Source organism: Leucoraja erinacea, chromosome 22, assembly GCF_028641065.1.
Source record: "Leucoraja erinacea ecotype New England chromosome 22, Leri_hhj_1, whole genome shotgun sequence".
NCBI lineage: Eukaryota > Metazoa > Chordata > Chondrichthyes > Rajiformes > Rajidae > Leucoraja > Leucoraja erinaceus.
In genome coordinates this window covers 20,484,027-20,544,787 of record NC_073398.1, presented here as the reverse complement: position 1 = coordinate 20,544,787, position 60,761 = coordinate 20,484,027, and the positions used below count along the sequence as shown (strand labels likewise).

At 41.3% G+C, this 60,761-nt stretch overlaps 1 protein-coding gene across 1 annotated transcript; it reads left to right on the top strand.

Annotated features, from left to right (window-relative positions):
* The first annotated feature begins 4,924 nt into the window (after positions 1-4,924).
* LOC129707768 (putative interleukin-17 receptor E-like) lies at positions 4,925-23,728 on the top strand. The gene is made up of 10 exons (XM_055653053.1): positions 4,925-5,785; positions 9,514-9,547; positions 10,978-11,124; positions 14,275-14,384; positions 17,995-18,109; positions 18,819-18,863; positions 19,547-19,686; positions 20,371-20,439; positions 21,399-21,453; positions 23,428-23,728. Exons 1-10 carry the CDS (start codon positions 5,672-5,674, stop codon positions 23,607-23,609), a joined length of 1,011 nt encoding a protein of 336 aa, XP_055509028.1. The 5' UTR covers positions 4,925-5,671; the 3' UTR covers positions 23,610-23,728.
* Positions 23,729-60,761: the final 37,033 nt, after the last annotated feature.

Below are 60,761 nucleotides of genomic sequence, written 5' to 3'. Positions count from 1 at the left end.
AGAGCTATGGACTTGGATCCCAAGATCCCCCTGCACACCAGTGCTCTTAAGAGTTGTAGCATTAACTATATGCTCTCTCCTTACATACTGTATCTCTTATAAATCTTTTTTTTAAAGTGTTCAATGTTTCATTTCCCACTTCTAATGCGGGTCGGCTCTGTAAGTAAAGGTCTTATTCCTCGGTAAACCTGAAGGCAGAACTCATTGACTGCTGTAAAAAATAATGGTGATGTATTGTTTGGCACCATGCCTTTTCTAATATAATCTGGGGTATTCCCTGATGTCATTTCCTCATGGCATTTACGACTTGGCATCAATCCACATGGTGTTAACATTTTAAAGTTTCAGTTCTTATCAAATAGAGTAACTTTTGTAGTCTAGTCAATTTCTTCCATGCACAACCTACATGATGTGAATTGATTCAGCAAAAATACCAAATCGCACAAAACGTTTGCATCCTATAAAAAGCGAAATAACTGCAGGTGGTAGAAATCAAAAATAAAATCAGGCTATGCTGGAAATAATGAAGCAGGACAGTGGAAAGGAAAACCGAGTTAATATTTTAGATTGAAGAGCATTTGTCAAATTATAGCCATGCAATGAACAAATATACCCATGCAGGATGAAAATATAAATGGCAATCATTTTCAATTGCCAACATTAAGGAAGCATGGTTTGTGCTAACAAAGAGGATTTCATGATTTATATAATTCAGTGTATGGTCAGAATGCTAATGATCCGGAAGTGGCGGCGCTGTTGACAGCTGCGGCTCGCCTGCAGTCCGTCTGTTTTTACTTTTTTTGTTGTTTTCTTTTGTCCTGTTTTAGTTAAATTTTAGTTTATTAGGTTGTGTATGTGTGCGGGGGGTGAAACATGTTTTTTGTCTCTTCCTTCTGGGGAATGCGACTTTGTCTTGTCGTATCCCCCTTCTCTGCCTCCGTGGCCTAATGGTGGAGCTGGCGGCCTCCAAGTGCGACCGACCTTGAGGCTCCGGAGGCAGAGCCAGCCAGGACATACCAACGCGAGGCTGGCCGGCTTCAGGCTGTGGCGGCATCCCGGCTTTGGGGCTGCGGCGGCATTCCGGCGCTCCGGTGGCGGTGACCTGAATTCGGGGTTCGGCCGCGGGCCCAGTGGACGACATCGTCGGGAGCTCGCAGGTCGCAGGCTGGTGACCTGTTTTACCGGAGCTCCCGCAACTACAGCTGCATCCGCTGGACTGGAGGGCGGCATCTTCGGCAGCTTCGACCACCCCGGGCCACGGAGCTTGAACTGGCCCATTCGCGGAGCACGGTTGAGCTGCGGGACTTACTTACCATCATCCGGCGGGGTCACAACAACGGAAACCTGGATCGCCTCAGCGCACATGGAGAACAAGGAGGGAAGAGACAGAGACTAAGACTTTTGCCTCCATCACAGTGAGGAGGTGCCTGGTGAACTCACTGTGGTGGATGTTAATTTGTGTTTATTGTTTGTTTTGTTATTTATTATTATATGTATGACTGCAGGCACGAAATTTCGTTCAGACTGAAAGGTCTGAATGACAATAAAGGAATGTAATCTAATTGAATCTGATCTATGTTTCACATTCACTCAAGGCCTAAAATAAAGGTTATGTATATAAATATTTAACAGCCACAAGCACTCAACCAAACAAAACATTAATGGTGACCCAACATGATTATCAAAGCATTAAACAGCAAAAACTGACGAGCTGGTGACCTTTTTGTATTCAATGATACATGGACAAAGAGAATTATAATTCAGTGAGTGCTTTGGAACGTATTAATTATAAATCATTCCTTGTTGAGCTTGAATCACAATGTAATTCATTAACAATTGAAAATCATGCACTCTGGACCTAGGCGAAGAAAAATACTATTACTTTCTGCAAGAGAGATAGAGAGAATATTGAGCATCTTTGGATTGATTTTGGACAGATATTATGTGTAGCCAACAATCTCAGCCTGGGGTACAAGAACATAGATGGTGACAGGTTTTAAACAATCTTTCAGTGTAATGCTGAACAGTGGGTATTTATTAATTGCACCTTAGATTCCTTCAATTAATGCCCATGCACAGCACCATTAAGTTATTCTGATGCAGTTACAATATCGGGATCTGTCTAACTTTGTGGCAAATTACCCAGTATGTCTTGGTCAATTCAATCTCAGCCAATTAGTTTACTCTCAATTGCCAGTAAAGAGGTGGAAGATATAATTGACAGATCATTGACAGTCATAGCAGACCACTTCTTCCTTGCACCCTCTCCAGCACAGTTTACATCCTTGCTGTAGTTTGCCGAACAGAACTGCACATAATACTCCACGTGTGGCCTAACCAATGTTTTACAAAACTGTGATATGATGTCCAAGCTCTTATATACTATGCCACTGCCAGTGGATGTAAGCAAAGATCCTATAGCAGAGTTCTGCTATAGGATCTTTGGACGTAAGCATCCCAAATGCCGTTTTCACCTACTTATCTTCTTGTGCTCTCACATTCAGGGATCTTTGGACTTGTGCCATCAGTTTTTTTTGTTCTTCAACACTATTTCTCCATCTACAATGCAAATTCTCCACTTCTTTTGATAAGTGTGCCTTTCACAATAATTAACTTGCTCAACACAAACCAGAACAACTACCACTTGGTTATCATCACCTCTTCCACCTTTACATTCATTTCCGCTGCCACTGGTGCACTATGGCTACAGCATGTATCACCTAAGAAAGGCTTACTTACTTACTGAGGCTGAGGCAGCACTTCCAAAACGACTGTGATTACTACCACAACTCAAGGAAGGCCAACAACCCATAGGAAATATCTATCCTGCACATTGGCCAACAAGATACATTCTATTCTGATGTAGAATTGTATCACCATTGTCAGGGACTAAATCAGAAAATCTATTCAGCAGATTTGGGGGGGGGGGGGAGAAGGGGAGGGGGGGGGGGAGAGAGGGGAGGGGAGGAGAGAGGGGGGGGGGAGGGAGAGGGGGGGGGGGGAGGGGGGGGGGGGGGGGGAGGGGGGGGGGGGGGGGGAGAGAGGGGGGGGGGGGGGGGAGGGGGGGGGGGGGGGGGGGGGAGGGGGGGGGGGGGGGGGGGGGGAGAGAGGGGGGGGGGGGGGGGGAGGGAGAGGGGGGGGGGGGGGGGGGGGGGGGGAGAGGGGGGGGGGGGGGGGGAGGGAGGGGGGGGGAGGGGAGGGAGAACAGACTTTTAGTAATATAAGAGGGGGGAGAGAGGGGGGGGGGATACAGTGTAGAAACAGGCCCTTCGGCCCAACTTGTCCACGCTGACCAAGATGCCCCATCCACACTAGCCCACCCGCCTGCATTCTTCAAGAATGTACCAAACCAAGTCGGTAGAGAGGAACCAGTAGATACACATTTGAGTTTTCAGAAAGCATTTAGCAAGGAACCATATACAAGATGGTGCAAAACAGGAGAGGGAACTGAGGAAATGTGTTAGTATGGAGTTGAGAATAGTTATTCCATAGAAGACAGTGAGATTGGTCTTCATCAGGCTGGAAGGATGTGACTAGGGGAGTGCTCCAAACATCTGTTGCAGCTCTCAATTATTTATACTTTCCACAATACTCCAGAGGAAGGAACAGAGGGTAAGATATCCAAGTATGCCGATGACACAAAAATAAACAGGAGAGCATGTTGCAATGAGGATATTTGGACCCTGCGACAAAAAAACAGACATGTTGCGTGCACAGCAAAACTTCGACAAATGGCGTTTCATGAGGGAAAGTGTGAGGTCAAGAATTTCAGTAGGAGGAATTACAGAGAAATCCAGGTGTCGATTGCTGGCAGGTGCAGCAAGTGTTAGGGAGGTGAACGTCACATTGGCCTTTACTGTAAATGGGCTGGAGTTTAGAAATAGGGAAGTATTGTCACAATTGAACAGGGATGCTGGTGAGGGCACACCTGGAATCTTTTGCACAGCTGTGATCTGCTTATTTAAGAAAGAATATAATAGCATTGGAATTTGTCCATAAGATGTTCCTTTGGCTAATTCCTACCATGAGTGGATAAAGAAATTAGATCTATGTTCTATGATCTATGTTCTTTGGAATTTAGGAGAATGAGAGGTGATCTTATTGAGGCATAGATGATCCAGAGAGTATAACATGGTAGATCTCATGTGTAAGAAGGAATTGCTGATGCTAGTTTACACCAAAGATAGACACTAAATGCTGGAGTAACTCAGCGGGTCAGGCAACATCTCTGACGAAAAGGAATAGGTGATGTTTCAGGTTGAGACCCTTCGTCAGACATTATGATCACCTATTCCTTTTCCCCAGGGTAAATGTCATGCTGTTTCCACTGGTGAGAGAATCTCAAATGAGGGAATCTAGTCAGACGATTATTTTGACAGTAGTTTGAGACTGAGATGCATAGGAACCTCTTCTCACAGAGGTTGGTGAATTTCTGGAATTCTCAGTGCTGCAGGGTTAGGGAGACTGGATCACCAGAGGGTGTTAGTAGAAGAAATATACATGTTATTTTTTAAAGATCAGGGAACTTGGTGCTGTGTGAAACCGGCACCAAAGGGGTGACCCTGGGGGCAGATCAGTCATTATCACAATGAATGTAGGGCATGCTGGAGGGGCCGAATGACCTACTAACATATGTGCTATCCAAATAAGCTCGACAATCACATCCGGAGAATAGTCCCCCCCCCCCCCCCCCCCCCCCCCCCCCCCAATAAAAGACCCCCCCCCCCCCCCCCCCCCAAATAAAGACTCCTGAAGTGTCTGCAGGGGATGGGGAATAAACGCCTGCATGACTGATTGAGTATAGTACGCTTACTCCCAGTTCAACAATGGTTACAAGCACATTTCCAGTCAGTAAAATACTCCAGCTGCCTTTATTAACCATTTTGGCACATAACATCGCCCACGGTGAATTTTCTCTGGATCAAGTTAAATGCAAGACTGTATTTAGTTGTGTGTTGTTCAACTATAACAAGTACAAAGATAATGAAACTACGGACCTTTGGAGATATTCCATTACAATGAAGAGATACATTGTGCGAGAACTGTGCGTGAATTCTGGACACTTCTTTTGCTCTAAAAAGATACGAAGTGCTGGAGTAACTCGACGGGTCCGGCAGCATCTCCGGAGAACATGGACGGGACGTTTCTGGTCGTGACTCTTCTTGAGACCCTCTGGAGGACATGGGTAGTTAACCTATCAGGTCGGGACCCTGCTTCAGACTTCTTTGGCTTGTAAACCAGCATCTGCAGTTCCTTTGTATCTGATTCATTTTCCTTGTGAGTTCACCGCCCAACAGCTGAAAAGCCCCGCTGTAGAATTTAAAGATAGGATTTTAATTTCAGCAATGCCCGCATGAATCGCGGTCATAATGACAGTAGTAGGATACACTGTCGCAACGTTTATTTTCCACGAAATCATGTGTTTAAATTTACTGGGCTGGCTTCTTTACGCTGCGCTCGCTGATAGGAACCAGGGCTGTTCGGGGGCGGGGTGGGAATCTGCTGCCGGCTTTTATCCTTGCCTGTGTGTGTGAGGCTGAGTCAATGCTGAGAAACAGCATCATCTGTATTCTTGGACTCCGCGCTGACTCGCTTCTGACAACGCAGCGAGGCTCATCGGGTTTCTGCTTTCTGGACGTATCGTTTAAAGATTAACTAAGTGACCGATAAAATGCACTGTTACAGAAGTCATAATCTCAATTGTCTCTTAGCTACCTTAGGGTTGCTCATATCTTGTTCTCAAGGTGTGGAATACATCACTACATGTGGACTCAGGTGTTCTCAGGTATAATATTGATATTTTGAAACAGGAATGTAAATACTCAATTTTAAAGTCAAGCTTAGACGTTGTAACATTTCATTAAACTTTTGAACAGTTTTCTCTAATTAATGTTTGTCAATTTACTATGCCATGTCCCATCTCTATAAGACGTTATTTTCCTTTACAAAAGTGTGTGTGTTGTTGCCGCTAACTTCAGGTTTCGGATGTTTCTCAATTAAGTTTTTTTTTAAACTATTCTCAAATTTGGATTGAACTCAAACACATGTGGGAAACATCGGCCCTCAAGACATCGTTTTGATTCATTCCTATTTCTTTTGATCGAAGTTGTAAAAGCAGGACAGGAATGGTTCTTCTTCATGGTGAATGTTGACTAATGTTTTGGCTGGGAGAGCGGAAAAACAAACCTATGGGTATGTCCATTGGGATTCAGAAGAATAAGAATAAGAAAAAGCATTTCTGGAGAAAATAAATTGACCTTGACCTACTGACCAGACGACCTAGCCATTTTCTCCAGAGATGTTGCCTGACCCACTGAGTTACTCTAGCATTTGTGTCTATCTGCACTTAAGGTAGTCCCAGGTACAGCAAGAGTATTCATTAATTTGAAGGGTTTCATTTCATTAATGTTCAGGTGTTCAATATATTTTTCCATGTATGTGCAGTAGACTGAGGGAACTGCCCTGATTCCTTTGTCCTACAGCACTTCACTTTCTCTGAACTTGATCTGAACAGATTTCCAGTCTGCTTGCTAGAGGCAAGGAATGCATTGAAAAACGTGACCAGTAATCTGAGTGAAGAACCTGAGCAACAAACTGAAGGAGTGCCTCAGCAAAACTACCTGCCCTTCAGAACTGTGGTCAAGGAGACTTCATGTAATATTCCTTGACCATTTAATATACACCAAGCAGGTGACAAGGATGGAGGCAATCTGATCCACGCTTCACATTGTACGCTGCTGCTAAAGTAGGACGCCCCGTCTATGATCTCTTTGGATGTCGGGAGATGAAGATTCTGACATTGTTAGAGCACAATACTTAATGCTTGGAGGTGCACGCAGACTTAGTAACAGCAAGCACGCAGCCTCAGTCAGATCCTTAAGCCATGTAAACTGCTTACTAGGCATTCCACTAGACAATAAAGCAGATCAGTTAAAAATTGAAACATAGTCTTTTAACTTTGATCGGTGTTTTGTTGTAATGGATTTTTAATGCAACTTTCACTTATTCCTGTGGTATTTGTGGTCTCCCGTTAAAAAGCATATTGTCAGTTTTGTGTAGTTATGCATCTCAGCTACGATAACATCTAACCAGAAACCTAACAATATGCACATAATCTTTCTGGCACAGTATTCTTTTTCTTGCAGAGATTCAGCCACTAGCAAGGTAACTGTGTCTTCATTGCTCTAGAAATGCCTTCAATATGGGTAGGCAGGAAATTGTGTTTTAGTTCATTGTATTAGTGCACAATATTATGCCGAGTCTATTCAGCCAAGGCTGTTGGCCATGAAGTGTATTTAACCATTTAATTAACAGCCAGAGGAAATAAAACTATGTAACATTTCACCTGTATTTTGCTTGGTAATAGAGGTGAGGTTATTAGCACTGGTTAAGTAAATTAGATGGCAATTTCTGCTTTTCATACATGTATAATTAAAAGTAGAAATCAGGAAACTGTTATTGGAACTGCACTGGTAGTTCATGAGTATCTTGCTGGGTGACTCAGCATTCATGCACAAGAAGATCTTGAAGCTGCTGATTCATAAATACCCAATAAGCGTACCCAAAAATCTGAGTCATTCATATGTAATTCGGACTCATTTGCTAATAAGCAACCTAATAATTAAAATTTCATTTCATAGTTATAGACTCAAATCCAAAAATGTACTATTTAAAAAATCTGTTCTTTTAACCCCTTCTCTTTCTTTCTCTGGCCAAATCCAACCTCTCCGGTAGCTTTCCTTTATATACATGATTTTACATTGAATGAAATCCATTTCCAAGTTTGTATGCCTTAGTATGGATTCCAATTGCTTGAAGAGACATTTCTGTGCACAATGCTCCCATGGGCTGAAGAGGAGGCCACACATAAGACTAGGAATGGATATAAAGAACAGCTAAAAAGTCCATGAAAAATGTTTACTGCTAACTTTAACTGTAGTTAATGGTTAATTCAATCACAAAATCCAGTGGGATATTGTTTTGCTATTTCTTGTTTTTTTTTTGTAGGCATCAAGAGTACATAATATGTAATTCACGTGATCTTGGAGGCTTGATACTTAGTACTCCCATCACATTTTCCAATTGGAAGTTCTAGATGACTTGGCTAAAACATTGTGCTGCAGAACATAAAGCCTGAGCTGCAGTATTTCATTCAGCAGTAATTGGAAGAACTATATTTTAAGCTTCTGATTTATTTCATAAGGATCACAAAGTGATTGTTTGATGCTGTGAAGGTTCAAGCCAATGTGTTGAGGAGCAGCACGATGGCGTAGTGGTAGAGTTCCTGCCTTACAGCTACAGAGACCCAGGTTTGATCCTGACTATGAGTGCTGTCTGTGTGGAGTTTGTACCTTCTCCCAGTGAGCGTGCGGGTTTTCTCCGGGTGCACTCGGAGAAAGTGCCACACTCCAAAAATGTACAAGTTTGTAGGCTAATTGGCTTTGGTAAAAATTGTAAATTGTCCCCCGTGTGTAGGATAGTGTTAGTGTACGGGTGATTCCTGGTTGGTGCGGACACAGTGGACCAAAGGGCCTGTTTCCGCACTGTATCTCTAAACTAGAAACTAAACTAAACTGAAATGGGCAATTTAGAAATGATCAAAATCTATCTAAATTTGATAATGTCTTACAGTAAAGAAAAATAAAATGTAAAATACTGGTATTCACGTTTTGGCTTCACGCAAGAAAAAAATTGTGTTCAATTTCTGATGGTCTGCAATATAAATGGAATAACCTGATGGTAAAAGCACTCATTGTAGATGAAGAGGAGAAATAGAAGTATAGTTTGATGTGCGCGCATTGTCTTGTTACCAGGGGAGTTTTCAGTCTGCCACATACAATATGAAATTCTTAGTTAGACACAAAGTGCTGGAGTAACTCAGCAGGTCAGTCAGCATCCTCTGGAGAAAAAGGATGGGTGAAGTTTTGGGTCGGGACCCTTCTTCAGACTTAGCTCAGATTCTTAGTGTTTGTTTTAATCTCGAGGACTGCTGCAGACATAAAGGAAGAACCACGTCCTGTGACAATTTACGGAATTATTTACTTTGTACCAACTTCAGTTGCAAATTACACCCTGGTTGTAACATGCATGATATGGATCATGTGAAAAAGAGCAACTACTTACGGGCCTGTATTAGTGGTTCACTTTAACACCTTGCTTATTGTGAAATGAATTAAAGGTGAGATCGGTATGTTAAGATGCTACTGGGGTGTGGGATAGTGCAAGGTAATTAATGGCAAACATGGGAGGAATCCTTACCAATATTTTCTTGCTGCTGCGCGCTCTTCGGTTTGATCTCTTTGATCAGAGATCTACACTGAAAACTCATTTATCTTTTATTTCACTTTGGCTCTTTTACAGAAATGTACACACAAATGTATTACAGACACTTGAACTGCTGCAGGCAAATACATTCACCTTTTGTATGGACATAAAACAAAACACATCGACATACTGTACACGCATACATTCAAATGACGCAGAAAGTCTAATTCATTGTTTTTGTTCTTTTAGGGTCTACAATGTAGAAGCAAACATGTGGCTACTCGTGAGTATCTCATAAAATTTGAAGCTATTTAATCTAGAAGAAAGGTAAATAAACTAGTTCTGTTCATGACCCAAAAGTGTTTTAAGTTTGTGTAGGAAGGAACTGCAGATGCTGGTTTAAGCCGAAGATAGACACAAAAAGCTGGAGTAACTCAGCGGGTCAGACAGCATCTCTGGAGAAAAGCAAAGGGCGATGTTTCCGGTCAAGACCCTTCCTCAGGCTGAGATTCAGGGGAGAGGGAACTGGGAGATAAGTTTCCTATCGCCAGCATGGCTGCTGCACGGGTAGTACTGCTGTTTGGTGTCAAAGACAATTCCTTCACCAAACCAACAATGAGATTTTGCTGGTGACTGAATTTAGATGGGACAAACTAGTTTACAATCCTAGCACAATTATTTATTTTATTTGTTTCTGTTCATTCCTGCTCTGCAATATTGGTCATAGCACAGTCCCATCATATGCACAAGAAGTAAATACTCGCATATTAATCATGCTGACTTTTTACTACTTTATTCCTGTTTTGCCAAAATTAATCCTTTCTGTTGAGTTATTCATGGGGAAGCCAATTGCCACATTGATTTAAATGCTTCCACATTTGGCACCGGGACTGTATGCTACAACAGTGTTCAGGATGATGCAGGGCGGCAGGGTGGTCATGAAATGGGAAATGTAATTGTACAATTTGATGAGTTGCCCATTAATATGAATTCAAATCTCATCATGCCAGCTTTGAAATTTAAACACATTCAATAATCCAATTAGCCCAGTTTGTTTTTGAGGAGCAGGAAATGTTGCAATTTATGACTGACCTTGGTTGAACGGAGAAACTGCAGTAGATGTTGTCCTTCACACAAAGGGCGAGGGTGGCTATTACTGGAGACCAGGTTTTTCCAGTCAATGATGAATACATTGAACATTGCAAAATAAGCACCCTAACTTGGGACTATACATTAAATTATAGTTTATCTTCCAATATATGATTTGATTAGAACATACAAACAGAATGGGGCAAGAGTTGTCCCTCTAACCTGCTCCGCATTCTCATTGATCCAATATGCTTATCCATCTAGAGTAGGACCACATTCCTACTCTCTCTTCATTCCCTCTGACTCTCATTACCAATCTCTTCTTGAAAAAACATAATTACTCCCTCTCCTCTTTTCCTCTTTATTAGTAGGGGGCAAGAGTTGCCCAAGGTTTGTTATTCTCTGAGAAAATAAATTCCTCCTCTGCTCTGCCTGAAATGGGCAATCCTTTACTCATGTCTATCAATACTTTGACCTGGATAGTAAACATTTAGAGGGATATGACCAGGCAAGGGTCTAGTTTGGCAGGGCTTCTATCTCAGCATGGATGCATTGGGCCAAAAGTCCTGTTTCTGTGCTGTATGATTCTATGACTCTAATTGTATGCGTTTTATCATTTTGTAGGTTACCATGAGAGTGGCTGTCACCAACAACCATCATCAATGCCCTCAAACATTTTTGAGGACCTCAAAATATTGACAGTGTTGAAATGCATGAAGGAAAGACAATGTTCCCTATTTCTGAAGGTTAAAGGGACATTGATACTCAATGGTATGTGTTTTCTATATATTTTTTAATCAAGCTGCAAAATTACGTGCTATGATTTTTAACATTATTGGAGAAAGTTTCTTGGGTTTGTCCATTATCCCCTCAGGAAATTTGTATAAACTTTGCAAAAGCAGTAACAGCAGCCACTGGGAGCCATGTCTACAACTTTAGATCTGTGTAATTGGGCAGGAAACATTGCAGCATTACATGACAGTTGCTGCTTCATGACCAGCACCAGAGATCAGGGATCGGTCCTGACTATGGGTGCTGTTTGTATGGAGTTTGAACATTCTCCCTGGGTTTTCTCCCTCTGCTCCAGTTTCCTCCCCATTCCAAAGACGTGCAGGTTTGTTCTGGAAGTGTCGGCGCTGCCTTGGCAGCTGCAGTTCACCTGCAGTCCGTCTGTTCTTTCTTTTGTTGTTGTTTTCTTGTCCTGTTTTAGTTAGTTATTTGAGTTATTTGGTTGTGTATGTGTGGGGGGGGGAGGGGGGGGGGGGGTGGGAGAGAAACTTGTTTTAGTCTCTTCCTTCGGGAGGATGCGACTTTTCTTGTCGTATCCCCCGTCTCTGTCTCCGTCTGCGCTGAGGCCTAATGGTGGAGCTGGCGGCCTCCAACTGGGACCGGCCTCGGGGCTCCGGAGGCAGAGCCAGCTGCGACTTACCAGCGCGAGGCTGGCCGACTTCGGGGCTGTAGTGGCGTTCCAGCGGCGGCCCAACTTGGGGCTGAGGTGGTGTTCCGGCGGCGGCGGCGGCCCGACTCGGGGCTGTGGCGGCGACCCGACAGGTTGGCGACCTGTTTTTCCGGAGCTCCCGCAACAAGAGCTACGTCCGCTGGACTGGAGGGCGGCAGCTTCGACCACCCCGGGCCGCGGAGTTTGAACCGGCCCGTTCGTGGAGCACGGTTGAGCCGCGGGACTTACTTGCCATCATCCGGTGGAGTCACAACATCGGAGGCCTGGATCGCCTCAGTGCAGAGGGAGAACAAGGAGAGAAGAGACAAAGACCTAAGACTTTTGCCTTCCATCACAGTGAGGAGGTGCCTGGTGAACTCACTGTGGTGGATGTTAAATTTGTTTGGTATTGTGTTTTGTTATTTTATTATATGTATGACTGCAAGGCAACGAAATTTCGTTCAGACCGAAAACTTTGACTTTGACTTTGAATAGACTTCTGTAAATTCCCCTATTGTGTAGAACTTAGAACTAGTTTACGGGTGATTGACTGTGGGCCCCAGGCCTGTTTACACGTTGTATCTCTAATCTAAGCTAAACATTGTCAGTATTTTAGGCAGCCAACATTGCAGATCAGGTCATTCTCCTATTAATTTCACCTGGCTTTTGTAACAGTGATTTTATGTACACAATTCACTGCATTCTGCAAAGATGGAACACTGTTTTCTTTTGGAGATAAGGTTGCTGTAGTTTCTGTTCTGGCCTGTTCTTTTTATACAGACTCTATTTTCCAAGTGAAATGACTCAAAGAACAGATGCTCAAAGAACAGTTTTTTATGAGCCATCTGCTCTCCTCACCCCAGACAGGTTCAGGAGTAGTCCTTCGAGCCAGCACCGCCATTCAATATGATCATGGCTGTTCATCTAAAATCAGTACCCCGTTCCTGCTAATTCCTTTAGCCCTAAGAGCTAAATCTAACTCTCTCTTGAAAACATCCAGTGAATTGGCCTCCACTGCCTTCTGTGGCAGAGAATTCCACAGATTCACAACTCTCTGGGTAAAGAAGTTTTTCCTCGTCTCAGTCCTAAATGGCCTACCTCTTATTCTTAAACTGTGACCCCTGGTTCTGGACTCCCCAAACATCGAGAACATTTTTCCTGCATCTAGCCTGTCCAATCCTTTAAGAATTTTATATGTTTCTCTAAGATATCCTCTCATCCTTCTAAATTCCAGTGAATACAAGCCCAGTCGACCCATTCTTTCATCATGTATCAGTCCCGCCAGTGTTGTCAGTAAATATTTTTGTGTTTCCAAGGTAATTTAATATGTGAACTATCAGAAAGTTTGTTTTTACTGCCTAGTGATGAAGAAATGCCCCCTCCAAATTGTACTATCTAATTTCATCTGGTGACTAGATCTTCAAAGTTTTGGAGGTAATTGAATTAGAATGTTTAATGATGCATCCAGAAATAATGATAATCCATTGCCTTGAGTGGCTGAAATCAGTAGTTTCAAATAAATTTGTTGCATGTTTGAATTATACTTCCTCAGCATTATCACGTTTTCCTGGTGGGTGGAGTAGTTTAGTGTCAAATCCATACAGTGTTGTTTTACAGCATGGGTGGAGAAGGAGAAGGAGTAATGAACACTGCCCAATATACTCAGCTTCCATTTACTTCCTTCTGGTCAGTTGTGGAGCAGCATTGAAGGCATTCATGGAAGTATTTGCACCTCAAACAATTGTTTCTGACTGGTTGTACATGAAAAAAGTGATGGGAAGGAAGGGCAGGTGCAGCACATGTGGTCCTCAAGACTACATCACTATTCAGGAAGGTCATGGCTGTCCTTTACTTCCGATATCTCCACTTCCTGTCCTATTCTCCTGATTGTGATTTGTGGTGACAACGCTTTTGACAAGTCTATTACTTTCTGCTGGAACAGAGATTCATAAGCCGTGTTATAATCTTACCTGTAAGCAAACAAGGCAATAAGAAGCACCGGTCCCAGTTCTTCAATCTGAAGAAGGGTTCTGACCCAAAACGACACACATTCTTTTTCTCCAGAGGTGCTGTCTGACCCGGCACTTTGTATATATCTTTGATATAAACCAGCATCTGCAGGTCTTTGTTTCTACAAGTTGGAAGGGAATTGGGTAAAGAAGAAATATTTCATTTTGTTAAACTTCAGGCAAGTATTTGTAAGCTGCACTGAGCTGCTGGAGGATAAAGAGGTCAGTCTAAACATTTCATTCCGTTTGATTTCCCTATAGAATCTAGCAGTTGTTTGAGGACTGGGTATAGGTGGGTAGGTAAATTCCCCCAATTAATGTATCTGCGCTCCTCAATCTTATAATATATGGATTTGTCTATGATGCAAAGCCAAAAACTAATATGGAGGCTAATACCACTGCTCCTCCTTGTATTCCCATATATGGTCTGTCATTTCCAAAGTGTCTTATGTACCTTTTGTTCTTGTGTTCCAGAACACATCCGTGGTGTGGAGATATGCTCTTCTTCGACGAACTACTTTCAAACCCAATGTATAACTGTGAAATTCAATAAACAGAATTATAAGGAGTTCATTGCACAACCTGTAAGTTTGAAAATCTGTGTTCAATTAATAAGATTGATTAGACAAGACATGATAACATTGAATGAAATTCTGCTATGAAACACCAAGGTCCATTAGTTAGTCTTGTAATTGTATGTTTAGGATTTAAATATTTATTGGCTGGAAGAGCAAACAGATAACTGAAAAAAGTCACTGTGACATTAGGTAGGATGAATCACAGGACATAGGACATAGGCAAAAGGACATTTATTGTCACATACACCAATTGGTGCAGTGAAATTTGAGTTACCATGCAGCACACAAATGAGATAAACCCAACACTATAGAATGTAACATAAAACATAAAACATCCCCCACAGCAGAATCAACGTTTCCCACTGAGAGGTAAGGTAATAATGTTCAGTCCTCTTCCTCATGTTCACCCGTGGGCTGGGCCAATTGAGGCCTACGCAGTCACTGCGCTAGCGGCCCAATGTTTCAGGCCCCCTCGCCGGGGATGGTGAAACTCCGACGTCGGACCGGAAGAACACTCTCAGCGGTTTGGAGTTTCCGAATCGGCCGCTTCCTACCTGAGACCGCGGCTCCCAAAGTCTGCAGGCCGAGCTGGGCGGAGCTCCAACACTGGCGACCTCAGCGAAAGATGCCAGAAACACAGCTCCACGGTGTTAAAGTCGGCAGGCCCTCTGGAGCGATGGAATTCAGTGCTGCACAGCCGCTGAAGCTCTGGCCGGTCTCCGGCAGGAAAGGCTGCACCAATCCAGATGGTAGTCCGCGAAGAGGGGGCAAAGATACGGCTGTAAAATCTCAGCTAGTAATCAAACATCTTTGAGGAATGGAAACCTTCCATGCTATCAGTTTGGCCCACACGTGGCTCCAATTTGACCTTTTAGTTACTTAGTGGAGTGAACCTTTGATATCCTCCTGCCTTGTCCTTAGAAGGCACTCAATTATATCAAAAGATTGCATTGAACTTGGCAAGAATGCAATGACAAGGGCCCTCCGACTCTCCCTTTCAGCGCAATTCAAAGTGAACAATAAGCACAGACCTTACCACCACTGCATATTTTGAAAAATAAATAAAAAATGTTGCTTTGTAGGCTGAAATTAGCCCCGAGACATGACAAATCAAACATCTTTGAGGAAATCCAAATTTGGCATGGATTAGAATTTCCCAAATTTATTTAGATTTGTTAGCAACAACATATACTTCATCTGAGTTGCATGAGCAATGATATGACTAAATAAAAATATATAGTAGCTTTACTCAAAAAATGATAAGATGGAATCAGAGTTGCTATATTTTCTGGGATCCCAACTAAAGATTCAGATTCATTATTCCTTATGGTATTATTTAGATTCATTTAGACTTCCTGGTTAGATTTTGCTACTAAGATCTGATTACTTCATGCTTTGAAAATGAATGTCCAAAAATAAGACTTTGACATTTGGCTTTGAATAGAGGCATGGTTAATCTGCACTTGACCTTCTATGGAGCAGTTATATAGATGAATGCATCAATGCAATTGTCAGCACATGCATTGGACATTGTTAGATGCAGTATAAATGTGAGCTTGACATTTATCATGCAGGCTGTTTTTACAAATTACTGTGTAACTTGAGTTGCACCGAGTAGGAATATAATTGTTCCGGTTCATATCAGGTGCATTAGATGAATAAACGCTCCTGACTCTTGAAATTTATCCGTCTTGACATATTGTCTTTTCAATGCGCTTTCATTAGCCATGCCAAAAATGCGTTAATATCGAGGAAGTTTCTAATTATTCCGCTTGATATTGTTGGGTCAAATTCCTGCCTTGTATTCTTTAGAAGAAGGAAATCCCAAGGTGCTTACCTTAAAATTAGCTACAGGGAGAGGTTAGACGGACTTTGATTGTTTTTTTTCTGGAGTGCTGGAGGTTGCGAGGAGACCTGTATATGAAATTATACCTTATCTATACCCTATCTATATTGAGTGGATAGTTAGAACCATTTCCCAGGATGAAAAATCAAATACTGGAGGGCATAGCTTTCTGGTGAGAGGGGCAAAGTTTAAAGGGGCAAGTTTTTTTCTTTTGCACAGGTGAATGCTTGGAATGTGCCATGTTTGTTGTGGTGCTCAGAATTAAACTACCTGAAGATTAACTAAGGATCGATATATTTTTAGCAAAGCTACCATGCTTTTTATTCTGTTCCTTCCATATAATTTAATATGGTTTAAAAAAATATTCGTACTAACTTGTCTTGGTGGCTATAGGTGTGAGAGTTTGTAAAGTAGAAGGCTATTAAAATAGAATTTACTGTTGGTGATGTCACCACTGCAGCTCATTGTGCCACATTTGTTTGTACTATTTGGACAGGAAGGATAATGCCTCAGAATAAATTTCTAGCCTTATATTCATGTCCTTCCAGCTATCAAAGGTGTATTCACCATAATGATATATTTTGAGGGAAACTATGGATTGCTAATGGAAAACATGCCTATTTCAAAGAATGAGCATTCAAGCATATCCTTTGAAAAATCAAATGAACAATTTATTTTGTTATATATTGTGCAGTAAATAAATCTGATGGTTGGACCTATTTGTTGGCCTTCATGGTTTGCTATTGTGCTGATGTCCATGGCAATGTGAAAAAGAACAATACAGAATAAAGAGATTGAATTATGCCACATTGCAGAGATTAATTTTTGCTTTTAATGTTTTATGTTTTATTCTTGATTGTTTACTGTATGTCGTGTTGTTACTTGCGAGCAGAGCACCAAGGCAAATTCCTTGTATGTGTATATACTTGACCAATAAACATTAATTAATTCATTCATTCGTTCTTTCCTTAAATCGGGACGACAGATGTCGCAATGGGCTAAGTGTTCGGCTGGCGACCGGAAGGTAGCCGGTTCGAACCCCGCTTGGAGTGCATACTGTCGTTGTGTCCTTGGGGCAAGACACTTCACCCACCTTTGCCTGTGTGTAAATGTAATGTAATTATGTGAAGCACTTTGGGGTCAATGCAAGTTGACTATAAATGTGCTATATAAATAAGAATAGAAGATTAAAGGGGTAATTTAATTGAAGAATTAAAGGACTTAATAGGCTAGATGTTGGGAAACCATATTTTTTCTTAAAGGGAATCCAGAACAGTGGGGCACAACTTTAAAATGTCCCAGGTTGACTATTTAATATTAACATCAGAATTTCCACAAGGGTTAGAGGGAATTTGGAACTACCCCTCAAACAGCTGCTTGTGGGTGACTAATTGAAAAATGCCATAACTTTATTCAGCAGGGCCTTAAGGGATATGTGTCCAATGTGAATGAAAGTAGTTTTGATCAACCAGAGCCTAGGGTATTGGCCAGGGGTATTGAATAGTGGTGTGTCTCCCATCTCCTGTCTCCCATCTTCCAGTCATGATGATTGATTGATATTGTTGTTTTCAAATCTGCATCTGAGAATAGCTGGTTCGGATTCAGCAAATATGCAAGATCATAAAAGTCAACCATTTCCAGTCGGAATTTCTAGGCTTCCTTGGAACCTTTACATGTAGTTTAAACAAAATTCAGAATAGGAAATTCTGTTTTCATGATTATGTTCACCTGAGGAAGTAACCTATAATATTTGTATTTCTTTCATTGCAGGTGTTTGTTGAGTATGATTGCTTCAGTACTTCAATTGCTGAGCGTAGTTCTGTCACCATTCGAACAATCCCTTACTATTGTGGTGTTGATCTACAACAAGAGCATCGAGTAGAAGGTAAAATACACGCAGCTTTGTGCACTATCCAATATCAAACTTTTCTTTGGTTCTACACTGAATTTTTCTGATGTGATTATTTTTTACTGTGATACGAAGTCGTATGATTATTATTTATATCAATGATACGAAGTCGTAAACACAATGACGAATATTTGTGTTTGAACTTTGAGAAGTTTTGGGTGAAATTTCGTACGGGTGAATATTAAAAATGTTTTTAAAACTAAAAACATCAACAGTGAATATTATGAAAAACATATATTTCAGGGTTATTGACAACATAGAGAAACATTGCAGTTTGAGGCAGTACAGTGGTGCAGCGGTAGAGCTGCTGCCTCACAGCTTCAGAGTCCCAGGCTCTATCCTGATTACAGATGAAATTAACTGTTCCAGAATTTAAAATCATTCTTCATCCTTGTCACGGCAAAAACCTTTTAATTGGTACATATGAAATATTTTAAAATTGGATTTTTGATTTAATGAGGAAACCAAAAAAAAACATTAAATTAAAGTGTCATAAGGTGCTGGAATCTTGAGTGAAACACAAAGTGCTGGAGTGACTCAGTGAGTTGTCAGCATCTGTGAATGATCTGGATAATTGATGTCGTGGGTCGGGACCCTTCTTAAACTGTTATACATGTACAATAATTCTTGAAATAAATGTTGTCTTTATAAGAGTTCAACTGATTTTGATTTTTTCTAATGTTAGATTGTACAGATAAAGATATTGGACGAAATATCCCAACTTGCAGAGGTATAGTAATATTCTAAAACTGCATTATATGGTCCATGTCATTCAGCTTGTATATTCATCTCTTTATATTTAATTCTATATGTCCCATTGTGTTAAACCATTTTCTTCAAGGGTTAAAAGAGAATATATATGTTGGTCTCTGTCCTTCAGCATTCAATGTTGTTGAGGAGATTGATTTTATTTTGTCCACTTCCTTGTGTAGAGAAGTAGCTGGTTGTGGCTTAATGCCTCGATAATATTAGCTTGTGTAAATTTGACATTTAAATGTGTGAGGAATTAGTAAAGATTAGCCATTTTCACTGTCATGATGATTTTTTATATATGATATAGAAAATATTTTCATCTTTCAGAATTTGTTTTGAATATGTATGAATGATATTTATCACATTGGAGTTATATATATAAGTTTTCTGATCACATTTTGTTGGATCATCCAATGTTATCAGTCAGTTTTTTGACATAATTCAACATTTATTAAAAATAAATTGGATAGTTATATGGATGGGAAGGGAATGGAGGGTTATGGTCTGAGCGCAGGTATATGGGACTAGGGGAGATTATGTGTTCGGCACGGACTAGAAGGGTCGAGATGGCCTGTTTCCGTGCTGTAATTGTTATATGGTTATGTGGTTATATGGTTATTTACTAATTTAATTACCATTGACTCTTTTACTTTATTTCAGTTGGTAAATTGGACTATGTTATTGAAAAAAAACGGAAGACATTATCAGTCCAAGTCTCAGACTTCCTTGAAGATCATGCCTACCATGTCCGTTTATGCCTCAAATGGTTGGTGTGTGAAGATTTGAGAACAAGTGCATTGGTAATTGTTCACTGTTATAAATTTCATCTCTTCTGAATTCATTGGCCACAAAATATCTGGGCAGACTGCTTGTGGTTTAAGTACAGTGGAGCTGTCACAAAACCTGCTTTTGTTCTGAGCTTGGGAATACTAGCAACTTAATGCAACACATGACCTCTTGTAAGTTGGAGTAATGTCGCATGATCCAACTAGCCTTGGCGTTTATGTTGAAATGTTGTCACAGAAGTTGGATAATTGAGCCCTTTCAATATCATTGAACACAGTCAGCTAATACCTACAGTGAAAAGGAGAGCTCCTCAAACTGTTACACCATTCAGTATGGTCATTATTGGTGGATAACTCAGTCTGAGTCACAAACAATTTACAATTAAATTAACAATAACTCCTCGGAATAACCATATACCCTGTGAGTCCCTGATGGATAATTAAGGGTGGAAATTTCCACTGGAAACTACTGAACATTTTCAGTAATGAGAGAGTCTAGGACCGGAAAACACAGCCTCAAAATGAAAGGGTATACCTTTTCGAGATGAGGATGAATTTATTTCACCAGAGGATGGTGAATCTGTGGAATTAATTGCTGCAGACGGCTGTGGAGGCCACATTATTGGGTATTTTTAAATTGGAATATTTTAAAATATTACGGTTATTGTGAAATTGCTAAAAATATATTTTATTTTGCAGATTGAGGTAGAAGACCCCAAAACTGTCACTTTATCATACTCACACATCTTGCCCTGCCTGTGCATTGAGGTAGGACTTCTGCTGTGGTGGATTCACAAAGTTCATCTGAAGAATTATAATTTGTAAATAATGGGAAATACTATATTCGCTTTTTATGGATGTGCTGACAATGAAAGTTTATCAAAGAAAATCAGGATTTGAATTTGTTGAAATGGGTGAATCTAACCAAGCCCTGGCCATATGTTAGCTGAAATATCTTTGTCAGCTGCCAAAACCACGCACCACAAGACTTGCTGGTTGTCAGCCTTCCAAAAACCATTAATGCTTCAGAATACTGCTGACACTCAACAGCATGTAAAAACTATCAAAAATCATTTTAAAACAAATTTTAAAAAAAAGTAATGAAAATAATTAAATCATTTTAACCCACTTCTTTAAGGCAAACTAAATCTTAAAAAAACAACCTACCTTCTCTATTGTAGTTGTCCCTCTTCATTCAAATACAATGTGTCACCGGTGGGTGTTTGCAGGCAAATATTCTCCAGCGTAACTGCTGTAGGATTGGACGATCCACCCTGGACTCCATGTGTTCTCTAAAGTTGGAATGTAACCGGGAAATCGCTGGTGGAATTTGTCTGACTTGGGGTTCTTGGTTTGCACAGGGTGTCTGAAACTGCTGTCACGTGAGGATGGATTGGAGTGAACGGCAGATGTTTGTGTGCAACTGCCTGGAATTCAGAATTGCCTGCTGACATTGTCAAACATGTTCCAAGCAATACTGTTCTCCAAAGCTTCTTTTTCAATGCAGCGCCAATGTAAATTATTTTCTAGACATAAGGAACTGCAGATGCTGAAATCTTGAGCAAAACACAGTGCTGGAGTAACTTAGCTGGTCAGGTAGCATCTGTGGAGGGTATGGATAGGTGACATTTCATGGTTGGGACCATTCTTTAGACTGATTGTCTAACAAATTATATTTTACTCTGTTCATTTTGAGAACCCTGAACATACCTTTATAACATTTCTAGGGCTGGTCAGCACTTCCTGATGCTACGAGGATCCAAGTTTGTCCATTTAAAAACTGTAAGTCACACAAGTCATTAAAATTGATGATTCTCTTGTGTTTCTGAGATGTTTATGTTAAACGTAGCAGGATGAAATTGGATATAGGGTGGAAATTATGACTGACACCATCAATGAAATGGAATATCTAAAAGGGGCCGATTGGACAGGAACTAATTTTTTTAGGAACTCATTTTTGATTCTACCCATGTCAGATATGTGAATTATGCTCAGTCTTGGCTTTGGCATATTCATGACATCTACATTACAATGCACAGATGCAGAAATCAGGAACACACTAACCTAAGATGCAGCACACTTTGCATTGTTCAATAGTTGTTCAAATTTTAAGGCACTTTGAAAATTCTCCGTCTTTTTACTTCAAGTGAAAGTCCTGGGTTGAAGAGGATTTCTGCTAATGGTTTGTGTCCATGTTTCAGTACAATCTAGTCAAAGTTGGCTGTATGCTGCGATTAACAAGTTTAAAATAGAGATGGGTTTTGTCTGCCTTCTGCAATCTTTCACGATAGTTCACAATCCAATTTCCGAACAGTGCTTAATATGGAAACTCTACCCCTTAATCTTCTATGATACCGAGTCAATGCTTCAATTTTGGCACATGTTATGCCAAGCCCAAAGAAACTACAAAGATGATAATCCAGAATGAGTAAAATCATTGTGAGGCAATGGATCTGCTTTATTTTATAGTTTACGTCAAGGATTATTTTCCCCTGTGAAGGGATTGTAAAACTATCTGCATTACAGCGCCTTCCTGCAAAAATGATGTGAGGATGGAGAGGTGGTAATGCACATGTACAAAGCTTTGACCATTTTTAGCAAAGATCCTATAGCGAGCAAAATAGTCAACTCCTGCTAAATGCAATGGTCTGACGTGTAGTACGCAATGGAGCTGAATGTGGGCCATTTCTCCGTCCAGAACAGTTTGCGTGTGTGATATAGGGTTAGATTCATAATTCTGTTCAATCATATTTCTGTTAAATTTTGTTAAAGATTAATATGTTAACAAATAAAATTCTGTTAATTGTCTTTTTTTAATGTTTTTTTAAAAAGCTTTTCTTTTTAAATGGCTCATGTGCTGTGTTTGAGTTTGAGTTGATTTTTGTATTACTCCTGCACTCTGTAATTCATCTAATCACATGGTTCACAACTGCGGTATTTGGAAAATAATAGCAATATGAAGATTCCAGTTGCTCTGCTCTTGGAATATTGGAATGTTCCTTCATGTTGTTTTGTGTCCATGGAATTGTTTTTCAACTATAAAATGGGTCTGATTTTTCCAATAGCTAGAGAGTGGAATGAGATCTGTCCGTAATGGTGGGGTTATCTAAATGAAGTATTTAAAATAAAATTTGTTTTGCGCTAGATTTAAAAACGACGTATAACTTAAGGATGGTTTCATTCAGCGACCATACAACTGGTTAGTTTGTGTAGGAAAGAACACACATACACACATGTTTGAATGTGATATAGATGTATGTAATCATATAACACACACATATATATTTCTCCAGATTTTTATATATGATGATAAACTTTATTTCGGACTCAAGGCCCAGACCAGGGACAACATTACATAAAAATACGTTGCAAACCTCCCCGCAACTTTGCCCTGGCGTCCCAGCCATGCTGATCCGGGCCAGACTTCCCACACGCCGTGGAAGGAACATAGGCATCTTTTTGCTTTTTATTGTGAGGCAGAAAGAAAATGAGAAGATTTTTACCAAAGATGTTTGATTTTTACATGGATGTTTCCGTAACCGGCTTCTGTCTCCGCACTAGTATCTTTGCTCTGCTATGGCGGACAAAGATGGCGGAGACGGAAGCCGGTTACGGAAAAGGGGCCGAAATTTACCCATGAATCTGCCCATGACCGTGCTATGTCTTTTTTGTTGAGTGGATAATCTTGCTCGCTATAGGATCTTTGATGTTTAGATAGTAGTACCAACCGTTCTTCAACCCTATTTCCGATCTCAGATACGGAGGAACTCTGGAATGACATAACATACAATCACATATTGCAGGAGTTGGCATGGAAACTATCCTGCCCTGTTGATGTTGATGTAACTCTCTGCTCGATGGATGAAAACAATGAGCATTGCATCGATCTACAGGACTCACTCTACAAAGCACCGTTCCAGGTAAAGAAATTAAATTAGAATTTAAATACATTGCGATGATAACATGACAAATCTCCCATCATAATTTTTGTTTTAATTTGGAGGATGGTGGATATATGGAATGAGCTCTAGAGGAGATAGTTGTGGCAGGTAAAGGGCCTATCCCACAATGCGAGTTCACCCAAGATCTCTCCAGAGTTTAAAAAAAAAAATCAAATTTGTGGTACCTCATCACGAGTATTTTTTTACTCTTGGAACTTTTTCACACTGTTGAAAAAAAAACTTCACGAGTTTCCGCGTTTCCCGAGTTACCTGCCGTTAGCATTATGAGCCGCTACGAGACATCCACGAGCTCCGACGTACCCGCTACGTACATTCTACGAGTTTGATTATTTTTTAAACTCTGGAGAGCTCATGGGTAAACTCGCATCATGGGACAGGCCCTTAACTGTAACAACATTTACAAGACATTTGGACAGGTACATGGACAGGAAAGGTTAAGAGAAATATGGGTCAAACACAGGCAAGTTTAAAGCGGTATTTTGGTCGGCATGGGCAAGTTGGGGCAAAGGGCCTGTTTCCATCCTATATAACTCTATGAGTCTAATTAAAGGGGTAGAAATTATACTGGCTTGTAAAGCAGCAGTAATGGAAAGTCAGATACTCGAGAATAATTTCAAAGGAATGAACAGAAAAATTATTCAACTTTCAAAAGGATATAGATAAATGTAAGATGCTCAGGAACAAATCTGGAACAGTGAGGCAACAACACTAATGCTGCCTTTTAGTTATGGCTCTGGATTTCTGGTTTTGAAGTACCTTGACTAGAATGAAAACTAAAATCCCTGTTTTCAAAGGAGAAATCAGCCCTTTAAATATTTAGCGCTTAACTAATCAAACTTAAAAGTTGGAAATTATCCAAAGAGAGAATGTAGCATTTTGCATGAAAATATTATCTCCACTTTAGAGTATCCCGAGGTAATTGCTGTCATCTTTGTGGCCCTTTGCAACCGTCTCCTGCTGAGTTACATTCCACCTTTGTCATAGTCACAAAAGAGCCATTCAGCATCGGCCCACCGGGTCTACACTAACCATTGAGCACCAAATTTACACTGGTCGCATGTTGCTGTCATATCTCTCAATATTCTACCATTCACCTGCACACTCAGGGGCCATTTACAATGGCCAATGGACCTTGCCACTGGGACAATATTGGGATGTAGGAGGAAACAGAAGTACCTGGAGGACACTCGCATAGTCACAGAGAGAACGGGTACACTCTACTTAGGCAGTACCTGAGGTCATGTTTGAACCAGGATTGCTGACACTGTGAGGCAGCGGCTTTGCGAGTTATTCCACCCAAGCTAGAGGAGAGGGGAGAGGGAAGAAGGTGGGATGATGGAGGGGAAGGATTTGAATTCTCACTGTGCTTATCTGCAGAATGGCTAATAACACCATGTGTGCTGTATACCCAGTAATAGATCCTTGGACATGATCAACATCTTAAAAACTACGACTAGATATAAACTGCCACTAGAAAAACTACTGTTAGAAAAAGACTAATACATAGAATTAAAGATGGCGAAAATGATGCTAATGAAATTCAGAGAATTTGCTGGAAAGCCATTAAATATTACAATTAGAGGAATTTTGGTTCACTCTGGAGGGATGAACTATGATGAGCTAAATGACTTTCCTCATATAAAGCTGAATGTTCAATGTATAATTTTCTATTGAAACAATAAGTTAATTTTTGTAAATAGCATTGAATATTTTCATTTCTTTGTTTGATAGGTCTCGTATTCACGCATTGATCCGCATCCAAAACTCTGCATGAAGGTAAAGCATTTTCCATACTTTCTTCCTAATTTACATTCAAAACACGAGCTGTTTTTTTCTTTTTATCATGCACAACCAGGGATGGCTAAGGTGAATATTATTGCACCTACTGCCACTGGCTTTTTAAGATGTCAAACAAGTGTAGGGGCAGGATTAAAGTTGCGTTTTTTTTTAAATTATTACAAAGAACATGGAAAATAGGTGTAGGAGTAAACTATTCGGCCCTTTGTGCCAAATCATTCAATATGATCATGGCTGATCATCCAAAATCAGTACCCCGTTCCTGCTTTTTCCCCATATCCCTTGATTAAACATGCTGAATTTTCCGCTTGAGTGCATTTAGCATTCTCGATGTCCACAGAGTTAACTGAGAAAGATGGAAAGGAGGAAAGCTTTGTACATGTAATTACCTTTGGAGGGAGGGAAGGGAATCTTCTCTGCCAATGAATACTGGTTTAAGCTTCCTCTGCCTCATCAGTACAAATGTGAAGATATGGGCGTTTTATAGACATTTGTCCTCTTTTTATTTGATGTCTGCTTGTAACTAACCCATTTGTTTAATATTTGAAATATTTTCCAGTTTACCACAGACAAAGGTTCTTGGGTCAGATGTCCTTTTGCTTATGGATATTTATCAGGTAACTTTTTATTTTAAGAAAACTTTACTTATGGTGCTACCTAAAGTTGGGCCTGAGCCACATTGATCCTGAAAGTCCTGAACGCATGGAGGAGGCTAAAACGTCATTACTTTGGTTAAAATTGCTTTGGGAAGTGGGATAAATCGAAAGTTCATGTTTGGTCAGCATGGATGTGATGGGGTGAATGGTCTCCTTCTGTGTCGTAGATGTTGTGTGTCTATGAGCAGCCTCGGGGATTATACTCCATGATTATTATCTAGAGGCAAAGTTGTGTAGCAATTAGTGCTGTTGTTTTACAGTCACCTGACTTGAATCCTGACCACGGGTTTTGGTTTATTATTGTCTCGTGTACCAAGATACAGTGAAAACGATTGTATTGTGTACTGTGCAGGTAGACTATATCATACATGGGTACAACAGGAAATACAAAGGATAGATGCAAGAGTGCAGAATATAGTGTCACAGCTACAGAGAAAGTGCAGGTTGACAAATGAGTGCAAGGACAGCAAGAACTTGGATTGAAAGATCGAGAATACATGCTGTGCTTATTGAGATCCATCTTGTGTGGAGTTTACCTTCCCATGTGCTGCAGTTTCCTCCCACACCTTAAAGCATGTTAGTTGACGAATCCCTCCTGTAAAATTGCCCCGTGATGGTGTGAGGCAGGAGAATCAACCGGGAACTGAAGGGCACGTGAGAGACAATAGCTTGGAGGGAAATGGGTGAGAGAATGAGACCGAAATAACCTCCTTTGTTTGGTAAAAATAAAATGATAAATGAAATACCATACCAGTGGAATGTCCCTGCACATGGACAGATGCCAAATGTAATTAAGTTTATTATAGTCACGTATACAGTGAAAAGGTTTTGTTTGTGTGCTATCCAGTCAAAGAATAGACTATACATCATTACAATCAAGCTGTTCACAGCACAGATAAAGGGTAAAGGTACAACATTTAGCATAAGGTAACGTCTGTTTGAAGATAGTACAAAGGTCTCTGATGGGTGGTCAGGACAGCACGCTAGCTGATGAGAGGGCAGCATTCACTTTAGCTGGGATACCCTCCGAGGCTGAATAGTTTGCTGGGACTTGGGGTTCAGATTTAGGGCTGTGGATGCCCTTCTGACAATAAACCGTTTCAGTTTGCTGGCTCCTGAGTTAAACTGCCAGCTGTGAACCAATAGATATTTTCTGCAAATATATTGAGACTCTACATAGTAAAGATTTGCAGTGGGGTGGGTAATTCTGGAGATTTATCAGCAACTTGGAAAACTGCCATTAATTAGTTTGCGGTTGTGATCTGAGAAAGGGAATCTCCCAAAAAATGATGAATCTCATATTGCAGACCATGTTATTCAAAAGGATAGCAATTACCAAAGGAAAATACACCCAGGATACACGTTTAAAACGTAGTTTGATGATGGATTAGTGTGGGTGTGTGAACATATCTTGTCTAACAAAATGATTGGATGGTTCAAAGGGCAGGTCTGTCATTTATCTATCTTTCAAATGGAAATAGACCAAAAGCCTGAAAGGAACCAGCTTGTTTATATTATGGCAGCCTAATCAAGAGAACTCTTAGTCATAGACGACAGATGGCACAATGGGCTAAGTGTTCGGCTGGCGACCGGAAGGTAGCCGGTTCGAATCCCGCTTGGAGTGCATACTGTCGTTGTGTCCTTGGGGCAAGACACTTCACCCACCTTTGCCTGTGTGTAAATGTAATGTAATTATGTGAAGCACTTTGGGGTCAATGCAAGTTGACTAAAAATGTGCTATATAAATAAGATTATTATTATAGAGTCAATCGGCACGGAAACAGGCTAATTGTAGCCAATTTGTCCATGCCAACCAAGATGCCCCATCTAGGCCGATCTGTCCCATATTCCTCTAAACCTTCTACACACAAGGAACTGCAGATGCTGGTTATATGCTGGTTACAATAGTGACACAAAGTGATTGAGTAACTCAGCGGGTCACGCAGCATCTCTGGAGAACAGGGTGGCACAGTAGTGCAGCAAGGTGGCACACTGAAAAGTAGGACAGCATAGTGGCACAGTGATAGAGTTGCTGCCTTACAGTGCCAGAGATCTGGGATCAATCCTGACTACGGGTGCTGTCTGTATGAGTTTGTACAGTACATTCTCCCTGTGACTGCGTGGGTTTTCTCCGGGTGCTCCGGCTTCCACGCCCATTCTAAAGATGTGCAGGTTTGTAGGTTAATTGGCTTCTGTAAATTGTCCCAGTGTGCAGAATAGAACTAGTGTACGGGTGATGGCTGGTCAGCATGGACTTTGTGGGCTGTTCGGCCTTTTTCCATGGTGTATCTCTGAACTAAGCTAAACTAAAGTAAAGCATGGGTGGGTTGATGTTTCAGCTCCATTCCTCCAAACCTTTCCGATGCATTTACCTGTCCAAGTGCCTTTTAAATGCAGTTATAATATCTGCCTCAACTATCTCCTCTGGCAGCTCATTCCATATACCCACCAGTTAATGGACAGCATTGGATCTCTTTCAGTTTCCTCTTATTTGCAAGTAAGAATTTCATTGTTCTATCTGGGACACATATCAATAAACACTCTTGATTCTTGACTCTCGGTGGGTGGAACACCATATCAGCAAACTGGTGCTTGGAACTATCCTTTGGCAACAATTTTCAAAGATCTTTTGGAATAATTACCAGGCAGCAGTTTGTCATTCATTCTATTGCATGCATACTTTTTATGAGAAAAGCTGCTCCAATTGAAGTGTGTGCAAATTAGGTATAACTTTGCTAAAAAAACAAACTGCTGGAGGAATGCATCTGGTCAGTCTGAAGAAGAGTCTCAAATCAAAATGTCATTTGTCACTTTGCTCCACAGATGTTGCCTGACCCATTGAGTTCCTCCAGAAGTTTTTTTTTACTCAAGGTTCCAGCATTTGCAGTCTCTTGTATCTCCAGATATAACTTGGCCATGCGTCCAATTCCAAAATATTGTTTCACAGTGAGAGTTTTGCCCACTTTACTTCTCTCCGAATTATTTATTTTTGTCTTCAAAGAAAACAATATTTTGGAATTGGATTATTTTATGCTATCTCATAAACTCAACATCCAACTAGAAGGTTTTTTGATTAAGGAGTGGGGAATCGATTCTGAATACAAGATTCTTGGTCGCAGATGAGATTAAAATATGGCCCAAACCATGTATATAATTTGCATTACTAGTCAAAAATTGTTACTTATGATGACCTTTGCTTATTTACAGCTTGGAATATGAGTGTCACTGGGCAACTAAACAAACTGCAGCTTACGCTTCTTACTGAAGACAAAGCAGAATTCAAGGTGGCTCTCTGCAACAGGACCTCAGCCAACAAGTGTGATCCAATAGAGGAGCAATATGTTACTGCAGGAACAGTGAGTTTGTTTTGCCTTATTGCATCTATTGGTAATTGTATGGTAAATAGACATATTAGTCATAGAAACATATGGCACGAAAACAGGCCTTTTACCCAACTCTTCCATGCCGACCAAGGAACCTCATCTATGCCAGTCCCATTTGCTTGCGTTTGGACATCTAAACATTTTAAAAATGGCACGTTTTTGTAAAATTTAGAAAATGGATTTTATTGGAACATGCAAGATCCTAAGGGGGTGTCACATTGTCGATGCTGAGATGTTTCTGTGCAAAGTACTTATGACACTTATGATACACTAGTCAGAGAATCTTGGACAATGGAATATAGTCACAAGATAAGGGCATGGTCATTTAAAATGTATGTACAGGAATTTCTTCTTGTAGAAGGTGATAAATTTCTGTATACCTAAAAATTGTTAAAACTAAATCATTTGGGGTCTTACAGGATCAAGTTGCAGAGGGAGGGGGCAAGGGCGGTACAGTTCCCAGTCTCAGCTCCATCAGGAATGCTTTCCACACGGTGAGACTCGCCAAATCAAAACGGAGATCCCAGAGATCCACAGCCAGCAGCAGCCCAGCCCCGTTCCAACTCCAGAGGAACACGCTCCCCGTAGGGACCGAAGCTGATGGTGTGCAAGGTTGGTCTTGAGGTTGCGGATGAGGGGGCGCAGCTCGGGCTGTGACGTCTCCGGCCACCCCCTGTACAGGAGCTGAGACTGGGAACTGTGGGCGGAAGGTAAATGTTTCAAAGATTGAGGAATCTTTCCACCACTAGAAGCACAAGACACCATTGTATGCAGAGAGAAGTGTGTCCAGCTCTGGCTGAATCATTTCTAATCTTCTGATGTGGACTCGACTTAAGAATACAAATTTGTTCCCGCACTAAGATTATCTCGCAGAGAATGATGTAAAGCATTAATTATAACAATATAACTGCCGGGATTGACCTTGTAACAGGTGAGCCAGCCGTTAAAATGCAACTAATTCTGAATTAGTGTTTAAATTGTAATCACTGTTTATGCAGAGAGAAGTGGTTCAGCTCTGGCTGAATCATTTCTAATCTTCTGATGTGGACTTGATAAGAATAAGTTTGTTGGAAAGTACCATAAATGTAAAGCATTAATTATAACAATATAATTGTTGTGGGGGGGGGGGGGGGGGGGGGGGGAGAAACGCTGCTTGCACCTTAAACTGCCGTTGTGTTAGTTTTGTCACATATACCCATCACAAACATACCACACACCACCTCCCCCCACCACCATGTCTAGAGGCTCAGTCTCTAACCCCTGATGAAGGGCCCAATTTACAAAAGCCTTTACTGCAGCACTACCTTTCTTCACCTAACCATCTGGCTGCACACCAGTCCCGTGCCAAACACCAGGCTGGACAGATGCGTGGCACCAGCTCATTGCTGGTCAGCTCATTTTTCAACCCAGGGGAGTACAATGTCCCGTCAGCTAATACCATGGCCCTGCAGATCGGGCATAATGGAAGTTGGCAGCACTGGGACCACTGAAATCTCCAGGCCATGACACTTTGTCCCCATGTGATATTATCGGATATTGGTTGGTAAACCAGGGTTTGAAGTAGCTTGAGCAAAGCTCATGTATTTGACATTTTAGTTTCTGTGTCAACTCCATAAAAACAACACGGCTTATTTCATTGTAGGTTGGTGCCTATTCTGCAGTATTCAACTTTCCTCAGGAAGACTGTGACAGCAACATTTGTGTTCAGGTATGAGGACTATATCAAAGCAAACTGGAACAAAACAAATGAATCTGAAGACAGATAGATTGGTCCAGAGCTGGAAATTCTTAGTGCAGGGATGTGCCAGGAATAATTGTGACATTTTGATCCCTTAGTCATGCATAATAGAAGATGGGTGTGAGGCAAATTCATTTCCTCTATCTTCGTCTTAAGTTTATCTGTATACTATGTGACCTAGTCCTTACAAGTACATCCAGGGAAGGGGTGGTGGGGAGTTTAGTTTAGAGATACAGCTTGGAAACAGGCCCTTCGGGCCCGCCGAGTCTGCGCTGGCCAGCAATCCCCGTACACTAGCACTATCCTAGGGTCAATTTACAATTTTTACTGAAGCCAATTAACCTACAAACATTTACGTCTTTGGAGTGTGGGAGGAAACCTGAGCACCTGGGGAAAACCCATGGGGTCACGAGGAGAACGTACAAACTCTGTATATGCAGCACCTGTGGTTAGGATCGAACCTGGGTCTCTGGTGCTGTAAGGCAGAAACTCTACCGCTGGGTCATTGTGCTGCCCCACTAGAGTTCAGAGCAGGAAAAACTGTCATTTGTTACTACTTGGTAATAGAGGGACTTTGGGTCTGGGTGTCCAAATCATTTGAGGTGGCAGCTCAGTTTGAGAATGTGGTTAAAGAGGCACAGACAATTCTGAGCTTGATGAATAGAGAATTAGAATATACCAGCTGGGAAGATCTCTTGATCTTTGATAAAATGTTGGCTCAGCCTCACCTGGAGTTTTGTGCTCAGTTCTACTTGTAGCTACTTGTTTGTTTTGAGAAGCATGGGGGGGTACAGAGATTTACAAGAAGTGTCTCTCAGATGAGGAACTACAGTTACAAGGATAGATTGGAGGGGCTGGGATTGTTTTCTATGGACAAGAGGGGGGCGAGGAGATATATGATAGAATTATATGAAACAACATGGGGTGCAGATAGTGGGAGATTATTCCGATTATTATTCTGCTGGTTGAGAATGTTACATAGTTTTTGTTTGAAATCTGGATTGCACTGCCTAGAATAGAATTACCTTTATTGTCATTCAGACCTTATGGTCTGAACGAAATCTACGGTGGAGGAGATTTCCACTATTCCTCTTGAAGGGATCGGATGATTACAGTCAGACTCCAGGGTGTGGATATGACATGCCTGTCTGGTAGAGAGTTGGCGTGCACAGGTTAAGCCACATGGTCACCTCTGTGCTACAACCAAACTCAAACCAGAGTCCCTCAGAAGATGCTCACTGCCAATTGTCCACTATGTACAGATCCAGAACTTAACTCTGAATCTTCACATCGAAAGGGCAATCCTAAGTTTGTTTAAAGGTATTTATCGTTTTAATCATCAATAATACAATTCAAATTAATTTGTCATGACAGGGATGGCGGACAGATGTGGAATATTCTGCCCGTGTACAGATCTGTGGCGTGTTTTGCGGTAAGTCGCTGGCTTTTCTTTCTTGTAAGAGATAATGTGCTGATGTAGTGAAGAAAGCGAATTGAATTATATATCGTTACTAAGTTATTTCATACTAATAAACTCTCTTTAATGTTGGAATGGTGTGGCAAAATGTCATTGTCAATCCTCTTCTTCGCCACCCAGCTACCTACAGTTAAAGTACAGCTTTGACTCTGACATCGGGAGGAGAATGGGGAGTGCAGGGGAGAGATAAGACTTTGCCTTCCATCACAGTGAGGAGGAGATTCGCTGTGATGGATGTTTGTGTAAATTGTGTTGTGTCTTGGTTCATCTACTTGTTTGTATGACTGCAGAAACCAAATTTCGTTTGAACCTCAATGAGGTTCAAATGACAACAAATAAATTGTATCATTGTATTGTACGGGCAAAGTTTACATTTCAGCGATGGGATAGACACAGATTGGAGCTCTTAAACAGTCAAAACCATGACTAATTTTCTTGGGTCTAATGAGCGGGTAACCCACCCGCAGACCGATGACACCATGTAAGTAGTGTCACAGTACCAGGAGAAGCCAAGATAGCTTTTTAAATAGCCAAAAGATCCACGAGGAAGGCAGACACTACGCCTTGTAGGTCTTGGAGGAGATGAGGATCAAAGTAGGTCCTGGTGATGACTGAGGTCATACTGGATAATGAAACTTGTGCAAAGTGTGCCAGAGAGTGAGACCTGTGTAGTTTGAGGCAGGGAGCTTGGTTGAGGTAGACAGAGGGTGCAGTCCACATGGCTCTTGATGGAAGGCATGGCCTGAGCTGGCCTTGGGAGGCACCCAAACATAAAAATAATTCTTGAAACTAGAATGGAAGGGGAGAAGAGTTTTTGCCATCATCTTCCTGGGTCCAATACCAGCTTCTATTACCGTTGGCCCTGGGGAGTAAAAGAAAACGGGACATAGCAGGAAAGTGACAATAGTGATCCAAGCACCCCGTCCCTACTTGTACTTCCATGTTAGAGAAGTTCCATGTTAGGGAAAAGAACATGGAGACACAAAATACTGGAGTAGCTCAGCGGGTCAGGCAGCATCTCTGGAGAGAAGGAAGGAATAGGTGACGAGTCGGGTCGGGACCCTTCTTCAGACAGAGGCAGAGACAAGAGATGTAGGTGGCATGTAGAACAAATGAATGAAAGATATGCAAAAAGCAACAATGATCAAGGAAAGGTGGAGCCCATCGTGGTCTATTGCAGGCTGTGTGGTGGGTGATAACTATTTCCCTGTATTCTTTACACATTCTTACACACAACATTACCTGAAATGTATTTGCTTTCTATTACAGAACAAAATATCACATGTGCACCCCCACAGTTTCTCTGGCCAATGGCGATCACTGCGATTTTATTGATTACGGTGACTCTGGTGATCTTTACTGGCTACTTATTATTCAGAGGTGAGAAATTACCGGAAGTATAAATATCTACAATTATAATACATAATTTATATATCCCTGTTTTCATGGATCAGTTTTGCAGTAATGATTGACAGGTTTCATTTATCTCAGTCTTATTCCCTCTGAGGTGTCCAGTTTGTTCGGCAATGCATTATATAGATTTTGTGTTTATTTGTCATTTTAATGTTTATATTGGAATTCAAAGGTAGAACCTCTACACCTTTCCCCAATTCTTCAAACCCTAAGTCCCTTAATATCCTTGCTTCACAATACTCAGATACTTCAGTCTCACCAGGAATTTGTGGCCTTTGATCAGAGCTTTCTAGTAGTTAGCTACCTGCTCCCAACCTTACAAGTCCTCGCTATTAGTTGGATCAGCCATCGAGGGGACAGATTGGGTTGAATTGGCAATAGTTAGATTGAGTTTGGGTTGCATGTTAATTTTAATACCTGAGCAGATTTCTATTTCTTCACAGTTTAGTACAGCAGATTTCACCTTTTATTAGCTTAGTTCCAACCTGCAAATGAGGCGGTTCATGGTAACACGGTGGAGTTGGCGTAGAGGCAGAGTTAAAATGCCAAAGTGAATCGGTGACCAAATACCATGCCACTTTTGGGGCAACTATAGAGCAGCCCACATAGTCTTCTGAATCATCCAGAAACACCGTTGGTGACAGACCACCAACAATGTTCAGTGACAGTTGACTGTAATGTTCACCTTCATCTCTCCAATTTGGTGAACAATGTAGTAGAGGTGGACAAGTCTATGAAAGGTGACAGCAAAGTCCTCTGAGTGCTACAAATAGGAGTGAGAATTACCTTTATGATTTTTACAAGAATTATATCCTCATTCCATCCTCACATTGTGGTGAGCTTTGCCTTCGAGCCACCTAATGGAGGGTGGTCCATAGGTGACACGTTGCATCAGGCTACCAGCGCAGTCTGTAAACCTGACTGATAGTAACCTTAGGTCATCAATGGACAGGACCTTGCTGGAACCAATTGAACATTTCTGCTCATTCACCAACTGAGATATCAAATCTATTCTCTTGCCCTTCATTTGGTATTAGCCTATCATAGGAGACAGTTGTTCTCTAACTAACTTGTTGATTTATATAATTGTTTGCAAATGGTGGGGGGTATTTTAGTTATTGGTATAGCGTAAATAATGACAATATGGAATATTCCTCGTTACATTCATAAAGCCGAGAAAGACAGGTGAAGAAAGAGTGAGTCTTCTTGTTTAGATCTCACTCGCAATTTTTGTAGATTTTGATATATCAGTGCTCAAATTGTGCTAATGGAAGCAAATATTGATGTGCCTGGTCCTCGACTAATCTCATAATGCCCTCTTGGCATGAAATAAAACGATTGAGTTGTGATGGCTCTCTCTGGGTTGGGGAATGGTAGGTACAGATGCATGGAAATGCTATACACATTCAATGGAAGAAAATTACAGTAGTTTAGATGTTTTTTTAAAGGCATATTTCATAATTTATTCCAGGAAAACTAATATTTGCCTAAAGATTTTCATCAATATTTTAGATATAAATCCATTTTGCATTGTCGCAGTTCAGCTGTTACTAACCTAACGTGTGCATAATTTGGCCTCCAACAATCTTTGTGTGGTGAGACATTACAAATACAGTAGTTTTAGGCAGGGGTTATGTCGAGCTCTTCAAAAGCCATGCTACTCCAAAGTCAATATGGAAACAAAAATAATAAATTCAGCTGTTCTGAACGGGGTGAAACATGAGCTGTCAAGATTTATTGTATGGTCACATATCTGAAAATAAATGTAAGTATTTTCATTACAAAAGTTCCTAATTTTGCTCATGTTGCTTAATATTTATGCAGCTCTTCAACGGCCGAACCAGAAAGCGTTCCTGTATTCAAGCCAATTATTCAGAAGGTAAAAAAAATGTTTAATAATGAACAGCAGAAGCACTAAAATAAAACATAACTTGTTTTATCACTCATTGATACCTTGAGATCTTTGTGAGTTAGATGTATGTTGCTGATATTTTCAAGCCTGCTGTTAATTCGCCTTAAACAAATTAGCAAAGGTAATGATATTTGATATTTACATCACAATAATATTTAGAAGTACTTGTATAAATTTTTCCAGATTACCTCAATTTTCCTTCTGTATGTGCACTCCAGCCGGTTCAAAGAAATCTCTTACTCTCAGTCTTGATCATTTTCAATTATTTTAAAGAAAATATATGATTACATTTCTAATGCTGAAACAGTATTTGAAAATTGTCTACAATTCCTAGGACAGTGATAGTATTTTGCTGAACTTCTTTTAACCAGTTGGTCTGGGCTAACAGGTAGAGATTCTGCAATGTTCATAATCAGCAACACTGGTGCAAATTTGACCTGAAATACATAGGGGTGGCACGGTGGCACAGCTGTAGAGTTGCTGTCTTCTATGGAGTTTGTACGTTCTCCATGTGATCGCTTGGGTTTTCTCCAGGAGCTCTGGTTTCCACCCACATTCCAAAGGCGTACGGGTTTGTAAGTTAATTGGCTTTGGTAAAGTTGTAAATTGTCCCTAGTGTGTAGGATAGTGTTAGTGTGCGGGGATCGCTTGTTAGTGCAGACTCGGTGGGCCAAAGGGCCTGTTTCCATGCTGTATCTCTAAACTAAATTAAACTAAACATTTGACGAAAAATGTCCTCCCATATTTCCATCTTATTCTCAAACATTCAGTCTCATGAACCCACACAACTGAACATTGTTTTAAAATGCCATATAGAAAATAAAATGGATATAATTTTTTTTTTATTTTTTAAATTTTATTAGAAGTTAATACAGCACAAAACAGTACAGTGGAACCTAATTTTAGGTGCCAACTATGTAATACCGTAATCCATTCTATGTACAACCTCTAGTTTTATGTTGTGAGAAGGAAGTAAGCAAGACAAGAAAAAGAAAACAATAGAAAGACGAAAAAGTGGAAAAATAGACGGTAGAGAGTAGAAAAACGTGAAGTGTGTATATAAAAAATAAAAAAGGAAGAGAGAAAGTGGAAAGTAGAAATAGAAGAGAAAGCCCCTTAAAAGAGAATTTTTCAAATCTGTATTCGGAGATGTAGATCTATCCGCGTCATGAATTGAAATCAGCAATCTTTACAGTACCGCTGCATCACATGATTCCAAAAAGTCGATGAAAGGAGACCAACTCCTTCAGAATTGGTCATATTTATCTATGTCGGAGTCTCATTTCTTCAAGGCGTGCTATGTCCATCATATTCCTAATCCACATTTTAACAGTTGGTGTGGTTGTATTTTTCCAAAATTTAAGTATCAATTTCTTTCCAATTATTAACCCACAATTAAAAAAAACATTTTGATCTTTATTTAAATTGAAAATGGATATAATTAAAGAGTGCAATTTGTTTAAAAATAAATCAGTTACAGAAAATATTTGATTTCATTTCACTATCTGCTAATATTTATGTTTTAGGCTACTCAGAAATACTTCTGGAAGTATACACAATATTTTCCAGTTTGACTGGGATACAGAAATAAATTTGCAAAAAAAAAAAAATCAAAACATTTTAAAATGTATTTGTGGTTGAACTTGCACCCAAAAGTTCCAGCTGAATATTTGGACACTCCTCGTAGATTTGCAAATGAGTAGAAATTCCCCATGATGACTAATTTGCTCTGGAGACATGCTTTGTTTTTGAACTGGGTGCAGCTCCAGGACTATGTTTTTTTTTAATGAGTGCAGAAATAATGCTGAAGCTTAATTTACATCTAAAAATGAATTTTGGTTGAATTCCAATGGCGTGGTTGGGGTGGATGGGAAAGAAACTCACTTAAACAGAACTCCAGATTGCAAATAGATACACTATTTACATAACTGAAGCATTCTTATTACTTTTCAGCATCGACATAGAAGTGAAAGGAACTTCTGACTTTTGAACATTTTATCATCTGCTTTGAACTGATGAAAGAATGTTGGTGCGAAGTTTACTCCAGGCAGCTTGTGTGAAAATAAATGCTTTTGGACCAACAGTAGATGTCCCGGTATATATTCCTATAGAAGATGGACAAGTCAATAAATGTAGCATTTGGAGTTGGTTCAATAATTTTCAAAGAGAAACTTGAGTGATTAGTTAAGAATGGGGAAAAGACTAATAGCTTTGTTTGATATTGTAGCTGTTATGTTCCTGATAATAATCAACTCTTTATCATTTCAGTCCTAACATGTGTGGACAACTACATAGAACTACTTAATTTGTACAAACTGTCAAATGTATGTGGATTATTGTTAGCAGATTTATATAACATGAGTGTTTGCATCTTTTGTTGTTTGCTTTTAACTTAAAGGCACGTTATGGAGAAACAAACCCCCAATTTTTATTTGTGCCTATCCTTGAAACAAAGGCTGACTAGATACCTGAGTCATTTAAATGGTAACACATCTCTGCCTGGTGCAGAAGAAGAGAGATTCTTTCTTTGCAGAAAGTCAATCCCATTTTCAATCTTGTCCTAAACATGTAATACACAGAAGGGCTTAGAGTCATAGAGTGATACAGTATGGAAACAGGCCCTTTGGCCCAACTTGCCCACACTGGCCAACATGTCCCAGCTACATTAGTCCCACCTGCCTGCATTTGGTCCATATCCCTCCAAACTTGTCCTATCCTTATACTTGTCTAACTGTTTCTTAAATTTTGGGATAGTCCCAGCCTCAACTATGTCCTCTGGCAGCTTGTTCCATACACCCACCACCCTTTGTGTGAAATAGTTGCCCCTCAGGTTACTATTAAATCTTTTACTCTTCACCTTAAATCTATGTCCTCTGGTCCTCGATTCACCTACTCTTGGCAAGAGATTCTGTGCATCTACCTGATTTATTCCTCTCGTGATTTTATACACCTCTATATGATCACCCCTCCCTCCTGCCATCCAAGGAATATAGTCTCAGCCTACTCAACCTCGCCCTATAGCTCAGACCTTCTAGTCCTGACAACATCCTCATCTTCCAGCTTGACAACATCTTTTCTATAGCATGGTGTCCAGAACTAAACACCAAGCTCTAAATGTGGCCTCACCCATGTCTTATTCAACTGCAACAAGACCTCCCAACTTCTATGCTCAGTACTCTGTCTGATGAAAGACAATGTGCCAAAAGCCTAGTTCTGAGTTTAAACCAGAGTGTATTGTGTTTCTCTGTGTCTATATTTGAGATAATATGAATGTTGTATAGACTGATGGTGACAATCCATTTGGAAATTATGATTCAATAATCAGTCTTCAGTACCCAAATAAATATATTGTAAATGGAAGATAGACACAAAAATCTGGAGCCAGACAGCATCTCCAGAGAAAAGGAATAGGTGATGTTTCGGGTTGAGATCCTTCTTCAGATTCTTCTCGGCCCAAAATGTCACCTATTCCTTTTCTCCAGAGATGCTGCCTGGCCAGCTCAGTTACTCCAACTTTTAGCGCCAATCTTCGATTTTAAACCAGCACTGCATTCCTTCCTACACATAAATATATTGTAAATTGAATTAATGTAGGTCAGCAAAATGACATTTTTTAAAACCACTTTGTATTTGCTAATATCAAGCTTTTCATTTACATTTTAAAAATGTATGTCATCAAAATGTATGTCATTGTACTTCTGAGTATTATGTTACGTTATATTGAAATGCATGTCATAAGGAATAGGAGTAAAATTAGGCCATTCGGCCCATTGTCTACACCATTCAATCATGGCTAATCTATCCCTCCTTCCTAACCCCATTCTCCTGCCTTCTTCCCATAACATCTGTACTAATCAAGAATCTATCTCTGTCTTAAAAATATCCACTGACTTGGCCTTCACAGAGTTCTGTGGCAAAACATTCCACAGATTCACCACCCTCCGATTAAAGGCATTTTTCCTCATCTCCTTCCTAAAATAACGTCCTTTAATTCTGAGGCTTTGACCTCTTGTCCTAGACTCTCCCACTAGTGGAAACATCCTCTCTACATCCAATCTTAGAGGGAAATAGGAAAGTGATTAATATCTGTTACAGCATGTTGTGATACAAACGATAGTGAATTTGCAATTTGATATAACTTAAACATTTTAAAGCTTCTCCTTAGAAGATTTTTTGATATAGAACTAGCACAAATTTATGAGCTATTTCATTCATTTCAATAAAGGAATGGTTCTGAGTTACGAGCAAGTGTGTGATAATAAATTATAATCATTGCGATTGGTTACATTTTGTTGGCAACACCATTGATTTATTAACATGAAGCAAAATGAAAGTGCTTGTGCAGTTGTGTTTTCATTAAATGTCTTGATGTTCTGTATCTCCTCTATCTTCTATAAATATATTCATAAGCTGAAAACAAATTTGGAAAAGGATAGAAAAGTCCAAGATAAATGTATTTTAGCCATGTAAATATTAAATAGATATAATTTTGGTAAGTATGTGAAATAGAACTTTATTATAATTTTTTTTTAACTAATAAGCAAATAAAAATTATTTTTTGTATTACTGCGTCAATATTTATGTTGGTGCCCAGCTGATGAATGTACTTTTTTTCTTCCTTTAGAATATTTATTTACACCCCAGAGATGAAAGAATGCTAAGTTTCAATACAAGACTATTTAGTCAGCCCACATTTGCTAAATTCAGGACATGGTATTTGTTCAACATAGACACGTGTACCAACGTATACTCAGTACCTAGCAAATCATTCCATACATGAGTACAATCAAACTGTACATGAGTTTTAGAAATTCTAGTGTGAATTAATCATGCAATACATTCCATTTTCCACTTTAAGGACCAATGATATTTGGCCGTTTATAGAATTATTGAACCCTCTGATTTCTAACATCTCCATTTCATTAATGGAATACCTTTACGAATCAATTAGTGGCCAATTGAGTTAGCGGCCAACGGGACTCTTATTGCATAGTGATGTAAATCCTCCACCACCTCCACATTCACTGCTTGTGAAATAAAACCAGTGCCCAAGCCTTGCCCATTAGACGAGTGTAAAGGATGTCATCTACAAATTGCAACAACCTGCTAACCTGTCAATGATTCATGAAATATAGATGTTGTGAAACACAAGAACACAGGAGGGGTAGATCTCTCTATCCATCTCTCTCTCTATCCATCTCTATCCATCTATCTCACTCTGTCCATCTCTCTCTATAATTTTGGCTAATCTATGAGTAAAAATCAAAGTGCTGATGGAATTCAACAGGTCAGGCATTGTCTGTGGAGGGAAATGAACATATGATGTTTTAGGTCAAGACCCTTCAAGATGAGTCAAAATCCTCATCTGGAGTACAGATGTGGCAGAGGAGAAACTGCAAGAAAGGGCTGGAGTCCTTGCAAGAGATGGAGTGGGAGGAGGGGTCAGTGGGTTTAGAGTAGATATGAGGAGAGAGGTGTCAAAGATAGTCCAAGTGAATGTTAAGGCAGGGTGGAAGATGATGGTGAAGTTGATGATATTACCGAGTTTTACACAGGTGCCTCCATTTGGCTGGTCGATGTCATTTTTCCATATGCCACCGTTCCTCCATCCATTAAATATTTATCCACATTCACTTTAAATATATCTAATTATCCAGCTTCCCCTCCAATTGGAACAGAGATTTCCAAAGATTCATGGTGACACAGTGGCGCAGCAGTAGAGTTGATGCCTCACAGCGCCAAAGACCCGGGTTTGATCCTGACCTTGGATGCTGTCTGTACGGAGTTTGTACCTTCTCCCTGTGACCGAGTGGGTTTTCTCCGGGTGCTCCAGCTTCCTCCCCATTCCAAAGACGTGCAGATTTTCAGGTTAATTGGCTTCTGTAAAAAATCGAGTTCAGTATTTCAACTACGCATGCCCAGGTCATAGGTCACTCGGGAAAAACATTCTCGCCAGCTGAGCTGCTGCGTGTGTAAGTTCCTGAGTATTCATTTCAATGAGATTTATAACTAAATTTATCCGTCAAATATGTTAGCAGTAGGCCACAGCGTACTGCAGGCTGCACAAATCCACAATTGTATCTATTTAAATTATTGATACAATACAGCACCAGGCTTGAAAACGCAAGAATTATGAGAATTTGCAGCCATTTCAACCGCAGCCAAACTAGAGGCTTCACAGGAGTGGGTCGCAGGTCCCTAGCTGACGGGACCTGTTCTCGCTCTCTTTGAAGGAGGTGCCGCCCGCCCCAGTGATTGGGCAAACGCGGAGCCAACCTGTAATATGAGTGGGAGCATTTTCTCAGTCAGACATTGGCGACAGTTGGGGTGGGGGAATCTGGGAGAGGGAGAGCTGGCAATGCTGCAGAGACAGAACAGTTTAATAACGACTCATTTAAATCTGCCCTTCGGCCACTCGGCAACCTGGGCTGATCTGATCTGCCAACCCTCACGCTAGCTTGCTGCGTGCCCGATCCTAGCAAAGAACCTCCACAAACCCTTTGGGCTTCGGGTAACACCTGCACAAAGAGCCTCTGCTAACAAGGGCTAGCGAACTGTGCTGGTCAACGTGCACTGGGCGAGATGGCTGGGGGAAACACACTGCAACCACCTCAAACTTGGAACAGCACAGACCCTCCACTCAATCTATCCAATACTAAAGAGCAGGCATTTCCCAGTTAAATGTCTTATATCGGATTGGTGGCTCCTTCACAGGGCCAACCCTGTACTCAGTTTTCCTTGGCGATGAATCTTTGTTTTAACGACACATTCACACCGCCTGTACGTAAAGAATCAGCCCACATCACACTGATACATTCACTGCCTGCCTCAGATTAAATGTATTTTTACACATAAATTATGAATAAAGATAAATAAATGTTTCAAACACAAGTAAAATTTTCTTATTCCAATAGCAAACACATTGAGCATTAAATTAAAATTAATAAATTCTTTAACTTTTTGAATATCTCATAATTGCAGATTAATGAACTGAACTAGAACTGGGACTGTGTAAGTCGTGTGTGAACAGCAGGACAAGAAAGGAAGCTATTGAGTTGACAGAATTCTAGATTAATTAATTGGTAGAATAGTTAACAATTTATACACAGGTTTATACAGCGCTGCATTCACTTTTTTATCCCCGAATGACCTTTGACAAATCCCATGATTCCTTGCGTTTATCGGAATACCGAACTCGCTTATTGGCCCTAGTGTTGTAGGATGCAAAACAAAGATAACATAGACTAATGCACAGGTGATCATTGGTCAGCGAGTGCTGTAGGGCCTAAATTAAACTAAACTAAACTAAACTAACCCACCCTTTGTGAAAGTAACTCAGTTTTAAATCTCCAGTTTCTTGTAGTTATGTCCCCCGAGACACTCACTCTAGAGCAATCTTCCAAATATCTATCCTGTCAAGCCCCCCTTTGGATCTTATTCTTATTCAGTATCTAGATAATGTGCTGGAAAACTCTATAATCCTTTTCCCTAAACCTCCATTCTAGCTTACCACTACCCATCCTATTATGCCAAATCACTGCTCATCATTTGAGTAAGTTGGTTATCCTCCTTGTGTCTTTGACCCATCTCTCATTCTGCCAGACTACATTTACATGCGGAGGCTTGGAACAATGTTCTACCTGGCTCTACCATGCTCTATGCCACATCTCACAGCTTCTATCAAGTTAGACACATCTCACCTGGCACCACCTTAGACTGTTTCTTGCATGCGCTCCCAACCATGGCATGCATTCATTCACATACACATTTACAGCATATTTGAGATTAGCAGCTGCAGAATGGCAGGGAAATTTTATGTCACATCCAAAGGGCAAGTCAGTGTTTGTCAACATTGAAATGGCCACTCCTGCTATTAAAAGTAGGATTGCAGTATAATTGTTGTCATGTTCTTCCAGCACTGCATATTTCTGGTAGGTAGGTTCCAGCTACACGGAAACTAACACATTCACCAATATAGTTTCCAGTGTGACGTGTCCGACAAATTTAGCCAGAGGGTGGTGAATCTGTGGAATTCATTGCCACAGTATTTTGAAAGCAGAGATTGATAAATTCTAGATTTGTACGGGTGTCAAATGCTATGGGGAGAAGGCCGAAGAATGGAGTTGAGAGGGAATAAAAGATCAACCATGATTAAATGGCGGAGTAGACTTGAGGGACCAAACGGCCTAATTGTGTTCCCAAGTCTTAGGTGCAAGAATGCATCAGAACCAACCACTTAAGTCTGGTACATAAAAAAACAAACTCTGAGTTAAATTTCATGACCATTTTATTTAGAAACAATGGAGAACCAGAAGGGCCCCATTTTAATTTCTGCTGAGTTAATCAACCAGTCTATAGGTCTTGGCAACGCAGGGTTGGAAAGGGAAATTTCAGATGAGTGTCACAGGAATGTGAACTTTGAATGAGTATATGCATGGCCTATAATTACGAAAACCTTACAATATAAGTCAGCATGAATCATCGTCTCCCCGAAAAGAATGAAAAGGAACTGGTGGAGATGCTTCAAGCCACATTCATGTTTCAGTCTATTCTGTGCGGGGTTTGAATTTAAATGATTTCAAACACGTTTCTGGAATTCTGTTGCATCAGCTGTGTTGAGGGATTTCCCCATATAAAGGAAGTTAGCTTGCTAGAAGGAAGTTGTTATGGTTTTCTGTTACAAGGTCAGGAATATTTGTCTGATATTCTCTTCAAATTTTCTTCACAATTGAACCGAAAATGTAAAGGTCATTTAAATCGCTTGCACCCAAATCGTCTGAATTTGCTGCGTACGTCTGCCGTTTGAAGAACTGATTTGACAAAATGTAAGTCACCGAGACAAATACATCATCTATCTGTGGAACCGGAGTAAGTGTATCATGCATTCCCATCAAAATTGTATAAGAGTGGCTCAGAACTGAACCTACCTGCCGCTTCTCCTTCCCTCCATGCAATAGCAGAAAGCGATCTTTGAAATTTTAGTGGAGGGACTTGTGCCATTGTTTCTCTTCTCAATTTGTAACCTCAGGTTAAAAATTTAAGGAAGCATTGACTCTTAAGATGGGTGAGTGAATACATCACAGCTTTCACAACACATATTTATTGAGCATTGGATATGTTGCCTACAGATTCTAGAATCTACTTTAAAATTAATATTCTTTCCCAGAACCAGCCATTTTATGTAGTCATTTTAGGCAAGGCCAGCATTAAATCCACCTAGACACGAAAAGCTGGAGTAACTCAGCGGGACAGGCAGCATCTCTGGAGAGAAGAAATGAATGGGTGATGTTTCGGGTCGAGACTCTTCTTCAGACTGGTTAGGGATAAGGGAAACGAGAGGTAGAGGCGATGATGTAGAGAGATAAAGAACAATGAATGAAAATATGCCACAAAGTAATGATGATAGAGGAAACAGGCCATTGTTAGCTGTCCCGCTAAATTACCCCAGAATTTTGTGTCTATCTTCGTTTTAAACCACCATCTGCAATTCTTTCCCACACAATAAAACCACATCTTCAATTTCCCTTCAAAGGGTTATAATGATATGCCTCCTTGAACTGTTTCATGTTAAGAGAATAATCCCGCAGCGCTGTATGTTCATACTTAATCAAACATACTCAAGTGAGGACAGAGTGTGATTTGGAAGGGAACACAGAGGTGATGAATTCCTCTGACATTATTGACCTTGTTGCTCTGGAGTGCTGAGGCTGTGAGTTTGTAAGATGCTGTCAATGAAGCTTTTGTGAGTTGTGCCATTAGCTTTTATCTTTGAAGAAATGTATCAGGCTTAAGTTTGCAGCTGGGATTTTGAAGTCGAACGTTTGACTGCACTGCTCTACAAAACAGTTATGGGCCTGTCCCACTTACGCAACATTTTCGGTGACTGCCGGCACCCGTCATAGGTCATTGCAGGTCGCCAAAAATGTTCAACATGTTGAAACTCCAGCGGCAACCAGAACGAGGTACGACTCTTTGGGCGATTGCTCACGACCATACAGGCTTCACCCCTCGACATGTCGCTGGGGTGTCACCTGTATGGTCGTTAGTAGTCTCCTCAGTCGCACAAAGAGTCGTAGCGTTTTTCTGGTCGCCGTTGGACTTTTCAACTGTTTAGCTGAAAAAGTCACGTAAGTGGGACAGGCCCATTATCGTCAGGGAAGGCATGGGTTGAGACTGATGGTGTAAAGTGCATTGTGCATTGTGAGCAGAAGGAGCAAATATGGCCACATATGTGCTCCAGATGTTTGTAGCTGTTTAGAATATATTTTGAAGATGTGCGGGCAATTATTTTACACAGAGGGTGATGGGGACCTGGAATGCATTGCCAGAGGCAGTGGTGGAGAGTGATATGATAGTGGCATTTAAGAGATTTTTAGATAGGCACTTTAAAGTACATGGAATAGATTGTGTGCAGGCAGATGAGATCAGTTCAGCTAGGCATCATGTTCGGCATAAACATTGTGGGCGAAAGGGGCCCGTTCCTGTGCTGTCCTGTACTAGGTTCTATGTTGCTACTTAATAAGCAGCACCTAATTCAAAAATGTGTAAATTAAATGTATATGCAACTATGTTGCCCGTTGTCAACTTGAGTGTGTTATTCCAAAAATGCAAACGCCTAAATTAGGCTTTGGTATTAAATGAAAAAATGTGTTATTGTAAAAATGCATAAATCAAATGTGTAAAACACAAGGTGCCTGTATCACCGATTCACTGCAATTCTCTCTTTCCTTACAGTACTTGCACAGTTATGGAACTATCCAATTCAGGCCAGCTAATGAACTCTTAGAGAAAGTGCATTACATTTTCACCAAGGGAAATTATGACAAATTAGAAATTAAGCCAACTCAATAAACTGCAGGTAATTCATCGATGAAATAGGCAATATATGTACTAAAGCAGATGTTACCGTCATGTCCCATATTACCACTGAGCTACGAGGTGAGGCTTGGATACAGATTCCATTTGAGACCAGGGACACCGAGTCCATGCTGACTAGCGATCCCTGTACATTAGCACTATCCTACACAATAGGGACAGTTTATCATTTTAACCAAAGCCAATTATCTTATAAACCTGTACGTCTTTGGAATGAGGGAGGAAACCAGAGCAACTGGAGAAAACACACAAGGGATAGGGAGAGAACGTACAAACTCCATACAGACAGCACCCATAGTGAGGATTGAACCGGGCATCCCACACTGTAAGGCAGCAACTCTACCCGCTGCACCACCTTGCTGCCCCTGAATCTACATGCCTAAAATTTGTATTTCTCAGTTTTCTTTTAGTCAGCACTGTATGATTTCCAGCTGTAGTTTTGCCAGTTGTGATAGTCGACTGGGTTCACTTGGAATCCACGATATATAAACTCCCCCCTAATGACACCAGGTAACATGCAATATCCATTTTGGGACTTGCCAACATAAGTTGGAACTCCAAGGTCCAGAAAATGACAGTCTTTTGGCGTTCACAAGAGTATAAGGTGCAGACTCCACGGCATTCGCCATTCAGAGGCCATTTAAAAGGCTGCCAAATGATACACTGAAGGGTAAGATACACAGTGACCTTCTCGTACACATTCCACGGTGCTCTGACCTCATACCTTTAGACTCTCATCTACCGGGGATTTTTTTAGTGGATGCTTCAGTGGTCTTAAAATTATGTGAGGCGCCAATAGGGTAGGCGGTCAGAACCTTTTTCCCAGGATCAGGGACGGATCTAGATGAAGAGAGGCCCTAGGTTATTCCATTTGTGAGGCCCCTCCCATCCCACACCCCCACAACGAGAGGAAGATGGAAGAGTCCACCAGATTGACACCGATGTGCAGTCGAGCGTGGCAAATGAGATAAGGGGCTGAAAAGCTGTGCTTTGTTTATTTATTTATTTGTTTATTGCCAGTGCTAGTGTCGAGTTATCAGCTTAAAACATTATTATTCTGAAATGGAGGGCAAGGATAATTACTGGTGTTGTTTAGAGACTACAGTGCATTGTGACAACATATGTAAGAAAGACCTATGACAGTGTCAAAAATATTATACACCAGGCCCGTATGAAGCTTTTTAAAAAGGGGGGTGGCAAGGCAGGATTACAAAATGTTTACGTGAAATAAGTGCACGCAGCGCATACTGCAAGCTCGAAGCTGAAAGACCCTTGTGGCCATGGTCCAGGGCCCGCTTAAGGGCCCTGGAAGCTCTGGGGTTTTAGATGCTCTCGGGTGCATACTGAGCCTTATTTTGGAGCATTTTTGCACCAGATTTATGACCAATATTTCAGAAATAATTTTGTCAAGAGTAATGAGTGGTTGGAATGGGATGATTGGGGTCATTGTATACCTTTTTTTAAATCAAGAATTGAAGCTGTCCTTGTTTTAATAATCAAGTTGTACTGTAAAATGTTATGTAAAATGTTATAAAGGAGCATGCAAACACTGCAAATAAAATACTGTAAGTTTTTGCAGTAAATAAAACCTTTTTTTAGAAAATGTTTTGTTTGTTGATTTGATTGTCTGTAACTGTTCGACTGTGTTAGTGTGTGCACATTCAAAATATGACGCAAAATGAAAGTTGCAAACTATGGAATTCATATTTTTCATGTTCGGCATAGATATTGTGGGACAAAGGGACTGTTCCTGCTTTGTACTGTTCTATTTTTTATGTTCTGTATCAGTTAATTTTAAACAATGACATGAAACTCCTACAAGGAAGTAAATACCGGGAACATTTGGGGTTTCTTTGCAAGGTAAACAACCTATTTGTGAATATTTAACTAGCATCTACAGAATAAATTCATTTGAAATGTTATGCAATGCTATCCCAAGAGAATCTAAGGACATGTTTCTCAACTTGTGTCGCTACTTTCTGCTTCTTTGTACCTCCTGTACTGGCAGATTTCCAAATAGCCACTGCACCTCCTTTAAACTTTTATTATTTTATAACTATTGTAAGGCTGCTGTTGGATTAGCCTGATAGATGTACTGCAGCTGGTCTTACTTCATAAGAGATTAATCCATATGACTGCTTCCTGCATAAACCCTGGATCATATGTGCTAGTTACTAACTTCTTAAGCACCAATAAAATCTGACTATGCTATTACAAAGAGCAGCTCAGTGCTTATGTACAGTGGACCATTTAAATAGAATAGACAATAGACAATAGACAATAGGTGCAGGAGCAGGCCATTCGGTCCTTCGAGCCAGCACCGCCATTCAATGTGATCATGGCTGATCATCCCCAATCAGTACCCAATATCTCCCCATATCCACTGACTCCGCTATTTTTAAGAGCCCTATCCAGCACTCTCTTGAAAGCATCCAGAGAACCTGTCTCCACCGCCCTTTGAGGCAGAGAATTCCACAGACTCACCACTCTCTGTGAGAAAAAGTGTTTCCTCTTTTCCGTTCTTAATGGCTTACTCCTTATTCTTAAACTGTGGCCCCTGGTTCTGGACTCCCCCAACATCAGGAACATGTTTCCTGCCTCTAGCATGTCCAAACCTTTAACAATCTTATGTGTTTCAATGAGATACCGTCTCATCCTTCTAAACTCCAGAGTGGTCAAGCCCATCTGCTCCATTCTCTCAGCATATGACAGTCCCACCATCCCGGGAATTAACTTTGTAAACCTACGCTGCACTCCCTCAATAGCAAGAATGTCCTTCCTCAAATTACGGGACCAAAACTGCACACAATACTCCAGTAGGGCTCTGTTACTTTGAATTCCTTCATCCAAATCATTGATGTATATTGTAAATAGCTGCGGTCCCAGCACCGAGTCACTGCCTGCCATTCTGAAAGGGACCCGTTAATCCCTACTCTTTGTTTCCTGTCTGCCAACCACATCTCTATCCATGTCAGCACTCTACCCCCAATACCATGTGCCCTATTTTTGCTCACCAATCTCCTATGTGGGACCTTATCAAATGCTTTCTGAAAGTCCAGGTACACTACATCCACTGGTTCCCCCTTGTCCATTTTCCTAGTTACATCTCAAAAAATTCCAGAAGATTAGTCAAGCATGATTTCCCTTTGTAAATCCATGCTGACTCGGACCGATCCTTTTATTGCTATCCAAATGTTCGGCTATCTCATCTTTTATAATGGACTCCAGCATCTTCCCCACCACCGTTGTCAGGCTAACTGGTCTATAATTCCCTGTTTTCTCTCCCCCGCCTTTCATAAAAAGTGGGATAACATTAGCTACCCTCCAATCCACAGGAAAGGATCCACAGGAATTAGTGTGCAATTGCTATTCCTTACAGAAAGTTATTGGTGGCAGAATGAGAAATGTTTCATTCAATGGATCTCAGATTAGATTTAGAACCATATAATCTAGTATCCCAATCTATGATTTGCAATCGAAGATAGACACAAAATGCTGGAATAACTCAGCAGAACAGGCAGCATCTCTGGAGAGAAGAATGGGTGACATTTCGGGTTGAGACCCTTCTTCGGACTCGACCCGAAACGTCGCCATTCTTTCTCTCCAGAGATGCTGCCTGTCCGCAGGGTTACTCCAGCATTTGCTGTCCATCTTTGATTTAAACCAGCATCTGCAGTTCTTTTCTATGATTTGCAATGTTATGTTACAAATGTACAAGACATTGATGAGGTCTCACTTGGATTACCGTGTTCAGTTTTGTACATCCCCCAATAGGAAAGAGGCCATTAATCTGGAAAGAGTGCACCTTGAGGGCCTGTGCATAATGGGAAGCTAGAGCAGGCTAGGACTTTATTCTTTAGAGGGCAGGAGACTGAAGTGTCTGATCTTATAGAGTTGTATAAAATCATGAGAAGAATAGATGGGGTGAGTCTTTTCTCCATGGTAGTGTATTCAAGAACTAGTGGGCAATCGATTAAAGTGAGAGGCAAAAGATTTAACAGGAACATGAGGGGTTCCTATTGAGTAAATGACATGAGCTGCTGGAGGAGGTTGTTGAGGCCAGGTAGAATAACTTCAAAGACAAAGACACAAAATGCTGGAATAACTCAGCAGGTCAGGCAGCAACTCTGAATAACATGGAGAGGTGATTTTACGAGTCAGGCTTCTTCAGATTGATTGAGGGAAGAAAACTGGAAGAGGGGAGGGTCAGGAACAAGTGATAGGTGGATACAGGTAAGGGAGTTTTTTGGTAGACATATGATTGGACAAAGAGAATGCAATGTTCATACATTGTTAGCTCCTATACATCAATCAGCGAGACCCAATGCAGTCTCAGCAACCATTTCGCCGCACATTTCCGCCAAGGCTTACTGGATCTCCCAGTTGCCAACCATTTAAACTCCTCTTCCCATTCCAACACTAACCTTTCTGTCTTGGCTCTCCTCCATTGCCAGAGTGAGGCCACATGCAAATTGGAGGAACAGCACCTCATATTTTGCTTGGGTAGCTTACAGCGGCAAGATGGTGAATTCTCCAATTTTAGGAAGCTCCGGGATCCTAGAGGATCTTTGTGTTTGATGTCCCTGCTAATGGAAGGAGTTCCAGATTGCTGCTGCCCTTTTGTATGTAGTGTTTTCTGATTCCCCCTCTCAGCACATGATAATCCATGCCAGACAATAACCGTACTTCTTTATTAATCATGATTAGTAGAAACAACTCAAAGACACAAAGTGCTGGAGGAACTCAGTGGGTTGGGCAGTGTCTGTGGAGGGAATGGAGAAACCATGTTTTGGGTTATAACCCTTCTTCTAACTTAAGATTGCTCAAGATTCCAGCATCTTCAGTTTCTTGAGTCTCAAAAATACATTACATAGTTTCAAACAAATCATTAACCCTTTAGTTACCTATCTCTTTTAATTATATAACTAATTATTCACAACTTCCAAAACTCACGACTTGTATTCAGATATTTCCTGTTCCAGATAAACCTGACTGGGGTTTGCCAATTAATTCTTCTCCAAGTACCAGACTCAAGGTTTTCTTTTTCGATGGTGATTATCCTGAATTGTTGCTGTTGCGCCTTTTATCCATTTCTTTAAATGAACATAGAACAGTACAGAAAAAGAACAGGTCATTTGGCCCACAATGTCTGTGTCGAACATAATACCATGACCATCTCTCCCTGTAGCAAGTCCCCCCTAATCCAGGCATCATTCTGCAAAACCTCCTTTGTACCCTCTCCAAAGCCTTGACATCCTTCCTGTAATGGAGCGACTAGAACTGCACACAATGCCTCAAATGCAGCCTCGCCAAAGTACTATAAAGCTGCATCATGACTTCCTGACTCTTACATTCAATGCCCCGACCTATGAAAGCAAGTGTACTATATGCCTTCTTTAGCACTAGACATTGCTTTGGTTTGTGGCCAACTATATGTCGATTACTTTTGTTATGTATACGCATTTTTTTTATTCCAGCCCAGCCTGATGTGAAGCTCGGTGTCCAAGAACGAAGTAAAATCCTGCCTTTCCTGAGCGCCTCTGTTTCGGGGTGTTAGAGTTAGGGTTAGGGTATGGGTTAGGGATAGGGTTAGGGTTAGGGTGCCACAGCGGTGGGCCAGTGGAAACCAATTTCCAAACTTGTTAACATAAAGCTGATCTCACTTGCAATATCCTTGGCATAGGAACTTCTTGCAGAGGGTGATGAATCTCAGGAATTCACTATCCCAGAGTATTGTGACGCATGGAACACTTTTATTTATCTGGAGGTATTTACAGAGGTTAGGGTTAGGGTTTGGGTTCTGATGAGTACAGATATTGTAAACGGAGCCGCCGAAACAACGACGCCGAAATGGCAGCGCCGAAAAGTACCCGACCCTACCCGCCAGCTACAATAAGCCTGATTTGGGCTGTCCCTTTAACATATGAAACACCTCAATCCGATTGCCCTTATACTCAATCCATTAACATTGTCTGAGAAAGACACAAAATGCTGGAGCAACTCAGCGGGTCAGGCAGCATCTATGGGGAAAAGGAATAGGTGATGTTTTGGGTCAAGACCCTTCTTCAGAGTGAGGCGAAAGGTAAACGAGAGATATACAGTAGGTGGTAAATAGAACAAATGTATGAAAGATATGCAAAAGCAATGATGATCAAGGAAAGATGGTCCATTATATCTATCTCTAGTGTAAACTATGAGAAACTCAGCGGGTGGGGGGGGGGGGGGGGGGGGGGAGGAGGGGGGGGGGAGGGGGGGGGGGGGGGGGAAGAAGAAAGGAAGAGGAGGAGCCAGAGGACTGAGGGAGAGTAGGGGAGGAGACAGTGAGAGCTACCTGGAATTGGAGAAGTCAATGTTCATGCCGCTGGGGTATAAACTGCCCAAGCGCAATATGAGGTGCTGCTCCATCCAATTTACGGTGGTCCTCACTCTGGCCATGGAGGAGGCTCAGGACAGAAAGGTTGGATTCGGAATGGGAGGGGGAGTTGAAGTGCTGAGCCACCAGAACATCAGGTTGGTTAATGCGGACTGAGCGGAGGTGTTCAGCGAAGCGATCGCCAAGCCTATGCTTGGTCTCACCGATGTAGATCAGCTGACATCTAGAGCAGCGGATGCGATAGATGAGGTTGGAGGAGATGCAGGTGAACCTCTGTCGCACCTGGATGTGGAGATTACATGGCTTTCTATACATTTGCATCTCCTATTGTACAAATTGGTCATGATCTACAAAATAATTAAATCATGTTGTGTGAGTTCTGTAACAACTTGAATAAAAAAGATTACCCATTCACTTCATCTTTAAGAAGGAACTGCAGATGATGGAAAAATCGAAGGTATATAAAAATGCTGGAGAAACTCAGCGGGTGAGGCAGCATCAATGGAGGGAAGGATTAGGTGACGTTTTAGGTCGAGACCCTTTTTCCGCACTGCATCTCTCTAAACTAAACTAAACTAAACTAAACTAAACTAAACTAAACTAAACTAAACTAAATTTGCTATTTTCCAACCACAGCTTGTTGAAGAAGAAGGGACTCGACCTGAAACGTCACCTATTCCATCGCTCCATAGATGCTGCCTCACCCGCTGAGTTTCTCCAGCATTTTTATCTACCTCCCATTCACTTCATTGTTAGTTATGTCTTTACTTCCCCTTCATATTTGTTCAACCTTTGCATTGTGCTCCTTCTCTTAATTTCAATAGTTTGAAACCTCATTTGTGGGATTATTGTTTCCTAGTTTCAGTTCCCTCTGAATTTTTTTGAACCTCTCTGGGCAATTGGCTCTTTTAATTTCCACCTTCTGAACTGTGGTTAAAAAAATGTGTAAATAATTCCTGCTAATATTTGTCGTTTCCTTCAATTTCAGGGAGCATGAGACTTACATTTGTCCATGTGAGATTTGTACGTTCTCCCTGTGAACTGTGTGGGTTTTCCCCGGGGTATTTTTGAGCTGGTTGGTCAGTAGGTTAGGGGTGGTTGCAGCTGTTTCTGTTTTCCTTTAGGAAATCACTGATTTTCTGTGCCGATACATGGCTGATGTTGGCCCCACACAGAAGAATGAAGATGTCTGTGTGTGAATCCTTTAAATTGAGATATCAATGTTCAGCATCTACCGTACAAACTTGACGAAATGAGATCTTGGTCCTGTAGCGAGGATGTCCAAGTTAAACAGAGCACCAAGCTCTGTGCACAGACCTGACTCGTATAGGAGAACATAGGCCTGCAATCATGCACACACACCCAGGCACGTACACACATGTACACGCACCCACACATACACATACACTCAGACACACATACACAAACACTCACACACACACACACACACACACACACACGCACTCACACACGCACTCACACACACACACACACACACACACGCACACACACGCACTCACACACATGCACACTCACACACACGCACACGCACACACTCACACGCACACACTCACACGCACACATTCATCTGATTTCTCCATGTGAGTTCCCAATTCTGCATTTGCATTAGAAGATTTAACTGTGACAAGTGTGAGGTGTGTCATTGTGTGTCAAGCCAGGGCCAGACTTGCACCGTGCTGTATAAATGTGGTGCCCTGGAGGCTGTTGCAGAACAGAGAGATCTGGATGTACAGATGCCCGGTTCGCTATAAGTGTAGAGTCAGGTGGACAACATGTTGAAGAGGCATTTGGCATGCTTGCCTTCATTGGGAAGTTCAGACATCATAATGCGACTGTACAAGGACCACACATTTAGGACTGTGGGCCCAGCTATAGGTAGGATATGTGTAGGAAAGAACTGCAGATGCTGGTTTAAATCGAAGGTGGACACAAAATGCTGGGGTAACTCAGCGGGACAGGCAACATCTCTGGAGAGGAGGAATGGGTGACGTTTCGGGTCGAGACCCTTCTTCAGACTGATGTCAGGGGAGTGGGCGGTACAGAGCTAGAATCTAGTCAGAGACAGTAAGGCTGATGGGAGAACTGGGAAGGGGGAGGGGATGGAGAGAGAGGGAAAGCAAGGGATATTTGAAGTTAGAGAAGTCATTTGTTCATTCCCCTAGTGTGTAAGCTACCCAAGCGAAATATGAGGTGGCTGTTCCTCCAATTTGTACTCGGCCTCACTCTGACAATGGAGGAAGCCCAGGACAGAAAGGTCAGATTGGGAATGGGATGGGGCCTTAAAGTGCTGAGCCACCGGGAGATCAGGTTGGTTAAGGCGGACTGAGCGGAGGTGTTCAGTGAAACGATCGCTGAGTCTGCGCTTGGTCTCGCCGATGTACAGGAGTTGGAACAGCGGATACAGTAGATGAGGTTGGAGGAGGTGCAAGTGAACCTCTGCCTCACGGTCCTTGGATGGAGTCGAGGGGGGAGGTAAAGGGACAGGTGTTGCATCTCCTGCGGTCGCAGGGGAAAGTACCTGGGGAGAGGGTGGTTTGGGTGAGAAGGGACGAGTTGACCAGGGAGTTGCGGAGGAAACGGTCTCTGCGGGAAGCAGAAAGGGCTAGAGATGGGAAGATGTGGCCAGTTTGGGATCCCGTTGGAAGTGGCGAAAATGTTGGAGGATTAGATGCTGTATGCGACGGGGTGGAAGGTGAGGACAAGGGGGGCTCCGTCATTGTTACGAATGGGGAGATGGGGAGCAAGAGCAGAGGTGCGGGTTATCGAGAATATAGGAAGCTTATCATTAAATTGAGAAACGGGCAGAGGAGATTGACCAGGATATTACATGAGCTTGTGAGCTTGAGTTATAGGGGGAAGTTAGACAGGAGTGCAGGAGTGTGAGGTGTGAGTGTGAGGTGTGATCTTATAGAGATCATGAGGGGTATGGATAAAGTGAATGTTCATAGTTTGTTATCTCAGGCGAGAAGATTAAGAGGAACCTCAGGGGCAACTATTTTACTCTCGTCCGTCCAGAAAAGCTATTGAAGTGGATACACTTATGATTAGTAAAATACATATGAATGGATAGTTGGATTGGAAGAGTTTCGTGGGCTGTGCGTCAAATGCAGGAAATGATATGAGGCTAGTATGCCAATCTGCTGAAGGGCCTCTTTTGCTCCATGTCTCTATGACTCAGTGTGAATAACCTTAAATTGAGCACCCATTGTACCGTACCTGAATTAACCTTCTGTAATCATTTTGCTGTGTCATTCCCAGAGTTTACAGAGTAGAATTTACAGAACTCAAACTGCAGAGGTCATTTCCTGATCATATCTTCACACCATTGTTCTGAGATTTTTCTCTGATGCTTCACTGCATACTTAGCGGGAACAAAGAAAACAATGGTTTGTTCTCTGTTAACCTGGCAACTGTATTTATTATAAAGTCAAAAGCACAAATCACGCTGATATACTAGTTCTATGTTATCCCCACATAATCATCTACTCCCTGCACATTAGGAGCAATGTACGGAGGCCATTTAGAAACATAGAAACATAGAAAACAGATGCAGGAGTAGGTCATTCGGCCCTTTGAGCCAGTACTGCTATTCAACGCGATCATGGCTGATCATCCAAAATCAGTACCCTGTTCCTGCTTTCTCCCCATATCCCTTGATTCCGTTAACCCTAAGAGCTAAATCTCTTTAATACATTTAATGTATAAACCCCCACATCTTCGGAAGTGGGAGGAAACTGGAGCACCTGGAAGAAACACACGCGGTCACAGGGAGAACGTGCAAATACCATACAGACTATACCAAAGATCAGGATTAAAACCTGGGCCTCTGGTGCTTGAGGGATTTTGTGGAGAAGGCAGGAGAATGGGGTTGAGAGGAAAAGATAGGACAGCCGTAATTGAATTTATGGGCCAAACGGCCTAATTCTGCTCCTTTCACTTATGAACATGAATCAGTTGGCTATGTGGCCCCCTTAAATTGTTATGATTTGAAATACTATTTGCCTAATGCCGCTGTACCACTTAAAAAACCTGAACGGAAACCTCTGGAGACTTTGCGCCCCACCCAAGGTTTCCGTGCGGTTCCCGGAGGTTGCAGGTGGTTGCCAGAGGTTGCAGGTAGTGGAAGCAGGTAGGGAGACTGACAAAAACCTCCAGGAACTGCATGGAAACCTTGAGTGGGGCGCAAAGTCTCCAGAGGTTTCCGTTCAGGTTTCCTAAGTGGGACAGGGGCATTACTTACTCACGAGAGTGGGTTAGCGGAGATCTTACTTCCTGGAGCTTGATTGGTAATGTTAGTGGCAAAGCTACCTTGACAGAGTTGGAGAGAATGAGGAAGGTATAATCTATCAAAAGACAACCCTCCCTTCATTTTCTCATGCTCATTGTTGTAATGATACAGAAGCAGGCCATTCAGCCCATTGAGTACATTCCAGCTTGCAGCGTAACAATCCCATTAACACACATAATCCATCTCTATATTTCACTGTATCCCTGCAACTTATTCTTCCTCACACATGCCAATCAATTGCTTTTTGATTCCTTAAACCTAACCTAAGGGATAACCCACAGTAGCTCATAATGGTGGCACAGTGGTGCAGCAGTACAGTTGCTGCCTTACAGTGCTTGCAGCGTCGGAGACCTGGGTTCGATCCTGACCACGGGTGCTGTCTGTGTGGAGTTTGTATGTTCTCCTCGTGACTGCGTGGCTTTTATCCGAAACCTTCGGTTAACTCCCGCATTCCAAAGATGTACAGGTATGTATGTTAATTGGCTTGGTGTATGTGTAAGTTATCCCTGGTCTGCGTAGGATAGTGTTAATGTGCAGGGATCGCTGGTCAGCATGGACTCGGTGGGCCGAAGAGCCTGTTTCCATGATATTTCTTTAAACTAAACTAAACTAAGCTAACCGACCAACCAGTATATGGGAGGAACAAGGAGCATCTGCAGGAAACCACGTGACTATGGAGAGACCGTGCAAACATGACACAGACAGCACCAGGCGTCAGGATGGTCACAGAATCATACAGCATGGAAACAGGCCCTTTGGCTCAAGTCATTCATGCAGACCAAGGTGCCCCATCTAAGCTAGTCCCATTTGCCTGCATATGACCTATATCCCTTTAAACCTTTCCTACCCATGGTAAGATTTTATAATCAAATACACACTTTTAGTGGATTCAGGGGCTTGTTTTATGTGGTTATTTCAAAGTTCCTTTCAGTTAATGGCTGTGGAATGAAACATAGCAATTCTGCATTGAAATCACCAAATTAGTCTGTTTGTAGAAAGTTGGGTTATTTCTCAAATGGTTCAGACCAACAATTCAGGGTTAGGATGACGACCTGAAATGTCACCCACTCCTTCTCTCCAGAGAAGCTGCCTGTCCTGCTGAGTTACTCCAGCTTTTTGTGTCTAACTTCAGGGTAAGGATTTATGATCAAATAAATGATTCCATTTGATTCAGGAGAATGTTTTACAAAAATGAAAGTGGTTTACAAACAGTTATTTCAAAGTTATTTTTCCTTAATGACAGTAGAATGAAACAGCTATTTTGTAATTTAGTAATGAAATCAACCAAATTAGTCCTGATGATGCTTTATTGTCACGTGTGTATTGCAAAGTGAAATTCTGTTTGCAAAGATATTTTGGGGGCATTTACAAAAAGTCCACAGTCCGGTTCACGATTCTTTGTAGGAAGTCGGGAACCTTCTCAAATGGTTGGGGTTAACTTTCTGTGCAATGTTTTATGGAGTCATAGTGTCGTATAGCATGGAAATAGGCCCTTTGGCCCAATTTGTGCTGACCATCTTAACTGCCAAGGTCCCAGGATCTTTGACAGCAGGGCTAACTGCTCAGACACATTGCTACCATAACGGAGGAGCACTGTATCTGACGGCCAAGTATTTTAAAGGACATGGTCAGTGAGGTCTGTAACTTGCTGTAGGCCTGTACAAGCCTACCAATGAGGTGGAGGCTGCAGGATTTTTTTCAGCCAACATTACAGCTTACTTTAACGCTTGCAAAGTGCCGGATTCCTTGCATTCAGGAGGAATGGGATTCAATAGTTTCTCCTGGGGAAGTGTGCAGCAGGGTGAGTGGGTAAACAGGCCTGTCCAGTTTGGGAATATTCCCACAGGAGAGGGAAAAGCAGATTGCATGGCTTTACATGCTTCACGTCTTGAGTTTGGATTAAAATTAAGGTAACGTGTGCCTCTTACTGACTGGGGAAATATAAAAAAATAATATTTAATTTTTTACTATATTTAGTTTGAGTTCTCGTAAAAAGATACGGAAAACTTCATAGAGATTGTGGAGAAGATGTTTTTTTTTTTAATTTTTAGAGATACAGCATGGAAACAGACTGTTTGGCCCATGCCATGTCAACCATTCGTACTAGTTCTATGTTATTCCAATTTTGCATCCACTGCTTACACACCGGGGACAATTTACAGAGGTCAGTAAACCTACAAAACCCTTTTTGGATGGGGAAGGAAACCGGAGCACCAGGAGCTAAGAGGAAGAACGTGCAAACTCCACACAAACAGCACCCAAAGTCAGGATTTAACCAAGGTCTCCAGCATTACAAGGCAACAGCTCTAAAAGTCTGGTCACTGTGCTGTCCCCTCGCTCCAGAGCACAGAGGAACTCAAGGAGATTGTCAATGGTGAATGATTAGTATTGGAGACTGAAAGTTGACACATTCATTGTATCCAAAGTCCCGCTTGCTCAAGTTATGAATGGGATTGTTCTATAGATGGTGAATGCATGGATTGTCATTTTCCAGAACTGCATTAATCCTGGAAAAGATGTGTCAGAAAGAACTGCAGATGCTGGTTTAAATCAAAGGTAAACACAAAATGCTGGGGTAACTCAGCGGGACAGGCAACAGATCCTTCTCTCCAGAGATGCTGCCGGTCCCATTGAGTTACTCCAGCATTTTGTGTCTACCTTTAATCCTGGAAGAGTTCCCAAAGAACTGATAGTGAAAAAATATAACCTCAATGTGTGAGTAAGGAGGGAGAGTGAAGGTATGGAACTTCAGCCCAGTTAGTCTGAAATCAAGTGAAAGTGCTGCAATGTATTATTGTGGCTGCAGGCAGCTTGAGAAGGATGTGGTGGCTATAATGCATGACTTTGATGAGGGCTGAGAAGGAAGTGTTGCTGTGGAAGGAATACTGGAAATTATAATGGTAGATGACAGTGAAGCAGTGTAAGCGTCAGGGATTTTTTGAGAAATTAGTGGATGTGGTGAATTTGAATAGGAATCTGATCAAAGGGAACCAGTTACCACACTAGGAGATCTAGCTGCTGAGAAGAGTATTGATCAGTGCATAGCGCATTGGGAATGTTGGAAAGTGATTTGATTAGTACGGGCGTCAAGAGTTATGAAGAGGCAGGAAAATGGCCTTAGGAGGGAGTGACAGATCAGCCAATGATTGAATGGTGGAGTATTGATGGGCCGAATGGCCTAATTCTGCTCCTATC

Coding starts and splice junctions, on each gene's coding strand:
- LOC129707768 (XM_055653053.1), top strand. CDS start 5,672: ATGCACTGTTACAGAAGTCATAATCTCAATTGTCTCTTAGCTACCTTA. Junction 9,548..10,977: donor AAGCAAACATGTGGCTACTC/GTGAGTATCTCA, acceptor ATCATTTTGTAG/GTTACCATGAGAGTGGCTGT. Junction 18,110..18,818: donor ACAAGAGCATCGAGTAGAAG/GTAAAATACACG, acceptor TTCTAATGTTAG/ATTGTACAGATAAAGATATT.